Raw genomic sequence first — 72,089 nt, forward strand, 5'->3', positions numbered from 1 at the left:
ATTTTAAGAGTATTGAGCTGAGGCAACAATGATGTATATTGTAGAGAGATGGATCTGGGCTCTTGGCTAATATAAAATGATGAATTAAAGTGCTGCAGCAACAGCAGACAATGGATCTAATTATCTCCAGAGGGGGGCATTATAATGTCCAAACTCCAGCTGTCAAGCAGCTGTAAACTTCTCCAGTCTAGCATTTGCATTTTTTAGAGTGCAACAGTAGAACTCAGTTTCACCAGAAGACCATAGTGTCAATGCAGAGCCAAGCCAATGCTACTCTTTAGGTACTAGGAGACTTGTCTAAAAGTCTGGTCACTTCTCCAGATACATGGCTCTGCTCTAAAACATAAAATGCTCATAGTGATACCTTTGAAGCTTCCAAAAAATAAACAAGTTCTGTTTCTGATATTTGTAAGATAGTTGACCAACACTATTGAATTTAATTCTACTAATATTTATAGAGCACTTTATATGGGGAAAGCATTATGCCAAATGGACAACTTCATGTGGTGGTTAATAGCTGGACTTTTCCTCCTGTGTTACCTGGGACAAGTAGCCTAATCTCTCTAAGCAAGAAGGTTCTCATGCATATCATGACAAGAATAACTATCTACATAGTGGTTGTCTTATTTTGTGTTTCCCTGGAAGCAGACCCCAAAACTAGGATTGGGTACAAATTGTTTAATGGCAAGGTGATCTCAGAAACAAGACAGCAAGGAAGGGAGGGAACAGAAAGCAACTAGTGAAAGATAGGCTAAGAAGTAAGTTATTGCTGTGATACCTGGAACAAAAACTCATTCTCAAAGGTTCACGGTTGACAAGCATCAGCATCATCTGGGCACTGATTAGTTAGAAATGCAAATTCTCAGGTCCCACTCCAGACCTACTGAATCAGAAACTCTGCATGTGGGCTCATCAATCTGGTTTAAAAACCCTGCAGGTGATTTTGTTGCTCACTCAACTTTGAGAACTGATGAGCTAGGAAACTTTGGGAGCATGTGAAGAACACCTTTCCCAGAGTTATTCCATCAAGGGGGCAAAAGTAGCTGGAATATTTATACACCAACTCCCGTCAGTCATTACTGAAGACGGTTGGGGAGGGGATGTTGGAAATAAACATTAATTCTCCAGCACTTTCACCTGTGTTCCCTTTGCGCAGAGAAGATTCCGAGTAATTTCTTGGCAAAAAGATGTTGGTCCTGGCAGCTGGAAGTCCTAGGAGCATTACAATTTCCAGACTCAAGGACATTTGAGTGGCATATCAACAGCTACAACTGTGGTGTCTTAAAGGTTGAGATAATGCAGTAAAAGTCACAATGTTGTCACTGGAACTTGAGTGTCTATTGTATCTGGATGATTGAACTGCATGTATTCATTAAAAAAAATAGAAGTAACTTCCATGGCTAACAAATTTATAATGTAAGGATCCTAAAGGTTAGTATTTACTTGCTACTACACAGCTCCAACAGCTTCACCAGTGATTTCCTGGGAAAGAATTAAGGCTTCATGGTTTGAAAAGCACACAAAGATGTTTCAAGCAGCTGCACAGATGTGCTGCTTTCCTGGGACTTGTATGGAAATGAGAAAGTGCTGACTTAATTTTTTTCAGTAGCCTTATTACCATTATAACATAACTTTTATAGTCTTAGGCAGAGCTGTCAATATGTACTGTGAGAATTTTGTACATACATAAAAAAATCAGTTCTGAGGAGGAGGGTGGGGTGGAGAGAGGAAATAGGTTGAGTAAAATGAATACAGAATTCCATATTTTTGTAGATTTTGTTACTGGGATCCCAGATCTTACAGCAAAATACATCCCTGTACTCTATTACCCTACTCCACCCCTCTAAAGCCACTACTATGGACTGAATATTTGGATCCCCTCCCTGTACATTTATATACTAAAGCCCTAACTTGAAATGTAAAGGTATTTAAATGTGGAGTCTTTGGGAAGTAATTGGGTCATGAGGGTGAAGCCCTCATATATGGGATTGGTACCCTCATAGGAAGAGGCATGAGAGAGATTCTCTCTCTCTCTACCACGAAAGGATACAATAAGAAGGGGGATGACTGCAACCACAAAGAGGATTCTCATCAGGACAGAGGAACTGAGTAGATATTTTTTCCAAAGAAGATATACAGAGGTTCGCAAAAGAAAGTTTACAGTTGTGAGTATGGGAAACATAATTTATTCTTCTATCATTATTTATTAATTATTGTATTATTTATTTGTATTACAACTCTAAACCTACTTTTACCCACCCCTGTACAAATGGCCGACAGGTGCATTAAGAGGTGCTGGAAGTCACTAATTATCAGGGAATGCAAATCAAACCATAATGAGATATCACACCTATTACAATGGTTACTATCAAAAAGGCAAGAGGTAATGCATTTGCAAAGATATGGAGAAAAAAGGATCTTTGCACTTAGTGTACTGTTGGTGGAAGTGTAAACTGGCACGGACACTGAGGAAAAGAGTGTGGAGGTTCCTGAAAAAATTGAAAATAGTGCTACTATATGATCCATCAATCCACTTGAGGGTGTATATTCAAGGCAGTTAAAATCAGGATCATGACGAAATCTCTGCCCTCTTATATTCACTGCCGTATTATTCACCACAGCCAGGCTATGAAAATAACTGAAGTGTCAGAGTATAAATGGATAAAAAAGATGTGGTACACACACACACACACACACACACACACACACACACACACACACACACACACACACACACACACACCACACAGGAATATTATTCAGCCATGAGAAAGAAGGAAATCCTGCCATTTGCAACAACATGGATGACCCTTGAGGGCATTATGCTGAGGAAAATACATGAGGGAGAGTAAGACATGTACTGTATGTTCTCACGTACATGTGTAATCTAAAAAATCCTAAGTCATAGAAACTGAGAGTAGAATGGTGGTTACCAAGGGCTGGGGCTGGGGGAAATGAAGAGATGTTGGTCTAAAGGTGTAAACTTCCAGTTATAAATGAATAAGTTCTGGGGACCTAATGTACAACATGGTGACTATATTTTATTCAATAATATTTTATTATATACTTCAAAGATGCTAAGAGAGTAGATCTTAAATATTCTCACCATAAAAAGGAAATGGTAATTATGTTATGTGATAGAGGTGTTAGCTAATGCTGTGATGGCAAACATTTTGCAATACATGAGTGTATCAAATCACACATTGTACACCTTAAACTTACACAATGCTATATGTCAATTATATCTCAATAAAACTTGAAAAAATAATCTTTGCCTATCAATGCATTATAATTTAGTTGTATTTAAGATAAAGCTAGCATACATACTATGTGATAAATGGTAAGTGATATATAAAGGTATGTATTTAGCCCACTATATATCAGAGAAGGAGGGAGGTAGAGATAAAAGAATTTTAATTTAAAAGATAGTTTTTGCAGGGTCAGGAATTTGACAAATATTAAGCTGTAGTATGCTAACTAGATGGGTCTATCAGTTGTCACAGAGAAAGCTGCAGTGTGGAAGGTGGAACATGTACCTACCTGACTCCATGAGCAAGTGGTGATATGGGAACTGGCTACTACTTCATATGACACAAGTCTTCACCGCTTTATGGAAGCAGTACCAGTCAACATTTAGTCACTTTCCTTAGGCTGTATTAGAAACTGATCTACTTAATGTACAGTGTAACTCACGTTATAAAATTTTAAACAGGATACAAATTTTATCTTTTTTTCTTTCATGGACACTCATAAAAATATTCCCTGTGCTGCTAATGAAATTTCTAACTCAACTGAAATATGCAACATGCAGCACTGCCTGCCATGCAAATTTAGTTTTTATACTTACAATAAAAGCACTTACAGTCCACATTTAAGTGACACAAAGGTGTTCTTAAAGCTAGCAAAAGGAAATGAATTATGCATAGACCTGACCCTTCTCCCTGAGCTTATTGTATTATATTTAGGTGCTACGACATATGTTCTATATATGGAATACTTTTAAACCCTGACCTATTGTTATAGTTATGTATTGTTATATAACAAACTATCCCAAAATATGGTGAATTAAAACAAGATTTATTATAGTGTTTCCTGAGTGACTGAGCTCACATGGGCTATTCTGGCCTGAGGTGATCCACAGAGTTGCAGTCATCTGACAGATGGGGACCAACCGAAAGGCCCATGATAGCTGGATGTCCATGATAGCTTCTTAACTTACAAGTCTTAAGCCTCACCTGGGAAGCCCAGTGAACACTTGAGAATGACTGGGCATTTCTCTCTATCCATAGAGCCTCTCCATTTGGTTAGTTTCAGCTTCCTTACAGCATGGAGGTCTCAGTTTAGACTTCTTACATGGCGGCTGATTTTTCCTTTGAACATATATTCCAAGAGACCAATGCAGAAAATGCATAGTTTTTAATGACCTAGTCTTGAAATTAAAACAATGTCACTACATAGGACATGATTCCTGGGAAGCATGGTTCACTGGGGAATCCATATTTGAAGACCAATGACCACTTTTATTATGTATACTTTATTGATAGATGATGATGCCTGGCTTTTGGAGACTCTTGCTATACTCAAATCAATCAGATAGTCAACAAGAGTTAAGAACCCACTTTCAAAACAGTATCTAGAATCATCACTTAAAATTTGCCTAAGACCTTATAGCAGTTTAGAAAATTATTTTATTAATGATTATTAATTATCTGCTATGTGCCAGAGACTGTGCTGGATACTGATGAATTCAGTAAAAGGATAAGGTAAGTACATGAGGAAATTAAAGCTCAGGAGACTTGAATGTAAGTAGGATCAGCTTCTCCAAAGGCAGCAGAGTAAGATGTCCATACAATGCAGTGGCACTGGGAACATTTGCTGATACAGGAAACAAGACAAAGAAACAAAACAAAACCTTGTACTATTTATTTATTTATTTATTTATTTATTTATTTATTTATTTATTTTTAAATTTATCTTTATTGTTGAGAGTATTACAGGTGTCCCATTTTCCCCCCCAGTTGGCCTCCTCTACCTCGCTCCCACCCGCTCCCCAGGCCTTCACCTTGTTATTGACTGTGTCCATGGGTTATGCACATATGCATATAACTTCTTTGGTTAATCTCTTCCCACCCTCCACCCCCTTCCATCTTCCCTCTGAAATATGATCATCTGTTGCATGTGTCCATGTCTCTGGACCTATTTAGTTCATCACATTATTTGTTCTTTAGCTTCTTCTTAAAGAAGACCCTTCAACTTTTCCTGTAGTGCTGGTCTAGTGGTGATGAACTCCTTTAGATTTTTCTTATCTGTGAAGCTCTTTATCTGACCTTCAATTCTAAATGATAGCTTTGCTGGGTAGAGCAATCTTGGTTGTAGTTCCATGTTTTTCATCACTTTGAATATTTCTTGCCATTCCCTTCTGGCCTGCAAGGTTTCTGTTGAGAAATCAGCTGACAGTCATATGGGCGCTCCCTTGTAGGTAACTAGTTGCTTTTCTCTTGCTGCTTTTAAGATTCTCTCTTTGTCTTTAACCTTTGGCATTTTAATTATGATGTGTCTTGCTGTGGGCCTCTTTGGGTTCCTCTTGTTTGGGACCCTCTGTGCTTCCTGGACTTGTAAATCGATTTCTTTCCCCAGGTAGAAGAAATTTTCTGTAATTATTTTTCAAATAGGTTTTCAATTTCTTGCTCTCTTTCTTCCCCTCTGGCACCCCAATAACACGAATGTTGGGACTCTTGAAGTTGTCCCTGAGGCTCCTTATACTATCTTCATATTTCTGGATTCTTTTTTCTTTTTGCTCTTCTGGTTGGGTGTTTTTTGTTTCTTCATGTTCATAATTGCTGATTTGATTCTCAATGTCCTCTACTCTGCTGTTGATTCCATGTAAATTATTCTTCATTTCAGTTCGTGTAGCCTTCATTTCAAATTGGTACTTTATTATGTCATCGATTTTCTCAGTTATTTCCCTAATAGTATGCTTAAACATCCTTATAAACAAAATTCTGAACTCTGTATCTAGTAGCTTGCTTGGTTCTATTCATTTTGTTCCTTTTCTAGAGATTTCTTCTGTTCTTTCCTTTGTGACATGTTTCTTTGCCTCTGCATTTTGGCTGCTTCCAGGTATTTGTTTCTATGTATTAGGTAGAGCTCCTATGTCTCCTGGAATTGGTAGAGTGGCTTTGTGTAGTAGGTGTCCTGTAGGGTCCAGAGGCTCAGCCTCCCCAGTCACCTGAGCTGGGCCTTCTAGGTGCTCCCCCGTGTGGGTTGTGTGCACTGTTCTGTTGTAGTTGAGCCTTGGTTGCTGTTGGCGCCACTGGGGTAATTTACCCCCAGATCAATCAGCTGTGAGGACCAGCTGCAACTACAGCCAAAGAGCTGCTGTGCTGGAGACACCCCTATGGAGCAGGATTTACTTCAGTGGGGCTTTGGTGTTCACCAAGTGTGCCCCTTGAGAGTGTCACTCTTGGATGTGGTGGGGTTGTAATCCAGTGTGGTTAAGGCTGACCACCAGGTACACTGTCTCTGGGGCCTCCTGGGAGGTGCAAAGTCAGCCTGTGCCAGTGCCATGCCCAGGGCCACCCATCATGAGCTACACTCAAACCGCAGTTGGCTGCCACTTGTGCTGGGCTTGGAGGTGTCCAGAAGAGGCCAAGCTATGAGCCAATGCAGGCAGCCGCTAGTGCCAGACCCTGGGCCACTCATCAAGCTGTATGGTGCACGGGGCTGCTTGTTTGAGAGATTTTAGTAAAGTCCTAAGCATGAGGCTCGAGAGGCCACTTGAACAGAAAAGCTCCTGGAAATGGCCTGGATGAGCTGCAGGTGGGGAGGGGAGGGGCCTCAGGGAATCACGGGGCGGGGGCCAAAGGTATGAGTCAGGTGCTGGCGATTCAAATATGGTGTCTGCCTGCCGGCTGTGTGAGGGGAGGACTTGCCAAAGGAGCCACAGCCTCCGCCAGCTCTTCTGCCTGCAAGAAAGCCGCCCCTCCAGCTCTCGCCCTGATTTCAGGCAGGTCAGTTCCTCCCCAATGCCCCAGGTCCTTTCAGGCTGCTGCCTGGCACTGGGCTCAGAGGGAGCTTCCAAGTGAGTTCGTGAGGGGGTTCTTTAGAGGAGCTGCTGGGGCTCCCGCAGCCTCCGAGACCCTCAGAGACAGTCCCCGCTGGTTTCACAGCCTGGAGTTGTGGGGACGTCTCTTCCTGGCCCGGGAGCCCTGGAGCCCTGGAGCCCTGGATCCCTGGGCGGGGGCCTGCTGTGGGCTGGGGCCCCTCTCTCCCCCAGGAAACCTCCGCCGCCGAGATTCCCTCCGGGGTTTACCCATTGCGCCGGGTGTGGACCCACAGCCAGGTCTCCAGGATGCAGCCCCTACCCACCCGCGTCTCCGCCCCTCCTACCGGTCTCAGTGCTTCTTCAGCTCCCTGGTTGTGGGGCTTCTGTTCAGGTGGATTTCAGGAGGCTCTGAGTGATGGTGGTTCTGTATTTTAGTTCTGATTTTGATGTGGTTGCAGGAGGTGGCGGGCACAGCTATTGTCTGTGCCACCATATTTTCTCCCTCCCTGTCCTACGTTTTTATAAATGAGACTTGAAGTGAATGCTACAGTGGGCTCTGTATTTTGACATTGAAAATTTGAGAGATGAATTTCTAATGTGTCATAAAAATAATTCCTTACATTTTCTCTTAAAATATACCTCATCCAAAAATGTATTTACAAGTATCATGCTAAATAGTAGTAGCTCTCAAATTTTAGAGATCCTCAGACCCCTCTGGAAGGCTCATTGAAACATGGACTTCTGAGCCTCATCCCCAGAGTTTCTGGTTAAGTTTCGTCTGGGGTGGGACCCAAGTATTTGCATTTCTATCAGTTTCCCAAGTCATGTTGATGTGTTTTGGAGACAGTGCTTTGTGAATCATTGCTATATAGTTATCTACATTGTAGAAGAGTTGTTAAAAGCATAGATACTAAGGCACAGATAAGATGCTGGGTGAATCTTAAACATGTTACTTAATTTTTTTGGCTTTGTTTCTTGATCTTTATAAAAGATAATTAATAGTAGCTACCTCATTAGATTGTTGTGTGGATTAAATGACATATAGCAAGAGTTCAATAAATGTTAACTATATTAATAATTATAGTTCTATAAAAATATAGTCCTAGTCTCACATATCTTATCTGAGAAGTCAGATGCTGTGTGTAATGGTCCACCTGCTTGTTTGCTCTGCAATTTTCTTCCAGGTTTACTGCAGTCATCTTCCAGACTACATAGCTGACAGCTGTGGGCTTTGTACTTTTCCCTGTCCCCTTCAGAAGAGTAGAAACAATAGAACTCTCTGATTATCTGTTTTCTCCCTTGTATACAGTGCATAAAATCTAAATATTTAAAATATTTAAACTAAATATTTAAAATAATCTACAGACTCAAAAATAAATCTTACTGTTTTCAAGTTAAACTCTTCCTGGGATTGGTACTAAAGGAGGCGATATTTGCATTGATTGAGCTTTGCAGGATGCCCTGATAATGCTTTAGCAATCAAAATGTATTTATAAAGCAGGGACATTTCAAATGCAATATGTGTGTGTTTGTGTGTGTGTGTGTCTGTGTGTGTGTGTGTATTCTATTCAGTATGAACTAAAACAGTTAAGCATGTAGATTCATTAAAGTCAAGATAAAACTAAAAGTTCCAGATCGCTTACCAAGCAGTATGGTCAAGTATATGATCAAGTAGTTTACAACAACAAAACAACTCAATAATAAATAAATCACAGTATATTTCCTTGACTGCCAATAAATGTCGTAGCCTGTGCTTCTCCAATAACATAATCCTGGCTGTGATGCTGCTGGGAGTGAACAGGATGGAAATATAATTATCCTGCTTTTCTGTTCACTGTGCCATTGCTTGATCCATTGGGCCACATTCAATTCCTTTCCACTCCTCATTTTACTTATCCAAACTAGATTAACATTGTTCAACTATTGTTTGTAGAACACTAGTAAAGTGAGATGCTCAGTAGGAAAAGTTCCCTATGGTCAAAGAAGTTCTGGAAGCATTTCAAGATCTACCTTCTCCTCAAGAGTCGACACATATTAGCATTTGAAAGACTCTGAGAATCCCTATTGTAAAGAAACCAGTGTTTTCCAACTATAATAGAGCCTGGATATTCCATAGCAACTGAACTTTCAAAGGATATACTTCCTTGGGGAATGCTGTTCCAAGTCCTAATTGCCTCAATTTAGTGCATTGTAAACATTCATGAAGTTTCAATCAAGGATTCTTTATCTAGCAAAACTATCCTTCAAAAGTGAGGCAAAATAAAGACATTTCTAGACAAACAAAAACTGAGAGAATTTTTGCTAGCACATCTGTCCTACAAAAGAAGTTCTTTAGGTTGAAAGGAAATGACACCAGGTGTGAAGTCAAATACACAAGAAAAAAAGAAGAGCAGGAAATGATAAATATATGGCTAAACATCAAATACTCTTACTATTTTTTTGTTTTCTCTTAATTAAAAAACCCCATAAGACTGTTTAAAGCAATGATTATAACATTATTACTGTGTTCATAGCATATGTAGATGTAATATATACGACAATAATAGCACAGAAGAGGAGGAAATGGAGCTATAGTTTACCAGGTCATTATTAATTTGCAGTAGATTGTGATGAATTAAGGTGGAGATGTTGGTCAAAGAATACAAAGTTGCAATTATGTAGGATAAGTAACTTTAGAGATCTACTGTATAATGTTCAACAGTATAATACTGTATTGAACACTGAAAACTTGCTAAGAAGGTAGATCTCAGGTGCTCTCAACACACAGAAAAATGGTAACTATGTGAGGAGATGGATATGTTAATAAGCTTGACTGTTGTAATCATTGCATTATGTATATGTATATCAAAATATTGTGCTGGAATAATATACAATTAACATATACAATTTTAGTTTTTTAAATGCATGTTTTAATCTATAGTGTAAACCACTTTGAAAGTTAGTTCAAAAAAATCTCAACAGAGTAACTAAAATGGTTTACTAGAAAAATATTGGTTTAATACAAAAAAAGGCAATAAAGGAGAAACAGTGGAATAATGACAATGAAAATACGTGAGACATATAGAAAACAATTAGCAAAATGACAGACATAAATCTAACCATAACAAAATTACATTAAGTATGAATGCACTAAAGTCTCCAATCAAAAGGCACAAATCATCAGTATAGATAAGAAAAAGCAAGATTTAATTACATGCCCTGTACAACAGACATAGTTTAGATTTAAAGACATAGCTTAAAAGTTAAAGGATGGGACATATATGCAATGCACATAGTAACCAGAAGAGAGCTGAAGTGCTTATATTAAAAAATGATAATAACATTTTTTATTTAAAAATCTGTATTTATAAAATGCTAGAATGTACTTTTTTGTAAATATTTAAGCATATTATTGAAATTCTAGATGTCATTTTAAAATGTGCAAGGGGATACAATATTTGTTTTTTAAATTCTGTTAGGGGCTGTGGAAGTAAAAATGATAGAAGTCTGCTCTTCTATACAAATTCTGTCATTGTACAGAGAAATAAATTATGTTTCATGGGGTTCTGACTTATCCAAAATCACACAGTTATAGCAAAGTCAGCATTAGAAGCCATGCTCTCTTTCCTGGTCCTGTATTTCTTGCCCATTTTAAGGAGACATCTCAGGATGATGATTAAGTTCATGGAATTTGGAGCTACATTTTAAAAACTCTTAACTCTAAACCTTTTCAACTGTTTGACCCTGTAGAGTTTTCCTAACTTCTCTGTGTCTCAATGACATCAACTGTAAAATGGGGATAACAATAGTAAATATCTTATAGACGTGTGAGGTAATGCATGTAGAATTCTTAGAACAATACCTAGTACAAGGCAAACCCTCCTTAAGTGTGAGTTATTTTGACTAAGGGCTTTAGAATGTTTTAATGTATGTGGGAGAGAGAAATCATTATCACTTCTGCCAGCACATTTGCACAATGCTGGTACAGATTTTAACGCTCCTGACTGTTGAATCTCTTTCTGGACATCAAGCCATTTTAGGAGTCAGCATTAGAGAGACTGGTTGCAAAGAGGCAGCACTGAAGGGAAAACCTTGTTAACAAGATAATATGTGCTGAACTCAGCTGCTTTGTCTGTTATTGCTGATGAAGGGGAGATAGTGCAAAATGTGAGATGTGGGGCACTCAGAGGAAAGTCTGTGTGATGCACATAATTTATTGCTTGCTGGAAGACTAGAATGGAACAGTAGGTCAGCAGGACAGCCAGATGGCAACTCACTGACCTCAGAAATTCTCTTGGCCAAGAATATTTTTTTCTAGCCCTCTGCTCCCCACTTCCCTTACTGAATTCCGCGTGCCTGGCTCTCCCAGACACAAGCAGAGTTCTCCCATGTGCCTTTGCTCATGTAGATTACTTGTTCTTGGAATGTCTCCCAGACCCATGGGACTTTTTCTCTACCAACTATCTTTTGAAACATGTTTAACAGAGCGCAATTCATTCAACTGAGCACTTAATATGTCCTGAACACTGGGATGAACACTGAGAATACAAATGCACCCAATTTTAGAGTCAAGTGTGAGAGAGTACCCTTATCACACTCTATTAGGACTGTCTACAAAGGTGTTGTGTGAGCATAGAAAAAGTATCTTACCCACCCTGGGGAAAATCAGCAACCACCTCCTGAATAGTTCAGTAAGTTATAGTTAACTCTATACATAAAGAGAAGAAACAAAAGCAATAACACATGCACAGGTCAGAAGTGAGAGTGTGGCATGCTTATTATGGCTGAAGAATGGGATACTTGGTGGGCAAGTAAATAAAAATAAAACTGGAAAGGTAGGAATGAGTCAGATCATTGAAAAGCTGCGAATGAGGAATGCCTTGCTAAGGGATTTGTATTTTACTGTGACCATCATGGGAAACCACTAAAAGATTTTAAGCAGTACCATAAATTTGACTAGATTTGTAGCTTAGAAAGACAACTTAGACAGAAGTATGAAGAATGGATGGGTTAAAAGAGTAGAGGCAAGAATGAAGTCATTAATTTATTTAGAGGGCTATTAAAAATATCAATAGGGAGAAGATGAAGACCTAAATGAAGGCAGCAATGGTGAAAAGAGAAAGGGGATCAATTTGAAAAACATTCAGGGAAAAATTGGTGTTCCTTGTGATCTAATTAGATGTGTGAGTTGAAATTGAGAGTGAAATAAAGGATGACTCTCAAATGTTTGGATTTGGTACATGTATATATAGTGTTACCAATCTCCTGGAAGGGTATATAGAAAATGGAATAAGTTGATAAGACTGTATTAGAACATGCTCACTTTAAGATTCACTTATATATTTATTTTAAAATATTTGCAGAGGCCCTACCTACTAGATGTCAGAGACTACTATAGATTGGACATATAGCAGTAAATAAAATAAGCAGCAATTCTAGCCTTTACATAGCGTACATCTAGTAGTGTAGCTATGGACACTCTAGGAGGTGACTGAATTAGTGCTGGAACTTAGATGAGAGATTTGATCTAGAAATGACCCAAGGGAAAACAGCTTATAGGTAACAGTTGAAACTATGGCTTACTAAGTTTTTGTAATTAATTTTTTTTACTACATAGAAAGATGTAGTTTAGCATAAACATTTAATGTAGCAGGATTATTTAGGTTAATGTGGGTCAAAGCTAATACAATCATAGAAAAACTGTGCCAATGCAAACTTCATTGGTCAACATATAGCATTAGAATTCAGGTGATGATAATGCTACTCTGTACCTAAGAAGGCTCTATACCAAAAGATAAGACACTTAGAGAAGAGCGACTATGAGGATGGAAGAACATAAACTACATCTAATGAGGTATGGTTAGGTCAAAGTGAGATGTTCAGCCTGCAGAAGGTGATCATGGCACCAACCTTCAGTAGGGGCTGCAGTCTGCTTTACTCATTCTACCAATATAAACGTTTATCTTACCCCAAAACCCTAATACCCAGAATGATGGTAGATCAATTATCTTGACACCCCCATGGACCAGTCATGTTGACACATAAAATTAACCATCACAAGTAAGAATGGTTTCTACCCATAGACTGATTGATCTCCAGAGAGCATGGTTAGAATTTTTAGTCCAACTAAACAAATTTACTCCTAGGTGTTTATTCAAAGGCTTGGCTGAAAAAAGCTCCAGATTCTTGAAATAAAGTATCACCATGCTCAGAGGTCTCTCTCTTCTGCTTGAAGCATGAAGCCCAGACAGCCATGGCATTGGTCAAGGGTAGAAATGGTGCACCACATTTCACAATCGTTGTCTAACCCACTTCGCAAACCAAGAATATCAGCAAAAGGCAGACTCTCTTCTCATGAGTTTGAGTTGCCATTTTAGTCCTTCATTGTTTCTTCTCAAGGACCAGACTCAGCAAACAGGAAAGAGAATGTGAGCATTTAAAATGTATTTGAAATTAGAGGATTTTATCTGATCCAAAGCACTGTGAAACTGTATGTTCAGATTTGCCCTGGTTCCCATTTAATCTTCATTTTTCCATTTCTTGTCAGCTGTGTGTGCAGATGCTGAAATCTTATTTTTTTATCATGGGGCCAGGAAGATTTATGATTGGGTGCATGTTTAGCTGCTTTCTCCACTGTCTTGGCACAGTTCCTGAGCTGCATGGCACAGGAACACTTACACAGGCTGAAATGGGAAGTCATTCCCACATGTTCCCTGTAGTTCTCATCTGGTTATTTTTCAGCTTATGCTTTGGTTGAAGTAAAGGTAATTACAAAGTTATTATTTGTCATTTCCATTATCTTTGGGGTCAGAAAGACATCTGTTGAAAGTTAGGATCATCTGTCATGTATGCCAGCTGGTGGTCAGTACCAGAATGGATGTAAAAAATGAAAGAAGGAGCTGGGTGTCCATGCAGGCTACCTCTGTGTGTGTGTGCTGTGTGCACATATGTGTGTGTGCTGTGTGTGTATGTGTGTATGCATGCAAAAGAAGCCTGCTCTGCCATGGAGCCTAGAGAAGCCTGTGTATTCTTGCAATACCAGTAATGATAAGTTGTAAAGAAACGTGAAATGCTGTCGTCCTCAATAATCACGTGGTTTTTCAAGTCAATAATATGGAGAAAAGTAAGGCAGTCAGATGAAGTCTTCTGAGTTTCCTTCCTCCTGGGCTATTTATTTTCTTCACTAACATGCTGCTCACAGTTCTCTTTGCAGAGTGAAAATGGTCTAAGATTTGAGATGCTGTATCATTTAATGAAGAAATATGTGATATATATGATTAGAGTTGGCTTTTTGAGCCAGCAAATAGTGTAATGTTTGCAAATCCAAAGTTATCAGTTAATCCTTCAGTTCAGAGTTTAGCGAACTTTTTCAGTAAAGGGTCAGGTAGGGACTATTTTAGGCATTGTGGGCCATACAGTCTCTGTTGTTGTGGCACCAAAGCAGTCATGGGTAATGTGCAAATGAATGAGCACTGATTTTTTTCCAATAAAACTTTATTTACAAAAACAGACAGTGAACCAGATTTGGATAATAGGCCATAGTTTGCCAACTTTTCCTTTCATTGACATTCCACTAAAAGCTTGTCCCTGAACAAATAGGCCATAAGACAGAGGCTTAAGACGGGATTGTAGAGTCGGAAGGGAGAAGAGGAGTCCTATAGCAAACTGTATAGTTTCCTAGGCATTGGGTCTGCTACTGTGCCCCAGATTTTCTTGAATGGCATGTTTACCCCACTCCCCTTCCTAATGCTTATATCTACTGAGGCCAGCCAACTTTCCTTTAGGATTATGTTCTACAAATCCAATTTTATCTGAGGAGGTAAAATTTTGGTTCATATATTTCTTTTAGCATGATGAAAATATGAGGGATATTCAAAATTCTCTAGAGCCGAGCATTCGGATGTTCAGAACATTACTGCAGTCTCAACAGGAACCATGAACTGGTTTTGTTTTCAAATCATATCATTTAACAAAAGGAAAAAGCAATATCCTGCTCCTTTGATAGATGGGAAGAACTTCACCTAATCCTCAAAGAGGAAAATAAAATCTTTACAGATCAGTGAGGTTAGTCACATGTCAATTCAGAATATAATACGCCAAACCAAAGGCCAGAGTAGTGTGCTGAGTACTCAGCAGAACTTAGAATGCGGGGGTTGCCTCTGAGTTCAGTTTCACAAATGCCTTTACCATTTTTCACAGGTTCATTTCAATTTGCTAAGTTTAGGGGGGCTCATTCTGTGCTTCCGGATTTGTTCTACCATAGAAGTTTTTAAAAGGGATAGAAAATAAGGACCAGCTTGAACTTTCCTAAGGAAACTAAACTAACATGAAAAAAGTTTACTTGGATTTGAAAAATTATGAGACGAGAATTAAGAAAAGTTGCTAATTATCAAGAATAAAGTTAAGTGTGCTTCACTTTTAATATGTGCATTAATTTTTTCACTGAGGAATTAGTTCTGAGGACTTTCTCTTCCTCTAAGAGAGAAAGTGGAGAACTTGAGAGCCTTATAGTTGGGTGCCATGTTCTTTAACAAACGCCACCAGCCAACATGTACATCACCCCTGACTACATATTTCAGGTATATGACTGAAGGTTTATGAAGACTAGATAGAAAAGTTCCTTTAATGTCTTAATGTACATCTGCTACTCTCCAAACTCAGCCACTCATTATGAAGGCTGTGGACAGCCTAAAAAGGGCTATACAAGTAACAATGATCTTTATCCATTTGGGATTGGGGATAAATTGCTTTAGATAGGATATAGATATGTTCAATTTATATGAATCAGGAAAAAATAATTATGTATATTTGGGGGTCTAAAAATTCCTTAACAAGCTTTGAAGATATTGCCTTTAACATCAATTAGCTTTATTTAGTATAAATTCATATAAAATGACTTCTTATTAAAATGTCTTAGCCATACCTCTGACTATATTCCTTCAGAGAGTGTTTCAATAAATTACACAATAGGCATATACTGATGAACCAATATAAATGTAAGTAAAAATGTGATTATTCTTACTATTGAATGAGAGGCTTTAGCACCTTTAAACATTTGGTATTAGCAATTGGCTGATTACTACAGGACCAGTAATTGATAAATGTCATATATTTGCATTAATTGCAGTCACATGTAAAACTTACAATTTAACATAAAATTAAAAATAATAAAAAGGTAAAAAAACCCACATTTTAGAATTTGAATAATGTGCATAAGCTTCAAAATTATATAAAATTATTTCATCTACTAAATTTAGATTGAGAAAAAAGAGGAAAAACTCATGGACATGGACAACAGTGTGGGGACTGCTGGGCGGAGGTGGGTGAGGGAAGTGGAGGAGTATATGGGGGGATAGATGGTGATGGGCGGAGGCTTGACTCGGGGTGGGGAACACACAGTACAGTGTACAGATGATGTGTGGTGGAATTGTGCACCTGAAACCTGTATAATTTTGTTCAACGGTGTCACTCCAATAAATTCAATAAAAATAAATAAATAAAATTAGAATAACTGACAGGAACTGCTTTTAAGGGTGTGCATTTAAAATATAGTACCTATTTTAGGGGAAAAAATAAGAAAAACTTAAATGGCTAAGTCCTTCACTACTGGATTCAATTGGGATAACCAATAAATGTAAGCATTCAAGAAAACGGTACATCAGAAGTATCTCACTACTTCTTACTTTATGAGATAAATAAGAAAGGAAGTCTTCATGGAGTCATAGGCTCAGTTGTCAATTTACAAGGTTTATTATCAAAAGTACAAAGACATTACAGACATACGAAAATAATTATAAAGAACTATTCTAACACAGATTTTGCACTGTTCACCAATTGCAATGTAAATACTTTAATTGAAACAATTACCAGTGAACACAGCCTAAGCCCAATATTATACAGATTGACTATTAATTTGTTAAACAATGATCACTCCTTAATGCTTATTGTGTATGCTATATTGTACTGGGAGCTATGGAGGTCAACAGTAAAATATATGTTAGGGTACCATTTGATCAACAGGATCTGGGACTTATTCATGTTTACATCACTTATAATGGCTGGAACAGTCTCAGTAATACCTAGCTGTAGTAATAAGTGCATGGAATCTACTAGGAATACATCATGTATAGATAAAAAGAAATAAGCCTAAAGTACTAATATTAAAATTATCTACTGAACTTTAAAATATAGAATTGGTCTATATAATGTATATAATAAGGTGATATGTGTTGTATACTCTGCTTTTGGACCCTGAACAAATCCCTTAATTTCTCTGATCTTCAGTTATGTAATCTGTAAAAGGACATGGTTGCCCGCACTCAAATCTTGGTTTCTAATACCACATTTCAATAAAGAAACCAGGGCTACTTAAAAAAAAAGTCTGATAGGAGAATTGAAGCAGGGAACATAACAGGTGAGCCAGGAACATCTTGTAGTGACAGAAAGTAAGAAAGATCTCAAAAAGCAATATGATAGGACACAGGAGCCAACTGAAAAAGCTTCCAGTGGCTGAACCTAGAGCAATCTGAACAACAAAATATATAATATAATGTTGGATTAAAACTCAAAGTATAGCCCTAGTCGGTATGGCTCATTTGGTTGAGCACCGTCTCATGCACCAAAAGGTCTCCAGTTCGATTCCTGGTCAAGGCACATGCCCAGGTTTTGGGTTCAGCCCTGGACCATATGGGAGGCAAACAATCAATGTTCTTCTTTCACATCAGTGTCTCTCTCTCTCTCTCTCCCTCTCCCTTTCTCTCTCTAAAAATCAATAAAATATATATATTTTTAAAATGCGGTGTAAAGACACATTAAAAAAAACCTTCAAAGTATAAGCCAAAATATAACATAATCTATCCATGAATTTATACTGGTATAAATAAGTAATTGAATAAATACATAAATAAAGAAAGAATAAGAGAAAAATATTTCATACAAAGAATTGTAAATAATTTCTATAGCTTGCTCCCCCTCAAAGGTAGAGCATAACTCCTTAGCCCTTAAATGAGAGCTACATTTTGTGATCTGCTCCCCAAGAGTATATATGGACAGTGAAACAAAAAAGTAACTTTAAAGTGGAGACACCTGGCAAACACTATAGTTAGGATCAAGGTTCAGATCACTAGTGATGAGCCATGTTGGCGGCATGTACCCTTGATATAATGAGAGGGCGTGTCTCCTTCATCATCTTCCTCCCCCAAACTCACAACTCCAGCCGGATCATGAGGTAAACATCAGACACACCCAAACTGAGAGATATACTACAACATACCTCACCAGTATTTCTCAAAACTGTCGGGGTCATAAAAAACAGGGAAAGTTAAAAACCATCATAGCCAAGAGGAGCCTAAGGGGACTTAACTCAATGTAATGTGATATGTTGGATGGGATCCTGGAACGGAAAAAGGTTAGGGAAACATTAATGAGATCCAAATGAAGAATGGAATTTAGTGAATAATAATGTATCAATATTAGTTCATTATTTGTGACAAATGGACCATAATAATGTAAGATATTAACAATAGGGGAAATTGGGTGGTTATATAGGAATTTTCTGTACTCTCATTGCATCTTTTCTGTACATTTAAAACTAAAATAAAAAACTTTAAGTATTTAAAAATGACATGGTTGAACTAGATTCTACATATTAACTCTTTATTGTTCTGTGACTTTAATACTTGGATATTGAAGTATGATTGCTTTGTGAGTTAAGGCCAGAAGAAATCTGTTTCTTATAGCACAGTTCATTAGAGAGGATACTGAGCAATCTCGTGTCCCCTACAGCCTTCACCAGTCTTCCTAGCATCAAACACAAAATTCTCAATATATGTTGATTACATGGAAACAAAGTCATGATTACCTTTTCCCTTGATAAATAAGAAGAAACAAATCCTCACTCAGGAATAAAAGCCAGTCTTGTTTTTTTCCATAAGTACAGTCTTTAAATCCTTAATAAACCTCAAAGCAATCCTAAAATTTTGAATGAATAGTGCATGATCTCACCTTATAATTCTATTAAAATATTTGCACTGCAAATGTCACTTGTCAATACTCTCTACTAATTATAACTAGTTTGCAGTGTCAAAAATTCAGCAAATTCATCTATAGTCTTTGCTCATACTCTGGCATTTCAGTAACTCAGCCCCATGAAGTTTGAAAGGTGTAAACTTTCTGCAAGTCCTGGTGCCAGGGTTACTTCCTGGGTTAAACCAGGCTAGGTCTTTGGGAAGAGATCTGCCTACTCTCTTAGTGGTAGAAACTCAAGGGCAAAGGGCTTCTGAGACCAGCAAACTGATCTACCAAATAAAGAACAGTATAATGTGAATTTCCCTTTCCATTGCTAAATGATGATGAGTAAGAAGAGGAGTTTAGAAGGAATATATTTAAAGTATAATTTGGACCTTGGAAATATTTCAGCATTTCTTTCTTTTTTATTGAATTTACTGGGGTGGCGCTGGTTAATAAAACCATGCAGGTTTCAAGTGAACAACTCTATAACACATCACCTACGTACTGCATTGTGCACCCACCACCCAATGTCAAGCCTCCTTCCACCACCGTTTATCCCCCTATGCTCATTGCAGAATTATGTACAATAGTCAAGATCTGCAATCAGCCCAAGTGCCCATCAATGGGTGAGTGGATCAAAAATCCATGGTACATTTACATGATGGAATACTACTTGGCCGTAAAAAGAGAAGGACATCTTATTTCAGCATTTCTGATTTCTTGGGGTGGCTTTCTTTGTGGCGTTCCATTACGCTGCCTTTCCCTGTCACCTCTCTGTCCACATGGATCTCTAATTTCTCCACTCCAGGGCATGATTAGCCAAACCACGTCTTCTCCTCTGAAGCGATTGGAAGGAAGAGTGAGGAACTGTCAGGAGCCTTGGGAGATGTGATCTATTTAAACGTGAGGTTATTATTGAAATCATCACCATCTGGTTGGCAAAAGGCAAAAATCTCAGAGCATCCCAGAGAGACTGAAATATGATGCCTAGTGAAGCGGACACGTGCTTTAAGTAAAACGATGAGAGTAAGAAAAAAAAGTATGAAAAATAAAAGCATTGCCCGACTGATTTGGAAAGCAATACTGTATTGTACTGGAAAGGTAAAAATGATATTTAAGGCACATATCTGATGATTTGTTTACTTTTTCCTTCATAAGATCTTTTGCAATCAAAATTTTGTTTTGTTTTGCATTAATACTTTTCTTCAGTAAGTTTTGATAAATCATACTACACTGGCTCAGAACTGGCAATAAATGGAACCAGACTAGCTCTAAGTCACCTTCATATTAACTCTAGGTTTTTATCGGATTTTAAAAAATTATGTATCTTTATTTAAAGATACCAAAAAGTCCAAACTATTGGAGAGAATGAGCTTTTTTTTGTAATGAGTATCAAATGCTTTTGAAACCCTTCTTACTAACCTTAAATTCAGTTTGTTATTTTGAATTGTTTAAACTTTAAAGATTTTCATTGTACCCTTGTAATCCAAATTGTTATAAGTCCTAATACATAATAAAGTTGTCCTAATACATAATAAAGTTGTATTTATTTGAAAATACCCTAACAGTCAACCCTTTTAATACTTCGAATTCACCTTGTCCCAGAGTATTTGTATTTTCACGTGCGCGTGCGCACGTGTGCGTGTGTTTTAATTGCTAGGGTACTGAACTCACATGGTTATGCTTTGCTCCTTTTGAATTCCTAGGGTTTTGTGCTGTCATGGTTGGGGTGTTAGTGGCAAAGAAGCTTTACTTCAGTGGAGACTATTTTTATGGATGGAATTCTCATCCCTTTTCCTGCTTGAGAACCCGGTCTGCATGATGTCATCCCTTGACTCTCCATGGAACTGCTTGTGTTAGACAAAGAAAGGGTTAAAGCAACAATTGGGACTTTAATGATGAGTCTATTGACTTGTAATAATGGAAGTCTGAAGGGAAGGTCCTTAGTAGTCACCTGCCTCTTCATTTTACTGATGATAAAATTGAGGCTCAAGAAAACCCACAAATGACTTGCCCAAGCCTAACCGAACCAGTCAGGGGCATCTGAACCCAGGTTTCCGCCAAAATGCCCCATATGCTGTTGGTGCTTCACATGAATTCTGTTGGGGCCATTCCCCAAACTCTAGCCATTCAGGTTCATTACATGGTGACACTATTTAAAAAGACCCTGTCAAGGGTAAGTTGCTCTCTGGGGTCCTTTAACAAAGTGAGATGTCCTATTGTTTAATACTAGAAAGCTCAAATTAATTTAAATTTAAGTTTACTTCTCACCCAGACTAACCGCATGCAAAGTCTTCTTGATGTTTCTGCCCTTAGATGCCTCTGTGGAGCTGCTCTCATGGGGCTACTCTAACCTTTGGCAAAATCCTTTCATCTTCAAGGCAGGAGGAGAAACAGGAGAGAAATCATCAAGGTATGTGCCTATCAGGCCACTGATTTCCATTGAGCCCTAACCTCACTTTGCAGTTGAAGGTAATCAGTCAGAAAATATAAGCTCAAGATCTGTCTCTGTTATTTCATGAGACAAGCTAAAGATGGAGACCTCACTTCTCTCTCTTCTCTGTTTTCCCTTTGAGGGAACTTTTATACAATCTCTACTATTGTCTGGAAAGTATCTCTAACTCATTTTAAGAAGATGAACTTTAAATTTCTGAGGTTAGATTATAAGAAATATTGATGCCTAGAGAAGCCTATTTTTAAGGGATACCTTTGGACTGCCCTAATTTAGAATAAATTGATCATTAAAATACAGATTTAAACACTATAGAAGCTATGGGTTCAGGGATTTTCTATTATGGCTGTGTCCCCAGCTCACCCAAAGAGCCACTGCCTTCTTCCTCTGATTTTCCATGTGTTTCTCTCCCAAAGCGGAGATCTTGGGCAAAGATGATGAACTTTTGCTGATGGAGGAGAATGATATGTATTTAGAAATACAAATGCAGTTTTGATCTCCCCTTAAAGCTTCCACATCAGCAGCTAAAAGCCATTTATTGAATTTACATGAAACAAATTAGAGCTGAGAACTTTTAAGATCTATATTCATATATTCAATTCTCATTTAGGTGTAATAAACTTATAAACTTTGAGAAGCAATGGAAAATAATTCTATTAGAAACATACATTTTCTAATTTTGTAATATTATGCTTTAAACTACCCCCCCAACCTTTTGCCTTTTAGGCAGTATTGCATAAGGTTGCTACAATATGGTCAAGCGAATTCTACTCAAACATTATGCAAATTTATGTCCAAGTTACCAGCTACCTTCCCAATTGCTTAGCAATGTTTTACAGTAGCTCTGAGAGTGTTCCCTGAGGTCCTATGTGTGTATTGAGTGGGCGTCTTTATTACCTTTTAAATGAAATAAAGATTAGAAAACATTGATTTACATAGCAGGGTGGCTCCCAGATAAAGAAATAGCAAAATACAATCATCATTTGCAGGAAAATTGAGTTTATCGTCCACATTGGAAAAGACCTAGAGTGCAAATATCATCCACGTGCTCCAATTTAATGAAAGCATGGTCACTGGTAATAGCACAGGATTAAAGAAAGAATTACATTGGGAACATTACTCTGACTGTGAGCTTACTCTCAAATATTTTAGCAGTGAGAATAATATTTTGGAAATATTTTACTGGTTAGCAATCCACGTTTTTCTCTCCTCAGTGGTATTTCTACCATTAAAGCTAGATCATGAGGTTTGTGGCCCCAGGGAAAGGAATAACAATATATAAAAAAGTCAGTAAGTTGGTAAGATGAAAAATGAGACAGCTGGAGGTCTGGCTGCACAGGAAGAGGAAGGCGAGAGCTTCTAGTGGTGAAAGGAAATAGGGAAAGATAGTGCCAGGAGCAAGAGGTCAGGCTTTAATTCTAGGTTTTCCCCCTGAAATCAAAATCCCTTTGGAATAAAGGGAACAGGAACATCTAGGTTGTCCTGAGAAAGTCCCTGTGGGTGACTTTATTCTTCTCTCCTTGGAGTTTGTGAGATTGTGAGTAGAATTAAATCAATCATATAAAAACAATTAAAGCAATCACATTAAAAAAAAAAGAGCTTTATCACCATCATCTGAATTTCACTGGAGTAAAGTGCATTCATTTCAGCCTTGCTACATTACTACACTAGATAAAAAAACAAAACAAAAACATAGCTAAAAGATTTAGGCTAATAGCTTATTTGGATATTAACCCTGACTTCGTTGGTTTATTTCATAAAAAATTTTAAAAATATGTATCTGCTTTCCCCCCTGAAAACCATTTATGTATTTTATAATTAATGAGATCAGGGGGAAAAATACACCAAACAAACAAACAAACAAACAAACAAACAAAAACAATCAACAAGTGAAACTTTGAAACTCATGACACCATCTTTGGGTTTTTTATTTTATTTTATTAAAGTATTTGAGAAGTATTTGTCACTTTCCAAAGTTCTAGCTAACATGTGATTTAAAAGCTAAGTATACATATAAATACTTTTAAATTAATACACTTATTATGGGTAGCAGCCAAAGGAGGGAATCCACCAGAGAACCTCTTTATAGCCTGAGGCTCTGCTGAAGGGGGAGACACATTTGTTAAGCTTTGACATCTGTCCCTCCACTGGCTAGCTTGGTACTACCATGTGATGGGATGGAATAGGCAAGAAGCCAAGGGGAAAGAGGATGAGATGGGGACTGCGTTGGGTGTGTGTGGTACATGTACCATGTACAGGAGAGGGGGTGGGGGTCATAGGAGAGCACAGGAGAGGACAGAACTTGTCTGGGGGTCACTGGTGCCACTATTGCATCTTCCTGCTAGAAAAGTGGGGAGAGGTACATTTCTGAATCAGTTATGATAGTAATGGTTTTTAAATGAATAGAACTACTGTTTTAATGATCAAATGTAATTGAATATTATAAAATCAGACTTTATTTTAATTAAGAAAACCTATTCTTCAAGAGGTGGAAAGCCCTGGCCGGGTATCTCAGCTGGTTAGAACATCTTCCCCTTACATCAAGGTTGTGGGTTCAATCCCAGGCTGGGCACATACAAGAATCAACCAATGAATGTATAAATAAGTGGAACAACAAATTGATCTCTCTCTCCCCACCGCTCTGTAAAATCAATTTTTTAAAAAAAGGTAGGCAAGAGTTCGGCCGAGCAGTTAGTGGGAAAACAAAACATCTTCATGTTTTAGCCCAATGATTTGAACCCCCTTCCCTTTTGATAGAAACTGCTTTTTATGGACGGGGTTAAACATTTACATGAGTTTCTGTTTACAGTGTTAATTTACTAAGAAAAAGCATGCTTTTACAGTAGTGTCAATTAAGCTTTAACCCAGCCCATACTTAAAATTTTAACCAGAATAGTTTGCTATCAAACTCTAAGTGATAGTTTTAACTGGGTGTGTTGTCCATATAACTGTGTGATAGCATAGGCCTGTAATAATTCTCTAGGCAGTGGACATAAAAAAGAAGACAAAAAACTCTATAATTTAATTTCCGCCTATCTCTTGCCCTTTCCTTCACTGGATGAGTAAGTGAATTAAATGTACTAAAATCCTCATCACAATTTCCTCCCCGCCCTATGAACACAGGTTTGGCTACTCTCAGAAATAATTGCCTTCCTTCTTTTTACATGCATCAATAAACTGAGTTACTGTGAAGTGACATTGGTGAGAGAGAAGGAAAACTTCAGGTTCAGAAGTTATAAAAAAGGAGCGACTAAATGTCTTTGCTTATATAAGCTTCAAAGAGACAACGCCAGGGCTGCATACTTGGCGAGCTTATCTTAGCAACAATGGTTTTGCAAATTGAATCTATTAAGATGCATTCTAACTTACTTCCCACACCGTGGAAACACTCCCCTTACAGTTACTCTTTGAGGTTAGAGGGGCTCTGTTATTAAAGGCTGCAGCCTAACAGTGGCCCTGCAGGTGCAGAAAGGAGAGAACCCTTAGTAAGTCAGGAGTGTGTACATCAAGGGCTTTTTCTCTGTTGCAGTGTGGATGCCGTGGGAGCATTCTATTGATTCTAGGAAAAATTGTGGCTGCTTTTCAGTTCGGATAAATTTTTTTTGACCTAAATGTTTTCACTCAGAAGAAATAAAGAAAGGAAGAAAGAATGAAAGAAGACTGACTTACGTCCATTGTGTCCTTGGTGGAAACCGAATGAAGGGCATTTAAAAAAAATCTATGGCACTTCTAACACTCTTTTGGTTTAATCTAGAGCAGTAAGTGTTAGGAGGCATGTTAGTTATTGAATGGAACAAAACAATAAACAACATTCAGGCTTAATTACTGTCCCCATCAAGATCCAAGGCATACGAAAGAATTATTGGACAGGAAATACTGATATCTGAAGATAAAAAGGACTTCACATTAGACGGGAAGGACTGATTTAAAAAGCTGCCAGAATTGGATCCTGAAACAAAATGACATTAATGGAAAAATGGGTCAAATTAAAATGAAATCTGGGGTTCAGTTAATATATCATTGTTAATTCCTTAGTTTTGACAAATGTATCACAGTAATTTAAGATGATAACATCAGGGAACACTGAAACTGGGTGAGAGATATACAGGGACTTTCTGTATTATCTTTGCCACTTTTCTATAAATCTGAAATTATCACAAATAACATGTTTTCCCCCCTGAAATTATTCTAAATAAATACTCCATTAAAAAAATGTCTGGAGGCAGTTGCACAATCTCCCTCAGTGCCGATGCTCCAAGGCACTTCAAAATCCTGTCTTGCAAAGAATGATACCTTAGAGATCTATTAGGTTTTTGAAGGAGTGGACTGGGCAGCAAGCCATGCTCCTTTATTTTGTTTGAAAATGAAACAAACCTCTCTCATTCTAATGATGTGAATCGTAATATTGACATTTGCAGTGGGGATCCTCAGAGTCTGGGATGTTTGTGCTGGAGCCTTGTGTCTTTGGAATTGAATACTGAGACCATAATCTTCCAGTCAATGAGGCAGAGACACTGGCATGATGGCACTATGAAAACTGACCTGCTTGAATCCCAGGCAGTGAGGCAGCCTTCATGTCCTGAGAGTTTTAAGTGAACTCAGAGAAAGCCAGTAAGATTCCATGAAAAGACACTACCCTATACTGCATCACAGTTTCCTTAGCCACTAAAGAAAGCAGGGTGTATTGTCCAAAGATATTTTCCGAAGGAGACCAGTTAAATAAGCAGAGAAGTATAGTTCTCCCCTGGTACAGCTGACCTCCTCCATGTCATCGACTTGCCCTCCAGATGCTGAGGCCTTCAGGCCTCCAGAGCTAGCCCTGCATTGTAAGAAGAAAGACAGATGACTGCCCAAACAAGGTGATCTAAAGGAAAGCAGAAGGCAGGTAATCTAGAGACACTCCCCAGAGGGAGCCGAAATGGGCTTGCAATTCTCGTGATTCACTCCTTTTGGTTAGGCTAGATTCTTCAAAGCATCTTTTAAAATGTTGCTCCAGTGAGGCAATGTGTCAGCAAACAATGTCCCATTACTAGGGCAAGATTAAGAAAGACTGAGAATCTCAAATCACTTTTGATTCATGGGGGTTAGGAAAAGGAAAACCCTGAAGCTAAGGACCTTTCTGACATTTCCCCAATCTACCTTCTCAGCATCATATTTCATCACTCCCTCAGACCTTAGCTCCTACCCCATTCTCACTCACTGTGAGCTTGGGACTGGGGACAAAAATAGTTCCAGGTAAGGTCTAGAAGCAGAAAAGCTCTGATAAAAGTCCGAAGGTGGAATGTTTGGAACTGGTAAGAGAAGTCAGCGGTACCAATTTTCTTTTTCCTGAGCTGTCCTCATTTTCTGCCAAGGAATAGAAGACCTTCACTTCAACTTCAAGACCAAGTCCCAAACTGGTTAATTAGAATACTTGCATGTCTAATTAAATTTGAGAATGGCTCCTAATTATCGATTTCATTAGCATTAATTATTATTTCAAGTGGATAGCCTTAGATGACTGCCATAAAGTGCGTTTTAAGGTCAATTCACAAAGGTTTTTTTTTTTTTTTTTTTACACAAAAGCACAGAGGAGACTCACTATAAAGCACTCATCCTATTCAGGGTTCCACATACTCCCATTGAAAATTATACTTTTCTACTGCCAGTAAAATGATTTTAAAATTCCAATAGCTTTCCCAAGGGCAGAGTATTGATATTTACCTCTTTTAGAAAGACATGCTTCACCCTGGTAGTGCTTATGAATGTTATCTAAATTAGTCATCTTCCTAATGAAGCTGACGGAGTCAAAATTGATCATCCTGAACAGTTCCTACAAGGAGCAATGACAATTTTGATCTTCCTCTACAGTTTTTCCATATAGTGACAACATTGCCCTCTATCTCAAATTCCAAAATGCCAATAAATAGTCAACCAGCAATCAAAGGCCTTCAATAAAGTGAAGAGTCTAAGAATGTTCTAAGCCTTGATCATGGTTACCATTCACAAAAATGAAGGCAAAATAAGAGTATAAGTGCACAAAAATAGAGCATTCTCTTAAGAATTTAAATTTAAATGTGTTTTCTTATTTGCCAAATTTTCAAAATTCTGATATAAAAATTTCTTTGCCTTTGTAAGATGTATATTACTGGGAGATGGGAATTTAAAGGTTGCTGAAATAAGGATATGTGCTTTGTCATCCTTAACCCCTGCTCTGGCAATTTTTCCTGAGTCTTTAATATTCTGTTCCTGTAGAACTCTGTGTATCCACCTATTAGATCACATATTATATTGAAATCACTAAATTAGTTGTCTATTTCTCCAAGTAGACTATAAAAGAAGGAACTGTGTTTCATTTACTTTGGTCTCTAGCACAAGGCCCAGATCAAGAAATGCTTAATAACTTTTTAAAATTAATTTATGGACATAAAGTTTACATACCATTAAAATTACCAATTTTGACTATACTATATAGTGAGCTCCAGACATGTAACCATCACCACCATCAACATACAAAGATATAGAACAGTTTCATCACTCTTAAACATCCCTCCATGTCCATTGCAATCAATTGCTTCACCCACCAGCTTATGACCCTGAAATTGTTGATCTGCTACTTTCTGTCACCAGATTTTAATTTTCCTAATATTTCACATAAATGGTATCATAAAGCATGGAAATTCCTTCCCTATCTTTCTCTCTCTCTCCCCTCCCTCTCTCTCCCTCTTTATTTAGAATAATGCTTTTTGCAATTCATCTACATTATTTAATGTATCACTGGTTCATTATTTATTACTGATAAGTATTTCATTGCATATACCACAATTAGTTCATTAATTCAATAGTCAATCGATATTTAAATTGTTTAGATTATTTCCAGTTTCTCACCAGCATTCTTCATTGTGTTGTCTATATGATTCTGCCTAAAAAACTTCCTTTAAGCCCAGCTGGACGTGGCTCAGCAGTTGAGCATCAACCTAAGATCCAGAAGATCACAGTTCGATTCCTGGTCAGGGCACATTCCCAGGTTGTAGGCTTGATCCCCAGTTGGGGGTGTTCAGGAGGCAGCCAATGAATGACTCTCTCTCATCATGATATTTCAACTCTCTCTCTCTTCCTCTCTCTGAAATCAATAAAGATATATTTAAAAGAATCAAAATAAACTTCCTTTAACATTCCATGTACAGCAAGTCTGCTGAAAACAGCTTTCCTAAGATTTTATTGTCCTGAAAGTATTTCATATTCATTTTCAAAATATATTTTATTAAATATAGAATTTAGGTTGACAAGTGTTTTATTCTTTAAATATATATTTTTAAATTTATCTTTATTGTTGAAGGCATTACAGGTGTCCCATTTTCCCCCCAATTGACTCCCTCCACCTCACTCCCACCCCGTCCCCAGGCCTTCACCCCATCATTGTCTGTGTCTAGGGGTTATGCATATATTCACATAACTTCTTTGGTTAATCTCTTCCCACCCTCCTTCCCCCTTCCCTCTTCCCTCTGAAATATGATCATCTGTTGCATGTGTCAATGTCTCTGGATCTATTTGGTTTGTCAGATTCTTTTGTTCATTAGCTTCTTGTTAAAGAAGACCCTTCAACATTTCCTGTAGTGCTGGTCTGATGGTGATGAACTCCTTTAGCTTTTCCTTGTCTGAGAAGCTCTTTATCTGACCTTCAATTCTAAATGATAGCTTTGCTGGGTAGAGCAATCTTGGTTGTAGTTCCATGTTTTTCATCACTTTGAATATTTCTTGCCACTCCCTTCTGCCCTGCAAAGTTTCTGTTGAGAAATCAGCTGACAGTCATATGGGCGCTCCCTTGTAGGTAACTAATTGCTTTTCTCTTGCTGCTTTTAAGATTTTCTCTTTGTCTTTAACCTTTGGCATTTTAATGATGATGTGTCTTGCTGTAGGCCTCTTTGGGTCTCTCTTGTTTTGGACCCTTTGTGCTTCCTGGACTTGTAAGTCTATTTCTTTCCCCAAGTACAGGAAGTTTTCTGTCATTATTTTTTCAAATAGGTTTTCAATTTCTTGCTCTTTTTTCTCCTTCTGGAACCCCAATAATATGAATGTTGGGCCTCTTGAAGTTGTCCCAGAGGCTCCTTATACTGTCTTCATATTTCTGGATTCTTTTTTCTTTTTGTTCTTCTGGTTGGGTGTTTTTTGTTTCCTCATGTTCCAAATTGCTGATTTGATTCTCAGAGTCCTCTACTGTTGATTCCCTATAAATTAGTCTTTATTTCAGTTCATGTAGCCTTCATTTCTGATAGGTATTTTATTATGTCATCGATGGTCTCACTTGTTTTCTTAATAGTCTTACTAATATCCTTGTACATCCTTATAACCATTATTCTGAACTCTGTATCTGTTGCTTGCTTGGGTCTATTTCATTTAGTTCCTTTTCTAGAGATTTCTTCTGTTCTTTCCTTTGTGACATGTTTCTTTGCCTCCGCATTTTGGCGGCTTCCAGGTGTTTGTTTCTATGTATTAGGTAGAGCTGCTATGTCTCCCGGAATTTGTAGAGTGGCTTTGTGTAGTAAGTGTCCTGTAGGGTCCAGCAGCTCAGCCTCCCCAGTCACCTGAGCTGGGCCTTCTAGGTGCTCCCCTGTGTGGGCTGTGTGCACTGTCCTGTTGTAGTGGAGCCTTGGTTGCTGTTGGCACCACTGGGAGGAATTGACCACCAGGCTAATCATCTGTGAGGACCAGCTGCAACTACAGCCAGAGAGCTGCTGTGCTGGAGACACCCCTATGGAACAGGATTTACTTCAGTGGAGCTTTGGTGTTCTCCAAGTGCACCCCTTGAGTGTGTCACTCGTGGATGTGGTAGGGTTGTAATCCAGTGTGGTGGAGTCTGACCACTGGGTGCACTGTCTCGAGGCCTCCCGGGAGGTGCAAAGCCAGCCTGTGCCAGTGCCTTGCCCAGGGCCACCCAGCATGAGCTACACAGCAAACCACAGTTGGCTGCTACTTGTGCTGGGCTTGGAGGTGCCCAGGAGAGGCCAAGCTATGAGCCAATGCAGGCTGCCGCTAGTGCCAGGCCTGGGCCACTTATCAAGATGTATGGGGCCTGCTGCTGCTTGTTTGAGAGATTTTAGGAAAGTCCTAAGCATGAGGCTGGAGAGGCCACTTGCACAGAAAAGCCCCTGGAAATGGCCTGGATGAGCTGCAGGTGGGGAGGGGCGGGGCCTCCGGGAATCACGGGGCGGGGCCAAGGTGGGAGTCAGGTGCTGGCGACTCAAATATGGCGCCTGCCTGCCGGCTGTGTGCGGGGAGGACTCGCCAAAGGAGCCATGGCCTCCGCCAGCCCTTCTGCCTGGGAGGAAGCCGCCCTCCACCTCTCGCCCGGATCTCAGGCAGGTTAGTTCCCCCCCGAGTGTCCCGGGTCCTTTCAGGCTGCTGCCCGGCGCTGGGCTCAGAGGGAGCGTCCGAGCGAGTCCGTGCCGGGCCCTTTAGGAGGAGCTGCTGGGGCTCCCGCAGCCTCCACGACCCTCAGGGACAGTCCCCGCTGGTTTCACAGCCCGGAGGTGTGGGGACGTCTCTTCCCGGCCCTGGAGCCCTAGGCTGAGGGCCTGCTGTGGGGCTGGGACCCCTCGCTCCTCTAGGAAACCTCTGCCGCTGAGATTCCCTCTGGGGTTTCAACCGCGGCACCGGGTCTCTGGGATGCAGCCCCAACCCGCCCGCGTCTCCGCCCCTCCTGCCGGTCTCGGTGCTGCTTCAGCTCCCTGGTTGTGGGGCTTCTGTGCAGCCGGATCTCAGGAGGCTCTGAGTGACGGTGGTTCTGTGTTTTAGTTGTAATTTTGATGTGGCTGCGGGAGGCGGTGGGAGCAGCTGTTACCTACGCTGCCATCTTGTCTTTTTCGCCTGTTTAAATATTTTTAAGACGTTTCTTCATTTTCTCCCTTGCATAGTTTCTTACGAGCAGTATGTTATCATTCTTTCTAAACTTTGTACACAATATATCTTTTCTCCTCTTTCTGCTTTTAATATTTATCTGAGTGCTTTTCATGGTTCTCCTTAAGCAGTTACTTCCCGTACATGCCTCAGATTGAAGGGGATTCCCTACCGACGCAGACCCTTGGCGATCTCTCCGTAAGGTTCCTGCTCTGGTGACCCCATTCCCAGATTCTAGGGTGTTTGCTGCTGCTGTTGTTTTGAACTCTGATCTCAATCTCTTCAACTCATGAGGGCCATTCGGCTGCAACTACGTATCCCTTCCCTATGCTGCAGCCTACAAACTTATTGTCCAGGGTCTGAAAACCATTGTTTCATATATTTTTCCAATTTTCCAGTTATTTAAGGTGTGAGAGTGTGGCCCCTATTATTTTCTTTTGTCTGATATCATTCTTACTCTTGATAATTTTCTTAAATGTAGTGAAGACACAAAATGTCACGGTCATTTAGTGTACAAATTATGAAATTTAAGAGGAATAGGTAAGAAGTTGAACAATAGAATCAGTCTTCAAGGATATAAAAATCATACTGGTAAATATCAATTTCATCCTTTAGGCTCAATTAAATCAACTGTTCAGATAAAAATGGAAGGAGATGTAAGTCATAGGAGCTCTGGTTTAAAAGCAGTTTATGCAAAAAGATCTCTTGGCTTTTGATATTTTTAGAGAAGTCCTGTGCAGGGTGATTTATCAAGATTATTTTTTTAAACTCAATCTTCAAAAACAGACCTTCATAGAAATACATGATCAGATCAGAGGAGTTATGATTATCACTCTGTAATTCTATCTTCACTTCAATTTTCTTAAAAATTTGAACATAAACTTACCATACAACTAACAATTATACTCTAAGGCCTACCCAGAGAAAGAAGTGAAAACCTGTCAATATAAAGATTTGTATGCAAACTTTTTTTAAGCAGAATTATTTGTAATAGCCAAGAAAAGAAAATAATCCAAATGTTTATCAGCTGGTGAAAGGATAAACCAAACATGGTATATTCATATAACAGAATATTATTCAGAAATCAAAAGGAACAAACTATAATAGATGCCTGCTTAGAACTCACTTTTATAAATATGCTCTATCCCCTTTAAGTGGGGCACTAATAAGCTAACTGTGTCTGGAAGAAGAAAATCCTGGTGTATAATGTAGACTAATGTTGTATTTTCCAATCACCAGCTGAGAATCCAGAAACCAATTTTACCACCTCACGTGGTCTCTTCTCCATCTCATCCTCTACAATAGTTATGGTTCTGTTTTTTTCTCTCCTCATTCTGATTTTTCTTTGCTTCTGGCATTTTTAGAAATTTTGATAACTTATTTGATCATGGGGTAATTTTGTCTAGAAATCACTGATCAGAACTTGGAAAGAGAAAGTGAGAATATGATATATAAATCAGAAATCTTTTAGTTTAAACTGACAGAAACCCAATTCAAAGACAAAACATAAATAGAGATTGTGTATTGGATTACTCAGTATTCTTAAGATGGTAATTCTCTCCAAACTGATCTATAGGCTTAATGCAATCACTATCAAAATCCCAGCAAGCTTTTTTCCCCCATAGAATTTTACCTATATTTACATATATAGTACATGCACAAGAAATAAGCTTAGATTCTTAACTTATATAGAGTACCACAAATATAAATTAAAATGGATCATAGATCTAAATGTGTAAGCTAAACTATAACATTTTTAGAAGAAAACAAAAGAAAAAAACTTCATAATCTTGGATTAGGAAAAGATTGGTTGGATACAATACCACTAACACAATTCATAAAAGAAAACAATTGATTAATTGAACTTCATCAAAATAAAAATATTTCCTTTTCAAAAGACATCATTGTGATAATAAAAAAGCAAACCACAGGATATGAGGAAATATTGCAAATTATATATCTAATAAAGGACTTGTGTCCCAAATGTGCAATATACTCTTACTACAATTCAGTAAGAAGACAAACAACCCAATTAAAACATGGGCAAAATGTTTGAATAGTCAGTTCACCAAAGAGATATATGAATGGCCCATAAGCACAAGAAAAGATGCTCAGTGTCGTTAGTCACTAGGGAAATGCCAATTAAACAACAATGAAATAAGACTACACACGTGCCCAGCAGAATGGCTATGATTTAAAAGTTTGACAAGTCAAGCATTCTCCAGGATGTGATGAAACAATATTGATAGGGATGTAAAATGATAGAATCACTTTGGAAAAGTTTATTTTTTAAAAATATGAACATTAACTTACCATACAGCCTAAAGAGAAAGAAGTAAACACCTGTCCACTCAAAAATTTGTATGCAAACTTTTTTAGAAGCATTATTGATAATAGCCAAAAATTGAAAATAATCCATATATTTATCAGCTAGTGAAAGGATAAACAAAACGTGGTACATTCATCATAATGGAATATTATTCAGCAATTAAATGGAACAAACTGTTAATACATGCCTCAACATGAATGAACCTGAAAAACATTATACTGAATGAAAGAAGTCAGATTTAGAAGACTAGATACTGTACGTTTCTATTTGTATAAAATTTTATAAAAACACAAATCTGTAAGAGACAGAAAGCAGATCAGTAGTTGCTTGGAACTGGAGTTAGAAATGGGAATAGACTGTGAAACAGCACAAGAAACCTTTTTGGAGTAATGGAAATAGTCTAAGTTGAAATGTGTTGATAGTTGCATAGCTCTAAAAATTTACTAAAATTCACTAAATCATATACCTTAAGTGGGCATATTTTATGATATGTAATTTATATCTCAATAAAAGTGTTGAAAAATGAGAATGAAGGCAGAGGTCATTCAGTCAAGCAAAAGTGAAACTACTTCCTTGGGAAGCACAGTGACCCTTAACTTGGCTGTCATGAAAAAGTCTCTATACCTTTCTTTTCAACTTCTGCGTGTGTGTCTGTGAATGTATGTATTTGATCTATACTTCCTACATACCACTTTTTATTGACAGGAAACGTGACTTCTTAGCTTATATGTAATAGCATTTTTAGTGGAGAGGGGCTGAAACTAACTCTCTTCTTGGTTAAAAATTCCAGGAAAGAACACTAATTGTCTTGGTTTGGGTTTGAATGCTCCTTTGTGTCAATCAATAATCAGTAGCAATTAGAAGGTCAGGCTCTCTCTGCTATTTTGTGTATATGTGTGTGTGTTTATGCATGTGCTCTTAATCACACACACGGAATCTCTTCTCCATCTATTTAATCTTAATTAATTCTTTGGATAATTATATGAGGTAGATGCCAATAGTTCCATGTCATATATAGGAAAATTAACATGAAGGGATGTTAAAATATATCCTGAAGGTCATATACCTAAAATGTTAGTGCCAGAATTTAAACAAAGTGTGCAAGCCTTTGTTTCTTTCCCTAAAGAACAGCTCTTTTTATCATTTCCTCTTCTAAGAATTTGAGTGCCACATTACTCCTCTATCAGTATGTTAGATTGCCTTTAATTTTTCTAGAGAAAAGATTATTTTCTCAGCCCATGCTAAACATATACTTGTCTCTGAAATCTGAATAAATGAATATTCTCTCTCAAATTCAGGGCTTTCATCACCGCAGTTTATGTTAGCTCCTTTTTGCTCCATACCATTAGTTCTCTGCTTTTCTTCAGGCGTTCTAATGTCTAATTTTCAACAGTTTTCCTCCAAATGAAAATCACTATTGGCATGGCAAGCATTTGGAGTTTTATTATTGATTTATGCCTTGGGTGAAGAGGTTAATTAAATGTGAATTTTAAGCCGACAACATGATTAGGAGAGTGAAGCAACTGGAATTCATGAATACTTCCAAAGCCATTAAAACTGTTTAAAATGAACAATGACTGGAGGTGGGGGAATGGAGGTGGGGTGGGGAGATAGACCAGCCCTCTGCTATTTGTGACTGGATTAATGAAATTCTGAAGAATAACAAAATCTTTCCAAGGCTTTTCATTTTGCATTTATATTCACATTAGCATGGAATATAATACATTCCTAATAGACCACTCTTCCATATTCTTTTTCTTTCTTCTGTTTCAAATTGCACTGTAGACCCTTGAGTTTACCAAATCATCTGGGGGGGGGGGGGGGGTGTGGATTCCTGTGTGATCAACCCTTAAAGAGTCCTCAGGACAACCTTGTAAAGCCTGAGAAGGATATATAGACTCAACATCTTCATTCTTGCTTTTTTTCAAAAAGACCTTCTGGAGGTCATACTTGAAAAATCTGAATCCAGGGTGAATCTTATCTCAAAAAGTTGCAGAAAAATTATTACATAACAATAAGTTATATCAGGAAAAGGGAAATATGGGTTTGGCTTCAACCTAGATTATAATTCCCCTGAACTTAAACACTGATAGATTTTATGTACCGTTTGTAACTATAACCTTCCTCCTCTAAATCCCAGGCACACAATGGACAGTTAATCAGTTCTGGCTAATGATACATGAAGTTCTACAATCCTAGGAGGTTTCAAAAAATAAATGACAATTATTACGTAAACATAATCATTGATATAAAAAATAGGCAAAATGTTTAAATCAAGTGAGGTAGTTATTCAAAAAAACTGAAAAATTACCAAGGACAGGATATATAGATATAAAATAATTACATGGTATAGAAAAGGCATCTATTTTAGAAACAAAGCAGATGATTTACAGCACTTCATTGTTATTGCAAAAATATGTCTTAGACTTTATCAACACTGTAATAATATTTATTGCATTTTAATTTGCAATGGACATAACCTTGTTAGCAAATAGATAAATATAATGCAGGGTGTAGAAATGATGCAACATGCTAAATGGCACAGTAACACTTCAGAATCAATCTTAGAACACTAAGGAAAGCTATTGTCATTGTGATTCTATCCAGGAAAATATCTACTGCACCAAGAAAACAGAAAATATATAGACATATACTGAGATGGAATCAAAGACTCAGCAAAATGCAAGTTAAAAATCAGCCTAAGAATCAGATATTTCAGATAAAAAGGATTAAAAATCCTGACAAACACTAAACTAATAGCTAGATAAGGCTGAGGAGGGGAAGATTGAAACATTTTCCTGTCAGAGATTGTGCAGCCGTACACTAAATCACTGTGAAAGCTCATGCATGTCACGTGCACAGGGCAATGACTACAGTAGGCTCTGGACAATGAGGTGCTGAATTTTTGCTTTAATAGCTGCAGCAGATCAAGGCCTAAGGCAGTTATGTCCAACTCCAGGTCATGGTTGCCTGCTTCAGAATGGTCTAGGACTCACAGAATCCTGGAAGAGTTCTGTTGACTGGAGTGGCTAAGCGATAGAACCTAATGTTTCTCAGAGACACCAGAATGATACGAGGAACCCAATCTCCCTTCCAAATGTTCTCCACTCCAAGAAACTCCATTGCATTCACAGTGAGTGACACCCATGTGCTTCTGATATTGTCCCAACCCCTGCTTCTGCCACTCACTTTACTTGGCTTTAGGTAGTCAGTCTTGCCTTCACACATGGGCCTCACTCTGTACCTCCTATAGGTCCTAAGAGCAGGTTTTCTCAGCCTCGGCATTGTTGACTTTTTGGACCGGGTAATTCTTTGTTTTGAAGGTGTCCTGTGCATTACAGGATGTTTAGCAGAATCATTGGCCTTTACCACTAGTTTCCAGTAGCACCCTCAATTACGACAACCAAAATGTCTTCACATGTTCCCAAATATCCCCTGGACGGATAAGAATGGCTTGCCCTGCTGAGAACCACTGTTTTAAAGGCTGCTACTTTTAATACACTGGCCTTGAGAGTCTGACTCACAGCCTAGTGAAGCCCAGATTGTGTAATTATTAAGACAATCAAGGACATTTGAATATTAAAGAATATTTTAAGCCAGAAAAATATTGCAACTGACCACTAGCTGTGGCTGTTTTCAGGACCCAGAAGCCCTTGAATCTCTTAGACTTCTCTAAGAAACTGCAGAGCAACCTTCATGCCCAACTACAGAGATGCTTTGTTGCAGAGCTCTCTACCAGCTAGAAATATACTTAAGCTTTTCTATATTTCTAGCAGACTAGACTAGTCTCCAAATAGTCAAGACTAGAGAAAATAGAGTTTTCCCTTTATCTTCTGTGTCATAAATCTTTTTTCTAGGCTCTGATTCATTTCAGGAAAGTCAACAGTCTGAATATCCACTCCCTTCAGGGGAAACCCTATCTCCTACCAATGTGTGTGATCCTGCTATATGTTTTTAACAAAAAATTACTTCACAACATAAAAGTACAAAAAATACACATAAAGCGGCAAGTGGGTAGCTTTTTTATATCTATTCCTTCTGAATTATATGAATTTTTTCATCTGTAACATTTATCAGATTTTCCCCTGTGGAGGAATTAAACTACATGGTGACAAAGAGTAATAAAGGACCAAAGGATGGGACTTACAGGAGAGAGATTTCATGTCAGTAGAGATTCTAATGTTTGGAGCCATTCAAGATGCAATTGAAGGCAGTAAGTTTCAAATCCCTTTGGATACTTCAACGGGAAGCTGGAAGATATTGTGAAGGAAAATTCACATATTGGTTAGGTGGTTGTTCAAGGTGATCTTTTGGTTATATGACTCTGGGGAAACTAGAAGATAATGAGAACATCATATAATCCAGCAAGTCAAAATTTTAAGAAGAACTTACCCTCAGGAAAATGGCATATTTTTTTTTATTCACCTGAATAGTAGGTGCCACTTGAACAATATTCAGATGCAGTAACAAGAGTCAAAGAGACCAATTAAATTATTTGCTGTATTCTGAAGTGTGTGTGTGTGTGTGTGTATGAATGAATTCAGTTCATTAGGTGTAATTAATCAGTTTGGAATTGTAATTAATTTTTAAAAGCTTTTATTAAAATAATTACAGTGATTTTGTGAGAATGGTAAAATTACCAGAAATCTATGATGTGTCAAAAATAAAGATGCGCCTTAGTTTGGAGCATAGTATAGCACATAGCTCTCATGGTCTCTCCTCTACTATGGGAATGCTCCTCCTCCTCACCAATTAGGCCTATGAGAATAGCATCACCTCCCTCTGCCAACAGGCTGCCCAAGGTGAGCAAAGGTGAGAGCTTTGGCAGTCGACTTAGTGACCATACCTTTGGCCTCAAAAATCCATAAGGAGGCTGTGAGGGTGAAGGATTTGGGAAAAGGAGAGAAGGAAAAGAGAGAGAGCATGCTACCAGGAGCTTGATGATAAAGAAGGGATGGGCATAGAAGGTAAGGAAAGACACAGAATAGAGATTTAATTCCTCCTGTTCAAGTTAATAGCCAGAGAAGTAGAAATATTTACTACATTATTTTTCCAACTATTCCACTGAGCCCCACCCCAGGTTACCTTTTCTTCAACTCTGGGACCAGCAATAAACTTGGCTTTCTTAAGTATATCTTATGCGAATCTTTACAACAATGCACCATGGAAATCAGCAATAAAATGTTACTTTTTCTCTTTGTCCAGGGCATAGTGTGTGTGGGTGTTTCAACCACACAAAGAATGGTGCCTGAACCATTTCCATTCTATAATATGCTATTGATATTTGCTTTTTGGTAACTAGTGGGGAAAACATGTTTACGGTTTTGTTGATTTCCAAGCCTCTAGAATATTTATTTATCCATTGAAAGGTTAGATTTAGAATGAGCATGTCTCCTGGAATACCTGCTTGCAAGATAACTGGAAAGAAGCACAGATAGAAACTTCCCACAGCAGATTAATACTCAGAAATTTTAAAGCCTTGAGAAGGAAAATGCAGAAGCAAAATTGCTTTTTGTGTCCTTCTTTTTATCTACAGTATACCTAGGAAGTCTTTTCATTTTGCCACTGATTTACAGCACTAACAAAGAGAAAATCTAGTGGTTACACATGGCTTACTATAGCCTCGCTGAACAGTTCAGGCCAAAAAAATCCACTCACATGACTGAATTATTGCATTTACTTGCAATGGATTTCTGCATCAGCCAGCAACCAGATAATTACTAAATGTCCCCAATTTTTTGGCCATAAGCATACACACATTTATTGAATTAAATTAACTAAAAAGCAAGAAGAAATATTTAGCTAACAATCGCTTAAAAAGCATTGTGGGTAATACAAAGGCGGATTTGGAAGGTCTCTGAACTAAAAAAAAAATTTCCTGCCTACGCTCATCAGAAAAGTAAAGAAAGCCTGACCAAAAAAAATAATCATTTCACTTAATGGCAACAATAAAATCTCATTAGTTTAGCCTCCAATGACTGGAAGATTTTAACATTTCAGAGTAAGTAATATACTACATATGAAGTCTGATACACTGACAAAGACAGGTTGTCCCTTTCCCAGGAGTCATGCACAGATGTTGACTCTTTCTTAAAAATTGTCATCAGAGCTTATGAAAGGGTATATTTAAAATTCTCAATTATCATAGTTCTGAACAATTGTGCTCATTTTTTAAAAAAAATAAAACTTATTCTTAAAAGAGGAAATTTAAACTTGATAACTAAGGTGGAGGTTCAATCTACTCTTGGCCATATTTACCTTGAGGTAATGAGACCCATTATCTTAGCAAGGATGCAGTAGATAAAACAGGATGATCAATTAATCCTGTCAAAATAGCCTCATATAAAGCCTTATCAGTTAATGTAGAATTTATTTTTTTACTTTTCAACACACACACATGTCTAATTATTGTTGGACTAGAAGAAAAAAAGTAAGTCTTTTCTGACTCTCTCTATTTGTATATTGGTATCTGTTCTTCCAGGCATATGTAAAAGATTCATTCTGTACATTATCAAAATCATTTTCAAGGAAAAAATTTAAAGGAAATTAAAGCCATAATTCTACAGCAGGTCAAATTTAATTACAGAGTAGCAGTCTATTCTCTCATGTGCAATATATAAAAATTTGCCACTCACAGGGTGTGTGCACTGCTATACTGCCTTCTTTTGAGGTAGATGTATAAATATTTCATTCCTCCTAGATTTCAACTAGATTTCAAATTAATAGAGAGCAGGAATTGCATTATTGGATTTTTTAATATGTTTTTATTTTTCTTTAACTTTGTAACTGTGACTTAGAAGGTGCTCAATAAATATGTCATAAATATAGTTTCATACTGGCTATGAAGGAAATTCCAAAGAGATTCGAAATATATAAGATTTTTAATGATTGTTCGCATTAGTGGAATAAGTTTAAAACCTCCCAAATTTACTTCTGTAAAACATTTATATACATTACTTGTTCATGTAAAATGAACCAAATAATTTCACTTATCTGATAAGCCAGTCTTTATTTTTTGGTCACATCATCTATGTTGCATTTTAATAATAGAAACAAATGCATTCTTTGGCACATTTAATCTGGTCCATGGGATTCAATATCTCAAAGTGAATTCAAGTTTGAGCTCTATCACTTACTAGTTGTATAAACTTGGGCATGCTATTTAACCTTCCCAAACCTCAGTTTTCTCATCTATAAAAAGGAGATATTAAATACTGTTTAGAATTAGATTAAATCAAATCAATGGTGGTGACATATGTAAATTATCTAACACAGGTACCAACATTTAGTAATAACCTCATGAGTAGTTGCTCCTTACCTTACTTCAGATCAAAATGCATTTTTAAAGACATACCATTGTATTTCTATGAAAATTGAAGGTTATTGAAACAAATTCATCTTATCTGTTCATTATATTGGATCCAGTCATCTCACTAACTGTAAACACTTCTATAATAGTTACTCTATGCAGCTGAAAGCAGTAAAACGGCATTTGCCTTTTAAACATCCATCATTTTGGTTTACTTTTTGTATGCCCTTTATTTTGGCCTCTGTATGACTAATATTTTCTGTGAAACTTCATGTGATTTGTTGCTGCAGTATTTTACTGTGTACTTTATGCACTACTGATTACTCAGAATTAAGGACGTTCATTTAGCTGAGATTCGAATGGAAACTCTCTGAGGTCTTCTGCTTGCTTGGTCAGTATCTTACTCATGAATCTCCACACAAATCATGCCAGGATAACAATGCTGGCAGTGGCTGTCAATGCAGGGACAGAATGCTGAGTGAGCTCTGTGACTTAAAATGTGTATCCTGCGTTGTCAAGGTTGTTAGATTTAAAGTGTTTGACTTTGGGAAGGACTTGTGCAGAATTTGATAGACAACTACTAACGCAGGTCTGGAACTCAATTCACCTCTGAAATGGGAAAGGTCAGATTTTCTTGCTTGTCCCTCTCCCATCCCCTCTTCTTCAGCCTCATTTTTCCATGTGGTCCAAGGACCAATCATCCAGCAGACAGATGGTACATTGAGAATGTGCACAGGGCGAGCTGACTCAGGAAAAATACCTCTCTCTCTGGTGGAGGGGTGGCTCCCGTTCCATTTCAAACTAGACTTGAAATCAATATGTCATTATAAACACATATGGTGCAGGGAGAGACAGGAAGTGGATACACACCCAGGATAAAGTACTTTGGAAACATCAGTTACTTTGAATTGTGCTCACACCAAGGAGACATGAGCATTTCACAGTGGATTTCTTTGCCTCAGTCAACATCCTTTCTTTTTCTCACTTAAAGCAGTTTTATAGACAAGTATGGTTACTTGCTTGAGAAAAGTTTAAATTCCAGTAACATTTTCTGACTGCTTGTCCAGCTCCCAACTTCCAATTGTTTACTTTTAACAGCAACCCACAGTATTTGCCTTGGGGAGAAAATCCCTGGTAAATTTAAAAGAAAAAGAAAAAAAATGTTTGCTTCATTGCAACTTACAAGTAATGGTGTTTTGCACTTAACTGTTTTTCAGCAGCATAACTATCTTGAGAGTAAACTCTTTGATAAGGTTCTTATTCCTATTACCCCCTCAAAAATTGCAATACGCTAGTATGACAAACATGCAGTAATACATAACATGGAGAAAGCGGCTAGAACAAAATTTATAAAATTCTCCTCTAGCTTTTCACACCACTCTGTCTTCCATAGATCTCCTTCAAAATATTTTTCTATTTAAACTCTGGTTTTCTATTTAAACTAAGGTACTCTGAAGCATCCCACTCCAATTCTGCAACTTCCAAACTTCCTTTTGGCAGGACAGTCATCATGTTCCCTGCTCAGCTGTAGAACAGTCCTAATTTCCTTTCCAAGATTTCTCCACTCCTCTATCTTCAAACCTGCCCCAAATTTAATGAGCTGTATTTATAACGTGATGGCCATTCTGACCCTCTTTACATGAGGGAAGTATTTTGATTTAATTTCTAAGAATGAGGATACATTTGTGTTGATCCAGCTTTATTGTCTCCTTGGATTAGAGACTAACGTTTAGACTTCGGAACTTGAATGGAGTCCAGGGAACAGGCCAATGTGGGGATTGAATATGTAACCCCAACTTCATTAATATATTATTCCAACTACTGATTGATCTCTTTCTAATCCAGGCTGGCTCCATTATACTTCTAATCCCAGTCCTACTTCTAATAATATATATTTTTTAAGGCTTGGTGGGTGAATATATTTATTTCTTTTATGGAAAAATATTTTAAGAGGAAATGCTGCTATACGTCAAAATTGCCTTTAAAAGATTACATTTAAAATGTGTGGCTTTTTTTGGATACAGCTAACCTAAAATTGCTGATTCATTGGTCAGCATGTAGAAATAACCATTTAAAACATAAAATCTGTGTAGTAAAGATTAGCTTGACTTCAAACAGGTTTTCTAATCCTTTGCCCTTTTTAGTTGGTGCAGTTTCTTGCTATGTCAATTCAGTCAAAAATGAAGAAGAGACTGGCTATCTAGATGGATCTAATACTAAAAGCAAAATTTAAGACATACTATGTCATTTTGTTTGCTGAATTTAGCCAATTTTGAAGTCCACATATTTTAAAGAAATAGACCACTAAGCAAATCTCCAGAGTGGTTTTAAGTTCCAGTTACTTGTGTACCTTTATTCTCACCTATTCACTTACTCATTTATGCATCTGCTATGTATTGAGTATTTGCAAAGTGGATGGCACTGGGCAGAGAACTGTGTGAAGATCTAGTGGGAGAACTGAGACATATGCAAACAACTATAACATGGGCCGAACATGATGCATCTTACCAGAAAGGCATAGAGGACTGCGAACATACATAAAATAAAATAAAAATAAATTTTAGTTGAGGGAAACTAAGAATGCTTAGTGGATTACCGTGCTCATAATATAAAGAAAACAAATCTGGACATATCCAAAAGGAAGTAAAAGGGGAAGAAACTATGTGAATAAGTCAGAGAGCAGAAGACCCTGGTAGAAATGGAACTTACTGGTTTGGTTGGAGTACAGTTTTTAGAGAAGTAATTGAAGATAAAATTTAAAATGGAACTGGATTAATGAGTCTTGAGAATGAAGTTAAATTATTTAGGTGGTAATAGTGAACATTTTTTTAATCTTGTTGTTTCTTTTGTTTGCTTTTTAGCAAGAAAATAATCTATATGGAGATTTAAAAAATGACACTATTAGCTTCAAACAGGCTATTGAATCAATCTAGGTGAAAAGTAAAGAGGTTCTGAATAAGGTAGCACAGTGGGAACAAAAGGACAAAATAAATTAAGACATGGTATAATTGAAATTATTGAATTAGCTGGCAAGTCCAGCTATTAGAGGGATGAAGGCGGAAATGAGACAAGCTCCATATTGGTTATAAAGCATCATAAAGGAAAAACAGAGAAAAATGAGGAAGAAAATTAGTTTAAATGCTCTGTTATTCAAATAACTCTCCCAGAGAGGTTATATGCCCTGTTCTTGAATCACTCAAAGGTATAGAATTGCTTTCAAAGGAAAGACCATTGACTCTGAAGTCTGATTGCTTCAGTATGAAAACACACCATCTACTGATGCATTGGAGCAAAGGATGTCTACTTGCTCCCCAAAGCAAGCTTTGATAAAGGTCAATCAAAGTAATTCCTGTGTTTTCAGCTTCATGACAATAATTGGATCTTGACTTGCAGACTTTACAGAGCTGGATATTTTATAAGTTATATTTATCCAAAAACGCTATGCACAAGTCTTGTACTAGATGCTAGTTTCTGCCTCCAAGAAGCTCATTGGCCAATGGAGTAGAAGACAGTATTTTCTTCACTTTATTTTACTTCCTCATTACCTACTCACCCCATAATCCTTTGAAATCTGATTTTTGTCATTATTTAGCTGAAACACCTATTTCAAATTATGTCAATAGAGTCGCCACATTGAATAGCTTGTACTCAGTTCTCATTTACTGTGATATTTGAAATTACTAATCGGCTTTCTGCCTCTGATCTGCTTCCTCCCATACTCATCACCCCTTCCCCAGCATTTTTAGTGCAAACAGATATAAAACAAACACACACATATTTTTTTCTCCTGCTCTTCCACTGATTTCTGTGACACATTTCTCTAATAGTTTTGCTGACAATTCTCTTTTTCTTTCCCATTGTTTCTCTAGCCTTTCTCCTTTCTTTAATCCCTTTAATATATGTTTCTGCCAGGGTTTTTTTTCTGAGTCCTTTTGTTTCCTATTTAAATGTTCGTTTCTTTGTTGACCTATTCTACCCTTAGAGATGAACTATCTTCCCTCTCCCTTTATTAAGATATAAATGACATATAACATATGTTGTGTAAGTTTAAGGTGTACACTGTAATAATTTGATATACTTATATATTGCAAAATGATTACCACAATAATTTTAGTTAACAAATATTTTACCTGACACAATTACCACATTTTGATTGTTGTTGTGGTAGTGTGAACATTTAAGATCCACTCTCTTAGCAACTTTCAAGTATACAATACAGTATTGTTAACTGCAGTCATCACAACTCTTAGACATCTTACAGAAATAAAAGAGTATGTGGAACTCTCATTGATAATAAGTAGTTTGTGAAAGATACAGTTTAGACTAAGAAAGTCTGCAAGTGCTAGAAGGAAGACTGATAACATAGGCAAAGCCAGGTCCTGGAGGAACTTCTGTGTCAGAATAAAATCATAGACTGTATCCTATAGGTAAAGGAGAGCAATTGAAACATTTCTTTAAAAAAAAATATATATATGTATATATATATCTTTATTGATCTCAGAGAGAGGAGGGGAGAGGGAGAGGAAGATATAGAAACATCAATGATGAGAGTCACTGATGGGCTGCCTCCTGCACGCCCCCTACTGGGGATCGAGCCTGCAGCCTGGGCATGTGCCCCGACCCGGAATCGAACCGTCATCTCCTGGATCATAGGTGGATGCTCAACCGCTGTGCCATGCTGGCTGGCCAGTTGAAACATTTCAACAAGGTGGTGGCAGCATCTCATTTTTGTTTATTTGTTTGTTTTAGAAGGACCACTCTGTAGCACAGTGGACAATGTTTAAAATAAGGATGGCAAAGAGTTTTCAACTAGCGTCAAACTTCCATTACTTGGCACTGTTTTCAGAAAGATGTTGATGTTACCTTTAGGTAAATCTGGAAAAAGGGCCACCATTATGTACTCAGGTATGGCTCTTATTCCAGGGACAACTTCCAAAAGACGTCTCCTGTAACTGGATCACTTCCCCCAAAAATACATCTGACTTCACCACTCAATACTGAGGAAATGTGGGGCATATTGAAGATTTAATAAAAAGTATAAGTCAGGGAAAGATTCAGCTTCCAAGAGAAATAAAATGTTCCTCCGTTGTTAAAAATAACTGTGGCTGTCATGGGCACAGTAGTGGAGAAATGCAGATAATGTGCCTGCCATACATTTGCCACCAAAGAGCTGGCAAGTGAAGTCAGACCAGGAGAACAATGAAGCAGCAGTTAGGAGGCTGTTGCTGAATCCAAAATAGAAACAATGAAGTTCTACATCAATTATTGTCAATGGTGCTGGAGAGAAGAGGGTGGGTTTAGGTGACATTAAGGGTGTAGTTGAAATCATTGACAGAACCGTGGCATCACAGTCATTTGATTGGCAGATGGAAGAAGAACTCATGAAGAAAACTGAGATGAAGTTTCTACCTAGAGGACTGGAAAAAAAAACTCAGAAAGACTGAAGTCACGAAAGGCCAATTCCAGTTCAGAAACAATGAAAAATGTTGCAGAGAGGGGAGGTATGAGGTGACAGAAAGATGTCCATTGAATTTAGCTGCTGGGATAATTGACCCTTTATTGACAAATTCAGTATCCTAGTGGGAGGGGAAAGCAAGTTAAATGGTTCTATTTCCTCACCTTCCATTCGGCCCTTCCAAGAAACTAGGCTACAAAAGCAAGGAAAGTGAAGCTTTGGCAAACTTAAGGTCATAACTCCTTTATGCTATTTTTGAGATGGGAAGGACTTGAGTATGTTTATGGATAAAGAAGATACCTTTTTTGGAGGACATAGAAGATGCAGAGGAGAGATCCCTGCTGGGGAACTGCTGGGGAAATCTGGAGAGAGAAGGAAGGAAACTAGAAAGTGAAGGTGGGTGCGGATCAATTCTTAGGCGTTGGGGAGGAAACTGAGGGAATTCAGTTATCACACAGACTTTTTATTCAGTCAAGTAGGCTCATTTCCTGAGAGACAGTGTCCAGGATAGAGGACTTTGGAAAAATAATGATATTTGTACTGAATGTTATGTTCACTTGGAGGCAGGTGACTAGCAACAAGTAAAAGATTACTTGAGCATTTCTGAAAAACAAACTGCCATTTTCAAATGGAGTTGGTAGCTCTTATCCTTGGTAGTCTTCTTCGTGTGATAAGACCTGTACTTGGCTGTTTCTAACAGTGCTGGAAAGAGAGGCCTGCTTCACCCCCCGATCCTTGGCTTTGCTGTCTCTGAGAATGGGGGAACACCCAGGGCATCTGGGAAAGCTGATTATTTCTCAATGAGCCCCTGAAGAAAGTCTTGGGAGCTTAGTCCACAATGACGATCCTTCTAGCTTCATGTAGTTCTGATAGGAGTACAAGGGTAGAATAAAAATACCATTTTTATTTTTTCTTCTTTTCTTCTTTTCTCCTTCCTTTCCTTCTCTTTTACTGACAGGATATGTAATTAATTAATCAAATGAACATATTTAATATTATGTCCTGGCTAAGATTTTGCAGTTCTCAGTTGACCAGCCAAGAGCAAAGAAGACTTTTAACCCAGCCCTGAACTTAGACGCCTGACCACGGGAATGCGGAGGCTGGTCGACTAGGTCTCAGAAACACCAGGATGATGCACACCAGACCACTTCTTGACCAGTTTCAGAACACTGACCATCCTGTTCTGGGAACCAGCACAAGGCATTTATCAAGACCCAAGACCCCCACAGGCACTCAAATTCCAGGACTGCACATCAACAGAACCCTCTTTGAGCTCTTACCCACAGTCCCTTCCCCTGATCCCCCTACATAAGTTTACTCTTAACAAGCTTAAGGGGAAAGTGGATGTTAGGGTTTTTACCCATCACCTTTCCAGATTTCTGACATCTGATATATATAATTTTAAAATATGTCTTTATTTATTTCAGAGAGAGGAAGGGAGAGGGAGAGAGAGAGAGAAACATCAATGGTAAGAGAGAGTCATTGATCAACTGCCTCCTGTACCTCCCCCACCAGGGATCAAGCCTGCAACCCGGGCATGTGCCCTGACCGGGAATCAAACCACGATCTCCTAGATCATAGGTCAATGCTCGACTGCTAAGCCATGCCAGCTGGGCTGACATCTGATATTATTAAATTCACACTTATAATCCAATCCTTGTCACTGCTTTTTGGCTGGGTGGTAACAGGCAGAAAGAGCCCTGGACTCGGTTGACCTCCAGTTTCAGTTCTTGTCATTTGATTATCCTATTAGATCCCTGTAGAGCCTCATTATGGGGTATCCTCCACTGGCTACATATCATCATAGCTGAATAACCATCTGGAACCTTCTACCCAATCCCATGAAGTTATATTTTTCTCTAGGTGCCTCTAGACTAAAAGCTTCAGTCTTTGGGGTATCCTCATTGACCATACACATTTTTCCCCAGAAAAAATCTATGAGTCTCCTCCTCATCTGATTAATACCAGTAAGCAATTCCACCCCAGGACAGAAAACCAATAGGCTATTTCCAACAACTGACTCAGCATGCTCTGTTTTGGATGTAATGAGGTTGGCTGCAAGACTCCATGAGCTGTCCAACCACAGCTGTGGTTTACAGATACTAAACTACAGGGTAGTGTCAATAATTGTAAAGTTTGTGTTTGACAGCCCTGAGAGATACACACCAGGGAATCTATGATTACTTGATTACTCTTATGGAATGTGGCTGGTTGATTGTTTAAAGTATATGACCCAGTGGGTTAGCATTTTAGTTACATACACACATACACACACGTGTGTGTGTATGATGTATGTGTGTTTGTGTGTAAATACATACAACGAAGTGAACTCTGTTGCTTTAGGTCTTGATTTGGTTAGCTGAAAGTTTGACTCAGTAAAGGTTCACATGCCTTTATCAATAATTATGAAATCACAAAGGGACTGAAAAACAAAAGTGGTTTTCTAAGTATGGGCAAATTCATTTGATGGAAAAACTTGACTTTAGTAGGTGTGATTTTATCTAGTTTCAGTTTTCTCACTTAGTGTGAATGAGTTCATGCAGAAATACTAGTTTTGTGGTTACAGGGTGCTCTATCCTCATACCCTGATCAGGAAGTTACCTATTATAAATATATATGCTACATAACTTCTAAAATCTGAAAAAATCTGAATAGCAACCACTCATTTCTGAAGATTTCTGATAAGGAATTGAGAGCCTATGCTTATGTCCAACCTGTCAAAATGTGACTATTTGCCTGAACATTTAAATTCATTTTGAGATCTTTTAAACTTTTTTTTACTTTTTTTTTTAATAACTCAGTGATTCTCAAACTCTACTACACAATGAAATCAGCTCAGAGGTCTTTAAAAAATACTGAAGTCTGGCTCCCACTCCCAGACATCATTCTGACTTAATTAAGGTGGGGTATGACCTGGGTGTCAGCACTGAAAGCTGCTCCATTGATGCCAGTGTGCAGCAAAGTTTGAAGAATATTTTATAAACCTATTGCAGTTATTTCTGGGGACATGAATGTCAATAGAGTTGAGCCTGGACATCTTAGGTATGCTCTATGATACTTGAATTAATTTAAAAAAATATATTTTTTAAACGTTTTTATTGATTTTAGAGAAAGAGGAAGGGAGAGGGAGAGAGAAATATCAATGAGAAAGAAACATAACATCAATCAGCTGCCTCTTGCACACCCCCTGCTGGGGATTGAGCCTGCAATTGGGGCATGTGCCCTGACCAGGAATCGAACCAGCAACCTCCTGATGCTTGCGATGATGCTCAACCAATTGAGCGACACTAGCCAGGCACTTGAATTAAATTTGACTACATAGACACCACTCTTGTGTTGGAGCACCCCAAGATGTTTTGTTGTGTGGTGGGTTTTATTTTTGTTCTTTTGCATGGGGCTGGCTTTCTTTGGTTCTAGAGTCACAACATCACCATTTTAAATCACTGCAGCATCAAGACCTTCAATTTTCCACCCTAATTATATATCGATACTTGTGTAATTTGGAGAAATTAGGACAACAGCTAGATTTAGGTACACAGAGCCTCTAAAAAAATCTTTCAACAATCAATTGATATTTAATTACATAACTGATTTTTGTCTTCTAAATTAAATGATCATTATGAAAGCAACATATTTTTAAAATGTTTGCCCCATTGGTGTCCTAGCTCTTTACAAACAAAGGGTATTATTTTCTAACATATCTTCAGCCCAACTGTATCCAATCTAGGTTGTGAATACTTACGAATAAGAAAAAGTAAATTAATTAAGGGAAGGCTTCCCAGAAAACCTGGGCGTCAGTTTGATTTCCATTTGGTTCCCAGTCTATCTCTGATTTATTCACTTGGACAAATTTAATAATTTCTGAGTTAGTGCCTTCCCAGATGCATGTAACTTATGCCAACTTTATAAAGATAAGGGGAGATTTGATTAAATTAAGTGTCGAGAACAGACTGGGTTTCAAGAATGAGAGGAACCACTTTTTCAGGATTAAAAATGCGAATATAAAAACACAGATTTTTCCATTGCAAAGAATGGAGAAAGATTTAAACGTTTTTCAACTGATGCAGAAGGAAAATTCTCCTAGTTGGTGATTGAGTTATAATATAGCAAATTCACTTCCCTTTATGGAATTTTTATTTTATTTTATTGTTAGAGGAAGAGAATGAATTAGTCAGCTGGGAGCCTGCAGCAGTCCTTTTCCTAAGGGAAGGATGACTAAAAAGTATATGTTTAGTATTTGTCACAACTTAAAAGAAAATAACTTGCTTTCACCACTGACTACATGGCTATTTCTGTTCTGTAGAGCTTCAAAACCAGAATTTGTTTTTATAAGCAGATGCTGTTTTTCTCAGCATTTTGCTTTGCTAGCCATCCAAGTAGCAATTAAGCCGCAGCCGGCTTCAGAATTTGTGGGGCAATATAGCGAGAAGCACACCTTTGGCACAGTAAGCCAGAATTTGCCAAGAGGTGTTTTTCACCTGTTTTGCTCACCCAGAAGCTGGAATCTTGACTGCAATTGTCAATTGGAAGCCACCACAAGAGAGGGAAAGTTTTATAATAACAGAGAGGTTCTTTTATTTGGGATATCATTAAATAAGCACTCAAGGCCTGCTTAAGAATGCCCAGGTCCATACTGGGGAGTAGAGTATTGAGTTAACTATAAGGTAAGCTGCAGAATAAACATATATTTACAACTGCAAATGGTATGCTTGTGATTCCAGTGTTAGTATGAAATCTTGCGTCCCCATGAGAGAGAGAAATCATGTCTAAGCCCTTGGTCTATTTGGCCCCTCTTTTGTTGTAAGAATCCTGATACTGGCCTCTCTGCTAATCTTTCTCTGTGTCCTAAACTTGCCTGCCTTGAATTAATTGTTTCTTAGTATTGAAGCTACGGGCCTTTTGCAGGGAATTCTGTCTCTGAAGTTGCTCATAATTAATACATCAACTATTTCTGTCTCTATAGTGACTGCTTTTTCTAATGATTGTTACATAAATCCAGGCAATGCTAAGAGCTGAAGTTTGAATTCTTTTTTCTGTATGTGCACAGTCTTCCATCCCGAGAATGTCTTTTCTGTCCACACTGTGCTATAGTTCTCAGGGTTTGGTGCATCACTCCCCCACCCCATCTTGCCCTGAGCTGGACTGTAGTATTGGGGAAGGTGTGTGGGCAAAGGTGGAGAAACAGAGCACTGCCAGTCTCTATAGGAATTTTTCAGAAAGGCTCCCCAACTGTACACAGTAACACAATGGCACTCTAGTGAGAAAGAGACTGAGTGAAAGAGTGGCACAGACAAGAGCCTCTGAGGGTAGAGCATCTCAATGTCCAGATGTGAGGATGCAGCTCCATGGTTAAAAGTCCAGACATGAGCACTCCCACTGTTACTCATTTGGTTTCATTGATGAGGTTTCATTTTGGGCCAGGCATGATGTTGGCTACTGGGAATTAAAGGTAACCAAGGTCGCCTCCAGGGAGTCTCCCTCAGAAAGTCCACACACTATTTTGATCACAACTCACTTTTCAGCTATGTGCCTTCTTATGTAGACATTCAGAACTCTCTTCTTTGGAGAGTATCATAATCAAAATCTCACTTGGCCCATGGGGAAGCTCCCAGAAACCTAAACTCCTATACATTAAAAGTAGTACCAGCTTCACCCTAGGTGGTCTGGCACAGTGGTTAGAGTGTCAGGCTTTGGACTGAAGTGTCCCGGGTTCCATTCCAGCCAACAGCATGTACCTCAGGTGCAGGCTCGATCCCTGGCCCCTGTTGGGGCAGGAGGCAACCAATTGATGTTTTTCTTTCTCTCTCTTCCTTTCACTCTCTCTGAAAGGCAATAAAAAAATATCAGCTTCATATTCCTGGCTCTCAGGTCCCAGGAAAAAAGACACCAATGCTTTCATCAAAGGGAAATTTAGTTTCCTCTATTACTTTAAAAGCCTTTTTTTTAGTAAGAAAGAAATCTGACTGGGGAGGCAATCTGGCAGTAGTCTCTTTCTTGAAAACAAGAAAATAAAATAAGAGAAACATTGCATAAACCCCAATGCAACATTCTGTGCATGGTGGGTATGTAATAGATGTTGAGTTAAATTGAGTTGAATGGAAACCTGAGTAGTGCTGTGTGTACTGTGAAGTATTCCCGCCGAGTAAGCAGAGCTGGTTAATTGATAAATAAGCATTTCTTTCTAGATGTTCTTGAATATACTTAGCTGTTCACTCATGCCCCGTTCAACTCTTAGACAGTTTCGACCAGATTATATACTTGTAAGACCAGATCCATGAGTAGTCAGTATCATTACTGTATGTCCATAAAAATATTTTACTCCATATCTTACCAGAAAAGAAATGTGGCTGCATTCGAGATAGATCTTGGCAGTAATAAAGGCTAGGAATGCTGGTATTCAGCCCTTATTATAACCCCAGGATCACACACAGGCCTGCTTCAGAGTTGAGGGAAATGTGATGAGTGAGGTGAAATAGAATTTTGCAGTAGTGTCTATTTGGTTCTAATTGCTCACAGCTTAGCAATGCCTTCATATCTAAACATTGTGCACAGCAAAATCAGGACAGAACTGACACTAGAGGTTATTATTTTACCTTGGGGTTTCGTGGAATTTTTGCTTAATGTAATAATGATAATCCTAACCACACTATTTCCTTGGGATTTAATGACTAGATGGGGTTAGTCGGAAGACCCGCTAGTGACTAATTCCTATAACACATTATAAACCAGGATCATAATGGATCAAATATCCAATAAAATTAAGAAACATATTGCATTTATATTCAGAATGCTATGCCCCACAGGAGGCCTATTAAACACTACTAGCAGGTTACTGAAAACTCTACTACACAAACTCTACTACTACATAAAGGTCACCCTGATTTTGGTTGAGCCAGAGCACCACATTAATTAATAAATATTAATAGAGCAGTACGGCTCTCAACCAGGAATGCCTTTCTTGCCTCACCTCCTTTGACCCCCATTCCACCCACCACAAGTTAAATAAAAGTTCTTAACAAGGTTTAAACTACTTTTATCCATCAGGCCAGAAGCACTGCATCTCTGGTCTGTCCCCATTTGTGTTAATTTCTGAGGGCAGCTGTGAAAGACCACAGACTGGGTGGCTTAGCAGACATTTATTGTCTCCCAGCTCTGGAGGCCAGAAGTCTGAGTGCAGGTATCAGCAGGGTTAACTCTTCTAGGGGTTTTAGGGGAGAATCTGTCCCATGCCTTTCCTCTAGCTTCTGGTGGTTTGCTGGCAGTCTTTTGAGTTGCTGAGCTTTTAGATACATTACCCTGATCTCTGCCTTATGTCCACATGGCCTTCTCCCCATGTCAATGTCCATGTCCACATTTCCCCCTTTTATAGGGACACCAGCTATGTTGGGCAAAGACAACCCAAATGACTTCATTTTAACTTCATTATATACAAATCTATTTCCAAGTGAGGCCACATTTTGAGATATCGGGTTTAGTATGTCAACATATCCTTGCGGGGGGGTGAGCAGGGGATATAAATTTCAACCCATAACACCATGCATTCACTGTGCTCAGTCTCAGTCCTGATTCTGATCTGATCTACCAGATATTAGGTCACAGACAGAATGCTATTTTGAAATCATTCGACTCCATGGGTTTCTGCGGGAACAGGGATTAGCTAATCAGTGGGTGCACAATGCTTTTTCTTCTCACCCGGTAAGATCACCCCTAGAAGATACAGCGCTCAGGGCAAAGCAATACTTAATCCCTTTTATAGATCATGCTTGTACATGCATGTACAACCTCCTACACACACACGTCTAAGAAACTTGTGTGAAAATAAATATCCAGGGAAAACCCTGAAAAGAAATAGCAAGAAATAGTGCCATGCCACACATGCCAAATACAAAAGAGAAGCTCCTTGCCAGGAAGGCCTAGCTATATAAAGATACTTGCAAGCCCTTGTCTTTTGTACACAAGTGGGCAGATTCTCCTTTTTTTCCTTCACTGACTACACAGCTCTAATGATCTGGCCCTGGAAGCACCTTGGGAAACTCTCCAGTCTTTTGGACCACAAGGTAACTAACTACTTGAGGTTAGCACACCCCTTCTCGGGGTTGACAGTTTGGAGCCATGCTCACACATGCCTACGACTGGGAGGGCAGCAGTTAGAAAGCAGAAGGGTAAAGCAAAGGCTGACTTCTTATTGCCGATCTGTTTCTTTCAGATGAAAACGTTCTGATAGAGCAATCTTTAAGCATCCCCACATCCGCTAATAGGCCACCTACGTACCGAAGGTAATGAGTATGATACGCATAGAAATTAAGTATTTCCCTGAGGTGGAAATGACATTTTAAGAGAAGAACTGGTAATCTTTTACAAGTAATGATCCGTGAGCTCTGTTTTCCAAAGATGTGCGTGCACTTTGAAATAGTTGTGCCCACATCACACACACACTACAGGGAAGAAACCTTTTGAAGTGGCACCTCTGCCTGCTTTGCTCTGGTGTGTAACGAGCCCTGCAGCCCTTTACAGTGGGTGGGCTTCCTTGGCACTCTGTTATTTGCACCCAGCCACAGCCGCCTCCTGTACAAGGGATGCTGCGAACAATGGCTGAACCTGAGGAGACACCTGGTGGAGAAGGGAAGCATTTTCCTCTCTGGGCGAGGTGTACTTATGTCTTCTTTTCCAATAATATTTCAGATGATATGAGATCAAGGTAATGTCACAGAATCTTTGCATTTGCTTTTTAGCATTCTAGAGATGAGAGCCTCCTTATAGTATAGCTTATACTCTATGAGTTTAATTATTATTTATTTATTTATTCCCTCAGCTATTTATTCATAGGTGTACCAGGGAAGCAGAGGTCTTGGTCCCTGTGGGAAGCTCCTATATTGAACAATGTGTGGTAATGAGACCACATATCAATGCCAGGTGCCGGGTAAGCAGAGAGTAAGTGAATAGGGGAGAACTCACGAATGAATGGATGGGTTAGAAGTAGGGTGTTAAGTAAAAGATTAGATTGAGCAGGGAAGGAGAAGCAGCCACTAGGGCTGAGCATACAGGGAAAGAAATGTAACGTGCTGGTGGAAAGGATGGCCGCCCATGTGCAGCAGAGAGCTACATTAGGGAACAGTGAGAGAAGAGTTGGACTAGGGAAGGAGCAGCTTCCTGGAAGAAAGTTTCTCACCCTTACAACTGAAGAGCTGTCTGATTTCGCTGATATGGTCAGTAGGCAATCTGGTGCAATGGAATATCAGTGGTTCTGGACTGAAAAGTAATGACTGACCTCTGACTGTTCCTAAAGAGCTGTGTAGTTTGGGGCAATGTGTCAGTTATCTGTCACTACTAAACCCAGCCAAAACTCAATGGCTTAACACTCTAATCATACGTGATTTTTCATGGGTCTGCTGGTCAGGCGACCTACCTTGGGTTTAGCCAGAGTGGCCCTGCTCCACGCTGCTCTCACCTTTCACCTGGGACCCACCAGCCACCTGGGCATGTTCTTCTCAAATCCTTGGTGAGGATCAGAGTGTAAGTGCAAGATACAAAGCTCTTGGGGCTGAAACAGGATTGGTACACCATCGCTTGCCTCCTGCATTGTCCAATGCCAGTGATAAAGGCAAAGTCACAGTCTAAGGATGGCAAGTATTCGCCATTCCTTCTGTGAGAGGAGCTTACAGTCACATGGCAGAGGGGATTGGTACAGGGTGGGGTGAGGAATTTAGCCAATAATGCAGTCTGTCACAGGCAATAACATTAAATCCCCAGCTATGCTCTCCTCACCTCTAAAACAAAGTAATAATGTCTGTCCCTTCACCTCAAGAATTACAAAAATAAATAGAATAGTCAGTGTATGTATGAGTTTTTACTGGCAGTAAAGCATAATGCAAAGGAAGGGATCATTCTTTTGCACCTGCTTACATCCTCTCACCTTCGCAAAAATAGAAAATCCTCTGAACAGCCACCTCCCACCTAACTGGAGTGCTCCAGATGATGACTGGGTATTTGAATGGGGACAGTGGTGGAGCGAACAGTTTCCCATGTCTGTGCTCTGAGCTCCAGTTCCTAACTTCACAGTTAATTCTCCAGCATTTTTTTTTTGGGGGGGGGGGGGCGGTACAGAGATTTAAACCAGAGGAACTGTGGATATTAATATAATATTAGATTTAAAAGATGAAAGACGTGACCAAGCTGATTTAGAACTGAAGTCTGTTCAAAGTGCAAGCATGTGGAAAAGATCATGCACTGAGAATGAAAGAGGAAACAGCAACTAGAAAGAGACACATTTTGCCTCTTTCCATGAAAATTTTCCACTCCTAGTGACTGAATCTAAAGGCATATCCACATTAAGTTAAACTTCAGAATCGTGTGTTTCTGTTGGGAAATTGCAGCTAAGCTCTTTTAAAGGCAGAGTCCCCACTCAGGTTGCGCAAATGTTTTGACTGGATTAAACTAAAAACTTTTGGAAACAAATCTATTTACAAAGTCCATGGAATCCTTCAGATCTGTGTGGTTTTTCTCTCTCCCTCGCTCTGTTTTTTTCTTTTTTTCTTTGAAAGGCAATGCCTTGCAGCTCCTTTTTCTGAGATAGAAAAAAAAATCAATGATCAACAACACTCCAGCACTCAAGAACAACCCAGAAATAACAGATCAGTCTGTGTGTGTGACAGGAGAAGAGAGTGTGTGTGGTAAGAAAAGCAGCTACCGTTTCAGACTTCCTCAGGGCAATTATAAGGAACAGTGCAGAAAACATGATTGGAAAAAGGTGAGAAAACTCCAATTCCACCTAGAGTTATGAGGACCCTGGAATGCTTATGTGGCTGGCTTGAACCCACTTGCTCTCCTCAGAACCCAGCTCTGCTCTTCTCACCCCACTGACACTGAGCAGATCTGCCTGTCTCTTCACTATGTCCTGGGGGCAGAGGATCAGCCAGTTAAGAGAAGAGCAGAGGGACTGCCAATGCCTGACTTGGATTTTTTTGAGTATAAGTGGCTAGAAGCTATGGTTTACAACAAACAGCAAAGCAAATCCAAGTTGCGTTCAGACAATGAAAAGGGCCTAGACTTGAAAGTCAAAAGCTGTAGTTAATTTGTTTATTTTTAAACTACTCTATTGAGGTATGCTCGATATACAAAAAGCTGTATATATTTGATGTGTATAACTTGATGAGTTTGGGGGTAAGTATATATCCATGAAAACATCATCACAATCTGTGTCTAAACATATCCATCGCCTTCAAAAGTTTTCTCCTGCCCTATTTTTTCTTATTATTTGTGTGTATATTTGATGAGAACACTTTGCATTATGTATACAATATAATATTATTAACTATAAGCCACTATGCTGTACAGTAGATCTTTAGGATTGAGTCATTTGTATAACTGACACTTCGTAGCTGTGGTTTATAACCCATGCTTACTAGCATAGCCTTAGACTGGTATCTGAACTACTCTGTCTATATACTCTCATGTGAAAAATGAAGAAATAATTAATAGCACACACATGTTCTTGTGAGAATCACATCAGGTAATGTGCATAAATAATCTAGCAAGATGGTTTCAACAAAGTAGGTACTTATTACACCAGTTCCAGGTGTGATATGAGGAACACAGAAGACAATTTTGATATTATTATTTATATGAGGATTTAGAGCCTACTAGAGTCAAGAGAGCCACATGGACTTGTGTGCCATCTCTGAATGATTGGCAGTATCTGGCTGAAGAATTAGAATCAGAATGATTTTGAGAAAGGGCTCAGTAAGAAATTATGTGGTGATTATTTATTGCTGTCCGTAGTGAGTAAGGGACGAGAGAATGAAGACATATAGGCCATGCACTTATTATTTCTGGGTAAGCACCAATAGACAAAAACAAATAAAAATAAGATGCAAGTCCCATCTTAAAAAACCACACTGCCTAGTGGGATACAGATATAATAAACTAAATGTTATAAAAACTGCTCTACTCTCTAGTACCCTAATCATCTGGGAAGATGTCACTTAGTGTACTTATTCCAGAAGAGGGCGGCATTGAAAGTTTCCAAAAGGATGATCTTGAGCTATGGGGAATAGCAGTTAGCCAGGAGGGTGGAGGAAAAGAGGCATGCCTTCTTGCAAGAGGGAACAATCTAGACAAAGGCAGGGTCAAGAGAAACTACAGCATGAAGGTCCAGAACAGAAAGGCTTGCCTTTCTGGAAAACAGCATTTGTATGGGGAGGTGGCTGAAGGAGATTGTTGAGACAGGCAGTCTCTGCACCACGTTAACCTCTATTAAGGTTTTTTATTGGCTTGACTTGACGATGATGGTGGTGAGGTGCAATAGAGTTTTCATAGCACCAAGAAATTCTCATTCATATGCATTAAAAACAATTTCCTTGACATGTCGAAACTCAAAAACTGCTGAGATGCTATAAATTGTTACGTGCAGTTTCATTCTCCTGTCATGACTTGTGCCATCTCAGGGATGGGAAAGGTCCTAAGATAAAATAAAATTGTGTGTATTTATAGGTAGTTTATTGTTCTGATAGATTGTTACCATCATTATTAGTATAGGAAGAAACAATGGGAAGTAAGAATTTCTTTTTTAAAAATCTTTATTGAATTTATTAGGGTGATATTGGTTAATAAAATTGTATAGGTTTCAGGTGTACAATTCTACACCACATCATCTGTATATTGCATTGTGTGTTCACCACCCCAAGTCAAGTCTCCTTCCATCACCATTTATCTCCCCTTTATCCTCTCCCCACACCCCCACTCCACTCCTCTTACCCTCTGGTAATCACCATACTATTGTCTGTGTCTATGAGGTGTTTTTTTTCTAATCTCTTCACCTTTTTCACCCAGCCCCCCAAACCCTTCCCTTCTAACAGCTGTCAGTCTGTTTTCTGTATCTATGAGTCTGTTTCTATTTGTCTGTTTGTTTATTTTGTTCATTAGATTTCACATATAAGTGAAATCATATGGTATTTGTCTTTCTCTGACTGGCTTATTTCACTCAGCATAATACTCTCCAGGTCCATCCATGCTGTTGCAAAAGGTAAGACTTCCTTCTTTTTTATGGCCAAGTAGTATTCCGTTGTGTAAATGTACCACAGCTATTTAAATCCACTCATCTACTGATGGCCACTTGGGCTGCTTCCAAATCTTGGCTATGGTAAATAACAATGCTGCTATGAACACGGGAGTGCATCTATTCTTTCAAAACAGTGCTTTGGGTTTCTTTGGATATATTCCCAGAAGTAAGGATTTCTAGTGGATAGCTTTTGTTGGCCTCTTGGCCTACTCTGTGCTTTCTTCCTTACTAATTATTCTCTAATGCTCCTGGGAAGACTGTACTAATTTTCTCTCAAAGACTTAATCACCCCTTTCTCCATTTACCCAAAGCACACTGCCTATATTTCTGTCGTGGGCAGCCAGAATTGTGTTCGTTTTTTTTTCACATTTGTAAGCTGCTGGAAGACTATCAGATCTCTTCTGTAAACTTCTAGAAGATAAGAACCAAAGATTATGTATCACTGTTCCTCTCACAGTGCTCAGTCTGTGCTTGGCACACAGCAGGTGCTCAATAAATGTAAATGAAATTGAATTGAATGATAATGATTATTTTATATTTAAAGTTTAATCGTCATTACAATGGAATTGGCCAAGCTTGCACTATAGTTCATAACGGTATTTTTTCTAAATACTTGCCGTATTATCAAGTTAGTTATATTTCAAAAATAGATAAAGGGACAAATGCCATATTAAGTTTAAATCAAATTTATCTAGTTTATAAAAATTAAATATAAAGCAACTTATGACTGTGATTTTAGTTACCATTGTAGCACATTAATACATTAAACAATTTAGCCTCTACAGTAGACACACAGATTGTCAGCTCTTGGCTTAAAATTGTCCTGGTTATATAACAAATAATTGTCTTCTTAAAATACTTTGAACTGACATTAAAAAATAAGAGTGTGCTTAAATATAGGGGAATTTTATTGGTCTAATGAACATTAGAGGACCACTGGGCAAAAGATGCCTAATGGGAATTTGTGGTACTTCTCCGGCAAGTCCAGGAAGAGTTGCAAGAAGAGTAAGCTATGATGACTATGGGAGGAAGAAAGGAGAGGAGACACTGCAAATAGAGAAGCAATCAGTCTCCCCTGAGTCTTTAATAGAGTGCTATTAGGGAAACATGGAAGACAAAGATAGCTCAGGGAACACAGAAGATGGTGACATAGATGGCACTCACCTGTGGTTCTACTAGTGTTCACTCAGGTCATGGGGGATGATGACCCCAGAAAAAGCATGAGAGCTTTACTCATGTAGGTGAGGTACCATCCAAAGATTTGATTTCAGACACATTTTGGTATTATGCAAAATGCAAACATTATTTTAATTACAAATTGTTTTGTGATGTTACAAATTTTTGTTGAGATAACAATGCAATTAGATGCTCAGTCCCGGATATTAGATATTTCCAGGAATACTGCTGGACTGGGTGGTTAGGAAATAGAACTAAGAAAGCAAGTGCAACATTCTCTGAAAATAATTCCCATGAATTTGATGTTGACACGAATGCATTGCCGTTTCCATGAAACACCGTGGACAAGCTGCAGAAACCATTTTCATTTTGAAGAGGACTGACTTTATGTTGCTGCTCCTTACTCTCCAAATTTGCTTTAACTCTTCTACCAACATGTCTTCTTTGTTTTATGTCAGTCAGATTGTGTCAATAATTGTTGTGCTCACACTTTCAAATCATCAACAATTCCACATCACTGTAGACATATTTTCCATTTGTTATTGAAGTATTTCCTAAACAAACTAGTAAGATACATCCAGGGCTCACAAATTGGCTGACACTCTAAACAAAGCCAGCAGAGTGTATCCTGGATACCTTTTGTTCCATTTCATTGACGCTTGGTTTTAAGGTATCACTTCTTACTTTCTACCACACCTTACTTTCTACCATACCTTACTTTCAGGATAGGATCTTTGAAATAGTTAGACTTTGAAATGAGTTTGAGACCATTGTTCATGGACATCATTGAATTTTTTTTAGGTATGGAAATGATTTTAAATGTATCCTCGTTCAATCTCCATGTTTTAGATGTAAGGAAAACATGTCCCACAGAGAAATCTCAGGTGCCACAGCAAGTTAATGGCAAAACAGGGAGCCTGGAACAGCTGTTTATTTAAAAAAATATATTTTTATTGATTTGTAGAGAGAGGATGAGAGAGGGAGAAAGAGAGAAAAATAGATGTGAAAGAGAAACATTGATCTATTGCCTCCCACATGCACTCCAACCAGGGATCTAACCTGCAACCTGGCCATGTGTCCTCACCATGAATTGAACCTGTGACCTTTCAGTGCATGAGAGGACACTTAATCAACTGAGCTACACTAGCCAGGGCTAGAACAACTATTTCATCATTGAGATTTTTCTTTGTTTATAAACAAGGGGAAGCTCCATCTAAACTGTTTAAGAAAAGGGAAAAAGTATGTGTGGGGGAAGAGTCAGCTAAAATCACACACAAACCGCCCCCCAAAAAAAACCCAAACCAGTGCAAAGGTATAGTCCTGGGCATTTCTTCTATCTAAGTTCTAAATTCCATCCCCAGTGTTAGTGATGGCTTCTAGGGGAGTATTAAATCATTACGCAATGAAATAGATGGGGTTATTAAATTGGTGAGTTAATTCAATAAAGGCAAGGTTGACAAGGTATAAGGGATTAGTTGGGACACAGTTGCATGTTCCACTCAGAAAGTGGGCCCAAGCACTAGACTCCTCAGGGACCGGAAACCATACATGATGGTAGATAAACCACAGGAAGCAATTGAGGGAGGGCAGATGGGCACATTGTACTTTGAGGTGGAGTTTTGGGCCAAAGATGGAAGAAATTGTGATAGAATGTTGCTATAGAAATATCAAGAATTCTGATATTTACCTTAAATTTCAGTTTTCCAGGACTGTATCAAAAAATAAAAATAAACTACTTCTTTCACCAGTGATTTTAGAAGGGAGAGCCCTGAGTACCCTGGGAAGATGGACTCCACTGGTTACAGGAGGTATTGGGCTGGTCATTGTAACTGTATGCTTATTGCAAACAATGAGGGTAGGAAGGATTCACATCCAAATCCCATTTTCTGTTTAGCCCTGTCACCCCTTGGTAGCCATGGCTCCCAAGGACTCAAGCCTGCACGCCTCTTTGGGCTGCACTGTTGCCTTCAACCACCATCCCCTCCCTCTGATGTTTTGTGTGCTGTGAGTCATAGAACTAGGTTCATATACCCCAGGTAGGCCCACAGGTGAGGTTGCTGCCATGGTTTCCCATTATCCTTCTAAACTGCCCCTCTTTTCACACCTATACGCAAAGACCAGAGGGTGAAATCAAAAGGAGCAAAGTCCTTGTTGTTAGAACCACTTCTTAGACCCTGGCTTTTCCTGGGCTTTTCACAACTGCTTAGACACTACCTTTGTGAACAAAATCCCAAAGCTGTGCACTTGGATCTCCAAACCTGAAACACATGGGGTTTTAAATCACATCCAAAGGCACTGACAGTCAAAGTCCCCTCTTTCATGTCCATTCCAAAAGCCTCTTAATTTCCACTTACCCAGCTGTTTATTAATTTCCCTATAATCCAAAATTTTCCCAGAACTCTGCCCTAGAGTTTCACTATTTGTAGTTCTAAATCTCCTCTCAGGTGTCACTGGTTTGAGGCACCTATTTCTTGCTTTATTGTTATCGCCATCCACCTAATTTTGCAGATGAGGATGGTGTGGCCCAGGGGGGTTAAGTGACTTTTCAAAGGTCATATGGCCAGTAAGTGGCAGAATTTGCTAAGTTTCTTAATGCTAATTGTTAGCTAAATAAAAAAATAAAAAAGGAAACAATTCTTAAATTACTAAAAGCACTTAAAATCCAGCACACACTGATGGCTCTGATCCTAGCAATGCTTTTTAAATAACTTCTAAATTCACATCTTAGGTCAATGGAGAAGAAAGGGTAGATGTTAGTCATGATGATACAAAACAAGAGAGGGTTGACGATCTATTATCCTGAGAATTTTCCTTTTAGGGAAACTGTCCTGAAGTCAGATAATTACATCAACATTATGAAAGTGTGACTCAAAGTATTTTTCCTCAAACTTAATAATAATAAAACAATCAATTATATAGCTCAGGATTCTCATTTGTTTTCTTGCTTCAAGGAGGAGATAAATGGTACATCTTTGGGGGAAATCGTCTATATCAGGAGTGATTGGCAAAAATTTCCCACTGAATTAACTGGCCGCAATTTAAACATGTTCTTACATAAAGGAATGAACGTCAATGAAGACTGTGCTATAATGAAATGAGAGCCCCATTTTAACTAGATAACAAATTTTGTTTCAAAGATGTTTTCTGGCCCTGAATTTAGTATTTGGGAGTTGAAACTTCTATTTTTGATTCCAAGAAAGATAGTCTTATGCAAACCTGTAAAATATCTTATTGAAGAAATCACAAAGTGACCTCTTCAAGCTGAATTAGTTTTATTTAAGTTCAATACTGGAAAAGGGTTGTAGGTGGAAAAGAAACGTCTCTGGTTTATGACAATGTTCGACATTTGATTCCACTCTGAATCCATCAGGTTCTTCACATAAAGACTGAATTTTGGGAGCTTATCAAAACCCCTTGAAAATTTTCCCCCTTCATTTTGGCTTTAAATCTTTCTTAGTGAATTTCACAATGTCGTTGATTAGTGATTTTTAAAGTTTTGACTTGAAAGATGATAATTGCTACCATAATACTGCCATTTGTTTAACAGAAGAAAAATAAAGGCAAAACACATTACTTTTCATTTTTCTAGAGGACTTATTTTTCCACCTTAGCAAAGCTTTTTGAATGCTTTCTTCAAGCTGATCTCAGTAATTTAAGGAATGATTTTTAAAACTTTCAAAAAGGATTCTTCATATTAAAATTTATTAAAATGCAATATTCACAAAACAGGATATTTTATAGTAACTATATGTGGAGAGAGATTGAAAGGAAATTAGGTGCTTCCTCCACATCCATTGCTCATGTATGTGCTTATTACAGTTTAGTTGTATGACTGAGAACTTGACACATTAACATGGCTATTAGCTCAATTTTACTTTTGAGACTTGAGAGGAGAAAAGAATGAAAGTCAGGAGGAAGAAAAACATTACTTGCTAAACTTTCCCTGAAACAACAGCCATTTCATGTTCATGAAAGCAGTGTATCCATGGCTAATGCAGCTAATTCACTGGTGAACAAAACTAGTCCACTGTCATATGATACAAACCCATTTAACTCAGAAATAAGGACCTTAAAAGAGGTCCTTGTAATCAAACAAGTGGGAGAGTCATTCACATAAGTCACTGGGAATTATGGAAATATAGCAACTGAATAATTGATGAATATCCCCCAGACTGGGGTGTTGTCATGGTGACACAACCCAAGTGAGCCTTGCTGTAAACTTGGCAGGAAACATCTCTCACTAAACCAGGCTGCCAAAACCTGGGTGCCACCTGTCTGTAGCCAGCTCTGGGGAATGATGAAGCAGGTACGAAGTTCTCACTGTGACCTAGTTCAGAAAAACTTGGATAAAAGAAACTGCAAGAGGAAGGAGGAATTAGAAAGGGCATTCCAGGATATCTCATTTTTAAAATGCTATGAAATACATGACAAGTTACTCAGTAACATAAATGGAAATCACATTCATAGTTTATCATTTCTCCTAGTTAATATTAGTAATATTTTTAACAAATTAATGGTTCAGTCTGAAAATTCTATTTTATTCAAGACCAAAATTTTAAATTTTGTTCCAGCTTTTGACAAAACTTAGCACTTTACCTTAATGAGATTCTTTTTTATTATTTAACACTTTTGCTATTTATATCTTGTCTTCCCAAATCAACTAACACCATCTAAAGAATATTCTATGTGATCCTTTTTTTTATCCCAGTCTATCTATTTCTCCTACTCTGTAGGCTAAGTAAATATTTGCTGATTTAATTGTGTTTAGTTGTATGAGGCATTTTAGATGCGTATCTGTTTAGTAGCTTTCTCTCTTCATGGCATACACTTCTGATTTTCAATTGCCTCAGCTGCCTTCAGACTGAGGGCCTTCCATATTCTTACCAGTCACCCACATACAACTAGGGACTGGTCGAAACCCCAACCTAGTGACTGAGTTCTTGCTGTCTATTTAGAATTTTCTGACAATGATCCTAACTCTAATAGTAGGATCATTTGGTGTTTGGACTGTTGTTCTTTCAATCTCTGGACCCTACATTCATCTGAAAGACACTCCTCCCTTTAAACTGGCTTTACACATACCCTCATATCAAGTAGCTGGAACTACAATTTCTTCTGATTAAAATGTTCTTCTACTCTTTACCTAGCCAACCTTTACACTATAGCTTGACTGAGTGGGATTCATCTGAGGAATGCAAGGGTCTCTTGATATATGAAAATCAATCCATATAATCCATGATATGAATATAATAGAAGGGAGGGGAAAGCACATTATCATCCCAGTGGGCACAGCAAAAACATTTGACAAAATCCAACAACACCCTTTTGTTATAAAGAATTGTCAAAAATCTAGGAATTGAAGGTATGCAGTAAAGGGCTATCTACATAGGCCTAGATTGATCAAACCCTGAACACTCCCAAGTAAGGTCTGTCTTCAGGATTAGTTCTTAGTTGACTACTTCTGAGCTTCAGCACTTGGAATATTCTGCCTGATAAGAGTGTGTTTGTATTTCTGAGGCTTTGGGCCATGCTGTGTCAATTTAATGAGATAGTTTATACTAACAAATGTGATTTATTGGGAATGCCTGTTTTTGCTCTGGGATCTGGAATCTGAGTAGTTGAGGTCAGTCATGCAAGTGGATGCAAATATAACTAACCCTTAATAAAAACTCTGGAAATCAAGTCTCAAGTGAGCTTTACTCATTGGCAACACCTCTCACACATTGGCAACAGTTCTCATCATTGCTGGAATAATTAATCATATTTTTGCAACCACTACCAAAGAACACCTAGAGGCTTCTTCCAGGTTTCTGCTAGATTTTTCATCATGTAACAGTTTCCTAAGATGATTTGAATCTGTGCTGAATACCATGATAAACTGTAACTGATTATACCAGCTATGATCTTTTGTGTGTCCTGCTAGCAAATTAGCTTGCATGAGAGTGGTCGTGGAGACATTGGCAAATTTACATCAGAGGTGGGACTCAGCAGCAGACTCTGACTCACTTAAACATTTTTAGGGAAAATCATTATTTGGGAAAATGAAAGCTGATTGGGTGGAGGATTACCCACCTTCCTATTGTATGACTATTGGCTCACCCACGGTATGAGACAACAGCTGCCCTGCAGTCAGTTACTGGAGTAAAAAATTACCAATGAAACCTAGAAATGAGAGACTCAACTCCTAAGAAATTGTTTACTAGATAGATAAGGAGATGCAAAATAATGAAAATCATGCTTAAATGTACAATATCTTGAGTATTTTTATCTACGATAGTCAAAGTGAGGAAGAACATTGGGGCACCTCCTGGTACTGTGGGAAGCTCAGATTTCAGCTAAAGTATGACCACTAGTCCTGGTGCCTCTACCAAAGGGAAAAATTATGCTGGCACAGCAGATGGTGCTTTTACAATCTCCGGTCACCAAAAATGTAGGATAAGCCATGGGAGCACAAAACCAAGGAACTATTGAAACTGATAATTACAGAGTGATGGGGTTGTCTAGTTTTGTGGATTGATATCATCACCTCCTGAAAAATCTTTATTAAAATGGACTGTGAGAGTGACTAACTTAGAAACAGTCTTCATGATTTTAAATGCAGCAGAGCGGAGAGAAGCATATTTGGGTTGATTGATGCAGGTAGTATAGCTTACTATTGACAATTACAGACTACTGTTCAAATAGCCAGCTTGGTGAACTAGATAAAAGTTAATGTAGTTTTTTGTTTGTTTGTTTTTACAGAGAAAGGTAATTGTCATTGTTCCTGTAACATCATGTGGAACTTTCCAGATAAAGTGGCTGATAAGTTCCTTATGCCAGCCATGCTGGATTGGGTTTATGATAATTGGAATGTTCACCCACCTAGTGTGCCTCTTACTAAGGCCATGGTAAATGCTTTGGTTAAGGCATCCCTTTGTGTTAATATCTCATATCATCTTACTGCTGCAAAATCAACAATGATTCAAGAAGCCATATCAGCTTCATTGTCTCAGATTCCCCTTATGAGTATTACAGGTACTAAGAAAATTAATGTAATTCACAAGGGAATGGAGAAAGAAAAAGTGGATATCAAGGGACTTGATCTAGTGCAGTGAAAAACTTAAGGAATGGTATGAATAATGTCGATATGATGGAGCCAATACAAAGGTTTTAATGTAACACTGTCAGAGGTTGGGTAGACTGTTGGGAGTCCCTGATTGTTCCTCAGCATTCATCCCTAAATAAATCAACTCTATTTATCTTAGTTTGAAGAAATGTGCAAAGCTGGACAACAAAATAGCAATGATAAACCTAACCTTGAAATGCCAGTGTCAGTGGTCTGGCAAATTATAATCAGGGTGGAGACTGATGAAGAGACCAAGCTCTATGGCCACAAACCCTGGCTGGGGACCCAAAGTCATATGCACATGTGTGGATAAAGTGGCCAAGAGTGGAGAAGAAAGCTTTCTGGTGCTCCTTAACACAGAAACATAATGTACTCTGATTACAAATCTGTTGGTGAAGTCTTCAAATGGGCTACAATTAGATTGGGAAGATATAAGGTACAGTAAATTGATGGGATTTAGGTAAAAGTTTGAATAAAACTTGGAATCTTTGAGCAGAATTTATGTGACGAGGCTGTGTCTCATTTATTTAAATATATTATTGAGATGGAAATTATGTCTGACTGGTGAACACTTCCCCTACCTATTATTGTAATACTTTGGCCAGTATTAATTGGACATGCTAATTGGGAAGCTTTAGAATTGCCTGAGTCCACACAGGTTGTTAATTTGAAACAGTATTGGATAACTTGTGGCAAAAAGAGATTACCACTTTAATTAACGACATGCTAGAAGTTGGAGTACTGGTACCAACAAATTGACCTGTGTGGCCCATGAAAAAGGCAGGGGGCTCATGGAGAATGACAGTAGATATTCAAAGCTTGAATAAAGTAGTGCTGCCTAGAGCATCAGGAGACTATGATGTGAATTCAACCGTGCAAAAAAATACAAAAATCTGAAACAGACTGGTACCCAGTGATTGGTCTTACAAATGCTATTTTCTCAATTATGATCTTGGAAAAGAGCCAACCGCAGTTTGACTTCATGTGGAAAGGATCCTAATTTACATTTAGTATATTACACAGGATTATTTGAATTCACCAACTTCTATCATCATTTGATTAGAAGGGATTTAAACTTAATGCAGGTCCCCCGGGTGATAATTCACTACATTTTGATGATATCATGATAATATTAGAAACTGAAGGACAATTGAGAACTGACTCAAATGAAGTGATGACACACATGATTAACAGAGGCTGGTTAATAAATCTAGGAAAGATACAAGGGCCTGCCCAAATGGTGAAATTCTTAGAATAACCTGGCCAAGAGCCATCCAGGACTCAAAATCCATAGGCAACTAGAAATAAACTATTGTCCTTGTCTGTCCCTGGAACTAAGCAGAAAGCACAGCATTTGGTCAGGTTGTGTGGGTTTTGGAGGATGTATGTTTCCCATCTGGGAATATTGCTGCCTCTTTCTTATCCATAAAACTGCCTTTTTGTGGATTTAAATGGGGACCTGAATAACAAGAGGCTTTGTCAGAATTACAAAATGTGGTGGTTCAGTCAATTCCATTGGGCTCTTAAGAGTCACAGTCAATTCCATTGGGCCCTTAAGATTCACACTCAACTTATTTTGAAAGAATCTGCAGCTTGCACTTATGTTAGAGCTTATGGCAAAAATTTGTGAGTGCTGCCCAGCAGTGACACTGGGTGTTGGTCCTGAACATTTTCACATGTGTCTGTATGGTACACGCCATTTGAGAGACAATGACTTATTACTGGGCTTTGATGGAAACTACCCATATGACTAAAGTTCAAAAATAATTTTAAAACCTAAAATACCCATAACATCATGGGTAATGTTACAGAAACACTACAATAACAAAGGCAGTTCCAAGAAGAATTCCATAATAAAATGTAAATGGTTTATACAGGAACATGGCACTGGAATACTCATAGTACTCATGAGCAGGTAGCTTCTTTTCCTCTAGGGCTGATTTTTGAACCAACTGAGGTTCTTTCAGATCCTATTATCACATGGGCAGTGCCCTATTAACAACTTTTGACTGACCAACATGATTGATTGATTTACAGATGTCAGTTCCAAGGTGGACAAAAAGCATCCTGTTCAGAAGAAGGCTACCATACTGTCTGACTGGTGAAAAAATTCTAATTGATGAAGGTAAGAACAAACCATCTCAGTGGGCTAAATTGCATGCTGTTTTCCTTGCCGTGATGGAAGAATGAACAACAATAACAGTTCTAACGTTGGGTGTATACAGATTTATGGATGGTGGCCAGTGGTCTGGCCATATGGTCAGGCAGATGAGCAATAGAAAACTGGATTATTAAAGGCATGCCTGTATGGGCACAGTTCTGATTTAAACCAATATGGGAATTTAAGAGACACGTTAAAGTAGAACATATGGATGCCCATCAGATGAAACCCCTTCCAGTATCAAAAGGGAGTTGGACCCAGTAAGTGGATATCTTCCTGCATTTACTTCAGGCCACCTGGGTCCCAGGCAGTGAGTGTACATGGGGGAACTTCAGCAATGCCAAGATGAGCTGATCATCAATATATGCCTCCTGCACTTTCTAAGGGCAGAATACCAGCAAGAGAGACAGAAACTACAAATGGCTATGGGGCAGATTCCCCAGGGGGCAGGCCCTACACATGGCTGGCAAACAGATGTCCTTGATTGAATCACTACCAGTAATCCTGGGAAACTATAAATGGGTCCTGACAGTAAATAGACATTTACTCTGGACTGGAATTTGCATACTCAGTGATAGATTCAAATTTTATTAGTAAGCTTGAGTTGCTATAACAAAATAACACAGACTGGGCAGCATATAATTATTTTCTCACTGTTCTGGAGGCTGGAAGTAGAAGATCAAGGTGCCAGCATGGGTGGTTTCTCATAAGATTTCTGTTTCTGGCTTGCAAAGGCTGCCTTCCTGCTGTGTCCTCACATGGACTTTCCATTTTATGCATGTAAGAGAGAGCGAAAGAGACCTATGGCATCTTTTCCTCTTTTTATAAGGACACCAGTCTTATTGAGTAAAGTCTTATGACCTCATTCAACCTTAATTATCTTCTTAAATGTCCTTTTTCCAAATACAGTCACTTTAGGGGTTAGGACTTGAACATATAAATTTAGGCCAGAACATAACACAAATGCTCAAAGTGTTATAAACAGACTAGAACTGAAGACACTGTACCAATTTGGACTTCCAAGTTACATTTCCTTAAGCCATGAAACACACTTTACACTCCACAGTGCCCCAACAATGGTCAAAGAGAGATCTATCAAATTTACATATGTTGCATCTCATCCTCAGAGTAGTGGTTTGATAAATTGGAATGGGCAATTAAAATATTTGTTGTCCAAACTGTGAGGAAATAAAGGTATGGAAATCTGGCTTACACACCTTCCTAAGTTTGGGTTCACACTCAACATGAGAAGTGCCAAGGAAAGATTCCTACTTGACAGATCCCTCCACTTTTCTGGTTCATCTGGAGAAGACAGATTAAGGGAGGATGCTGGTGCAACTATACAATTCTTCCCTACATCACTTCAAATTTCATTTTGTTTACCTGATATAGTGGTCTTAGGACCAGGACTACACCTGCAGGTACCAGAAACTGGGGTGATTCTTAAGTAAGAAAATTTATATTTTTTAATCTTTATGCCAAAATTCCCAAGGGCCTAATGGTACGAATTGTGCCATCTGGAAAAGCTGGGATTTACAATGAATGCAACTGTATTGCCTAGTGGTTGGGAGAGCCCACTAGTTTTGTACCTATGTAACCTGACTTTATATACATAGGAGTATATGAGGAAGAGGCACTTGCTAGTGGGGTGTTGTGGCCAGCAATGTAGACCAGCACAGAACATATGTTCCTTTCATAGGTAGGAAAGTTTGGATTTAAATCAATGACAAATGGAGAGAGAGCAGGAGAAATAGCAGCTGAGAGTAAAGGAATAAACAAGTGGGCTACACAATGAGGGAAATCCAATATTACGTTGGTACCTCAAGGGAAGATCAGAGTAAGAGAATGCTATTGTCTCTCATCACAATTACACTAGATACTCCAAAGGGGAAGCCATATGTTTTCTAAGACATTCCTGCTTTTGGAACCTGACATGGTCAGATGGAAGCCTACAAACCTTAGTGGCACTGCTCTGGAAAACACTTTGGTTATATGGTATGATAATGGATTGGACCAATTGTTTAGGACTCAGTGGAACAGTAGTAATGTGTCAGTATATTTTGACTCTATCTTATTTGTGGTTATAGCTACCACAAAGGATATCATTTAGGAAAGATATTACAGGAACTACTCCCC

The sequence above is a fragment of the Miniopterus natalensis genome, chromosome 2 (assembly GCF_054644295.1).
Source record: "Miniopterus natalensis isolate mMinNat1 chromosome 2, mMinNat1.hap1, whole genome shotgun sequence".
Lineage (NCBI taxonomy): Eukaryota > Metazoa > Chordata > Mammalia > Chiroptera > Miniopteridae > Miniopterus > Miniopterus natalensis.